The 72,089-nt window shown below is 40.6% G+C and overlaps 1 protein-coding gene and 5 pseudogenes across 1 annotated transcript; 4 read left to right on the top strand and 2 right to left on the bottom strand.

The window, feature by feature from the left end:
- Positions 1–232: 232 nt before the first annotated feature.
- Positions 233–2,648, bottom strand: LOC122896642 (annotated as a pseudogene).
- A 593-nt stretch (positions 2,649–3,241) lies between these two features.
- LOC122896951 lies at positions 3,242–3,660 on the bottom strand (annotated as a pseudogene).
- Positions 3,661–17,511: 13,851 nt separating this feature from the next.
- On the top strand, positions 17,512–19,809 carry GSPT2 (G1 to S phase transition 2). The gene is made up of 2 exons (XM_044234614.1): positions 17,512–17,610; positions 17,718–19,809. Exon 2 carries the CDS (start codon positions 17,729–17,731, stop codon positions 19,610–19,612), a length of 1,884 nt encoding a protein of 627 aa, XP_044090549.1. The 5' UTR covers positions 17,512–17,610; positions 17,718–17,728; the 3' UTR covers positions 19,613–19,809.
- Positions 19,810–43,860: 24,051 nt separating this feature from the next.
- Positions 43,861–44,279, top strand: LOC122896969 (annotated as a pseudogene).
- Positions 44,280–44,872: 593 nt separating this feature from the next.
- LOC122896641 lies at positions 44,873–47,279 on the top strand (annotated as a pseudogene).
- A 23-nt stretch (positions 47,280–47,302) lies between these two features.
- Positions 47,303–56,062, top strand: LOC122896640 (annotated as a pseudogene).
- The last annotated feature ends 16,027 nt before the right edge of the window (positions 56,063–72,089 follow it).

Below are 72,089 nucleotides of genomic sequence, written 5' to 3'. Positions count from 1 at the left end.
TATCACTACCCTTTGAAAATAGGGTACTTGGGAGCAATTTTGAAGTTTTCAAAATCAGTATGAAGCTTATTAAATCTAACATCACGTTCACAGACTGCAAAATGACTTCCTTATAAAAGAGGAGCAGCCAGGCTTCGGGTGGGTCTGTCACTGTACTCAGCTACATTTCTGTTGGGCACAGAGTCCGGGGGCCTTCCCGCTCCTTCCATGGGGGCCTTGGTTCAGTGACACTTTATTTCATGTGTCCCTTGAAAAGCCCTTTCTGATGTTCCCTATCCATGCAGTCCCGTAAGGGTGATACCTTCCTCTCAGCCTGAACGCATTTATTGGAGTGTACGTGAAATAAAGAGCCATCCCCTGCAAGATGAACTTCTGATTCTCTGTGGCAGTTTCCTGGCAGACATGCAGGTTGAGAACACCCGTTCCTGCGTCCACAGCTATGCAGGCTGTGGCTGGTGGGTGCAATAGCGTACTTCATTCTGGGACGTGTACTTGAAAAACTGCTGCTGACGCATTCCATGACAGGTACAAAAGGACCCGGTGTCCCATGATTTGGTTTTCACTGTGAGGGTAAGAGTCAAAGCAGTAACCTTTCAGTCGTTTGTTCCAGAACATCCCAAAGGAGGTAGGCTTGTGGTCAGGCCCGTGCGATTCTGGGTACATGTTCTCCAAGAACACCTGAAACCCTTCCACCGGAGTTTTGCATGGAGCTGCCTCCTCTCTGTTACATCCCCAAAGGGCTCCACAGGGGCAGGGGGCTGTGATGGTCGTAGAGCTCTTTATTTTTTTTTTTTTAATTTTTTTATTTTTTATACACATATATTTTAATCCCCAGGGGTACAGGTCTGTGAATCACCAGGGTTACACACTTCACAGCACTCACCAAAGCACATACCCTCCAATTCGTCCATCCACATGTCAGCTGTTCGGATGCTGCTGGCCCACAGCCTTGTTGCAGGAGTAGGGTTGAATATATTTAAAAAAAAAAAAAAAAAAAAAAAAAACTGACTATCCGGCCAGCCTGGAGATAACTGCAACTCCTGCAACATAGTAGCAATGTGCTTTTTGAAAGTAAAGCTTACATTTTGAAACAGTTTGAGGCTTACAGAATTACCAGGAAGAGAGTAAGACAGTTCTCATATACCCCCACAATCACATCTCCTCTATTATTATCATTTTATGGTAATGTGGCACATTGTAACAAACTGATATTGAGATGTTACCATTAACCGAAGACTATACTTTATTCGGACTCTCTCAGCTTTTCTCCAATGTTGTTTTTGTGTTCCAAGATCCCATGCAGGGTACAACCTCATCTTTAGTACTCTTAGTATCTTCTTAGGCTTCCTGTGGCTGTGACAGTTCTGTCGATTTCTGTGAGTTTTATGCCCCCGACAGTTTAAAATTTTTATCAACACTCCGAAGTTCTTTAGCTTACTGTTAGCATGGTCTGTCTTTCTCCATCCCTTTACTTAAGCCTATCGGAATCACTGTACTGAAAGTAGGGGCTTGCAGACAATACATACTGCTGCAGTTGTAAAATTCACTGCGACTTTTGATTGCTATTTAGAGACCATTCCCATTTAACGTGGATTCTGAAATACTTGCACTGATATCAACCATGCGTGTAGCTATTTTCTATTCATTACAAGAGGCTTACTTTCCTGCTTTCTCTGGTTTTAATTGAGCATTTTACATAAAGGCAGTTTTTTCGTTCACTTCTTAGTGTACCAATTATAGGTGCTTAAAAACATTTTAGATATTTCCTTGGAGGTTGCATTTCACTTCAAACTAATGTAAGGGCACCTTCAAATGACACTCTTGACAAACCGAGCAGGTGACTTACACTGTTTCTGCCCATTTTTCCATGACTGCCATTCTTTTCACTTACTCCTGTGCTATACTCACTGGCTACGTTATGACTCTCATTATTGAAACATTTATTTGGCATTTATCAAGAATAAGATAAATTTTATTATTTAAACAAGTTACTTTTGGGTGCCTGGGTGGCTCACTTGGTTAAGCATCTGCCTTTGGCTCAGGTCGTGATCCCGGAGTCCTGGGGTCCAGTCCCACATTGCATCGCATCTCCTTGCATCTGACTCCCTGCTCAGTGGGGAGTCTGCTTCTCCCTCTCCTCACTGTTCCTGCTCTCTCTCACGAACTCTGTCTCTCCCTCTCTCTCTCTCTCTCGTTTCTCTCTCAAATAAATAAATTTTTAAAAAATAACATAAATTAACAGGTTACTTTTCGACCTATTAAGAAAAATTAACTTTGTTTACCTTCATGTGTTTCTTCCCTGAGGCACTCCCTTTCTTATGTAAATCCAAATTTCTGACCTTCGTCATTTCTCTTCTTCCTGAGTAAAACCTTTCCATTTTTTGCAGGATAGGTCTAATGGTGACAGTTCCCTTCATTTTTCTTTGTCTGAGAGAAGAAGTCTTTATGGACTCTTCTTTACCAAATAGTTTTAACCAGGTATATAAGGATGCTAGGTTGGTGAATTATTTTTTCCTTTGGCACACGAAAAATGTCCCCTAATTCTCTTTTGCTTGCATGGTCACTCACACGACTTCACTGTAATTTTCCTCTTGTTCCTCTATGGGTTTCGTTCTTGGTGTTCTTGGTGTGTGCGTGTGCGTGTGCATGTGCGTGTGCGTGTGTGTTTGTGTGTCTTGGTCTGGCTTTCTTCCAGATTTCTTATTTATCTTTTCTTTTATTCACATTTATAGGCCACGAGGTAGCTTGCTGTCCTGTGAGCTTTCTGGGTATCTGATTCAGTGCCTATCAGTAATTTGGAAATTTCACAGTCATCATTTTTCAAATATCTTTTCTGCTCCTTTCCCCCTTACTTCCGCTTCTGGCATTCCAATTATGTCTACGTCATGTATTTTGAAATTGTTCCACAGTTTTTGGATGTTTACTCTGCATTTTTTCGTGTTTTTTTTGTTTTGTTTTGTTTTTCTTCTATTTGCGGATCACTTTGGGAAGTCCTTGTTGGCCATTCTTCAAGGTCACTGATTCTCTACTTGGGCAGGTCACAACTCCTGAGGACCCCATCAAAGACCCCATTTTTCACAGCTATTGCCATAGCATGAATTCTGGCATTCCCTTTTTATTCTCTTTCACAGTTTCCACCTATCTACCTCCATTACCTATCTATTATTGCATGTTGTCTACTTATCCCATTAGAAATCTGAACATATTTATCATAGTTGTTTATCTTCCCTGTCTTTTTTTAAATAAAATTTTATTTTCCAAAATGTACAGTTGGTGGATCTTGTTCATGCATCTTCACCAGTAGCTGGGGCATCTCTACCCTTGGTGTTTCTGGTGTAAATTACTTGAGCTCTGTGCTTTGAAACCAGTTTAATAAGTCCTTTACTAAGGAGCTCCTGAAGGGCTGCCCTGGCCAGGGAACCTTGAATCTTCAGTCTCAGAGACAACAGCTGGAGTTATAAACTTATAGTTGGGAACTTCTTTACAGAGTTTGTCATATGTCGCTTTGTCAAACAAGACCAAATTATTCAGCTTGTCCCGAACTTTGCCTTTGGACCGCTTCTTCTTTTTGGCCTTGCCCCCAGATTTGTTCACTGGGTCTTTGTCTTTTTTGGCCGATTTTCCAGCATCCTTCTTTTTCTTGTCATCCTTGGGTGGCATAGCAAAGCTGGGAGAGGAGCGTCCACCCCTGCAGCCTCACTAAGATGTCGGACAAAAAGGCTGTCTTCCCTGTCTGATCACTCTAGCTGCTGTGTCATATCTGAATTGGATCTATATTGCTTCGACTGTTCGTTCTTTCTGGAACTCAGATGATTCAAATGTTAGCCCATTGGCTTTCATCCCACAGCTCCCAAACTCGGTCCGTGTTTGTTTGCTTGTTGTACTGTTTTCCTTAAAACCATTTTCATTCCTGAACAACAGCACAGTCTGACCTGTCCTCAAGTTCACTGATTTCATCTTCTGCCATCTACAGTCTACAGTGGATCCCAGCCAGCAGTTTTTTATTTTCTTTATGATATTTTTAAATATTTAATTTCCATTTGGCATGTTTCATATTATTTCTGTAACTTGGCAGAGGTTTGCTATCTTTTTTTGTTAATTTCATAGTAATCCATAATTACTCCTTCAAGAAATTTTATATTGGCTACTTTAAAATCTTCACAAGCGAGTCCTAACATCTGATTCATCTCTGTTGTTGTCGGGGTTTGCTTTTTCTCATTTAAGTTTTGACTTCCCTGGCTCTACGTCTGAAGAACAATTTTTTATCCTGACCTGCACAGTTTGGATAGTCTATGAAAAGACTCCTGATCCTTTCATAGTAAGTTGCCCTGTTTTAAGGTTCGGCCTGCCTGTTCTGGCCTACTTTGGGGGGGATGCAGTTCCATTGTCACTTCATTTCATGAGCTTTTGCAAAGCATTCCTGAGCCACATTGTTCTGAGTCCACCTGATTTTCTGATGGGTGACTGCCAGACATGCCTGTGGTAGCAGAAAATGCTTCCATGGGCCGTGGGATGTCATTAGGTGGGGGTGTGGGATTCAGGGCCTAAAGGATACAGAACATTCTCGCCTGGCCTGTGTTTCAGTCACCCAGTACCACTGGCCTTCCTATTCTATATCTACCAGTACACCCAAGGGAGGGGGTCATCTACCATGACACCTGCTGCTGCTGGTGGAGGGCTAGGAGCTGCAGGCCTGGGTATTTCTCCACCACTGGGTGGAGTGTGGAGGCACCCCAAACCTAGATCGCCTTCTGGTACGAATGCCAGGCCCGGTTGCTTTCTGCCAATGAGTGGAGGGACTGCAAGCGCCTGGCCAGGATGTTTTGCTGGGCAGAATGACGTGAGCCACCATATACAAGTTGGAAACTTTCTGTTGGCTGGAGTAGAGAGAGACACTGGCCTTGGATCCCCTTCTGCCATTGCAGGGACACCTAGGAGACATGAAGCCTACTGGAGTCACCTGAGCAGGTGGTGAGGCAAAACTGTGGTAGTCTTGAGAAGTGCACAGGTGGGTCAGGCCTCTGAGAATCAGCTATAGTTGCTGCTTTGGGAAGGTGGATCCTGCTGTTTCCGTCATTTGGAGGGGCAGAGTGGATGCACCTGCCCTGCAGGCCAGGCCTAGCTCTTGCAAATGCTGCAGGTAGTTCCCTTAGTACTTCTCTTGTGTGTCCATCTCTCCTTTATGTCACAGTTGAGCTTCCATTTTTCCTGATGTTCACCCATTGAAAGCAGACCCTGTTTTTTTTTTTTTTTCTTTGTTGGGTTTGTTTTCTGTTTTTTGTTTTTTGGTTTTTTTTTTTTTTTTTCTGTGTCTGTGTACTTTATTTCTTTCTCCTCTCTTCCTGTGTTTTTCTAGGAGTGTTGGTGTTTCTTTGATGCCCATCGCTGAAACTCGATTTAATTCTAGACAGTGGTAGGGGCACAGGGGTGGCTCACATGGTTAAGCATCTGTTTGGGGCTTGGGTCATGATGAAAGATCCCCCCGGGGCTCCAAGCACCCCGGAATGGACCCCTTCTCAGGAGGAGACCCCCGGACCCAAAAACCAAGCCGAGTCCACTGATCAGATGCAAACAGCACGAGGTTTATTGAGTTGACACAGGTACCTGCGGGCGATCAAGTCTTAGGAAGACTCGCGCGCCAGCCCTTTGTTCAGGGCCTTTTTATGGGGTTTGGGGAAGCGAAAGCATACGTACAGAAGCAGAAACATAGTTACAAGGTTCTTATTGGCTGGTTTGAATGTAAGGCATACTCGGTGTTTGTAGATTGGCTTTGAAGGACCCCGGCGAGCGAAGAGAAAGGTGGGGAGGGGGAGTGAGGAGGGGGAGTTGGACCTTATTACTCAGCAGAGAAACATCCTGCCTACGTGACTAGGCCCACGTACCTAGGCGACCCCCCTTGCCTACATGACTATGCACATAAGGTATCCTGTTTAAACAGGAGACCAGTATCACCCCCTAAAAGCCAAGCGGTTACAGAAGGGCAAGAGAGCGGTTAAACAATTAACTGGGGGAAGGGTCTAACAGGGGAAGGGCGAAGCCAAACGATTACAGAAAAGCCAAGAAGCAGTTAGTTAATCAATGGCTGGGGGGGGGGTGTCTATATGCGGAGTCTTTCAATGATCTCTGGGTCCTGGGATGGAGCCCTGCCTTGGGCTCCCAGATCAGTTGGGTGTCTGCTTCTCCCTCTCCTTCTACCTCTCCCCTTGTGCATGTTCTCTCTCTCTCTCTCTCTCTCTCTCTCTTTCTCTGTCTCTCTGTATCTCTCCGTCTCAAATGAATAAATACGATCTTTTAAAAAAAGAAGACAAAGGTCAGGGAATTCACCATGGCATAGACATTCAAATCCTTAGGTCCTTAGGTAGAACACGTTTTCCTTTCCACCGGTTACACTCTTTTTGTGATAATTTGTTGAAATATTTCCAAGGAATTCATTTGAATTTAGAGGGCAGAAGCAGAAAGAAGCGAGTCTCCGCTATCATCCCCGCAAACCAACATTCTTGTCGGTATTTTTCTAAGTACAGCTCTTTGCAATGTTCCTAATCTGTCCTTTGGACATTCTTTACTAATGTCTAGCTATGATCAAAGATCCGGTTAGAATATCCTTCTCTTCTCTTTCCATGCCTCTATGTTTGCCTTAAAAATGTTAGCTTTATTTACAGCTCTTTCACTTGATTTGTTAGTCTTATGAACATTTGGCTCTCAATAGCGGTCTATTTGCCTCAGGCTTTCTATCGTTATTGACCGAGTTCACACAATACCAAATTCATTAAAGCAGAGTCCTTAGAATAAATGTCCCTGACTTAGCACGTGCTTCCAATTTTTTGCCTATTGCTTTTATACTTGAATGACAGATTTGACTGCAGAAAAAAGTTGTTAGGTCACACATTTTTCCTTGATCATTTTGTAGCTGTTGCTTTGTCAAAATGTGTGTTTCAGACCTCAGCATTCTACTAATACCTGGTAGGACAAGCTCCTGAAATTAATATTCTTTTGGAACATATTTCAGAGCAGGATTTGTGTATTTATTTTAGACAAAAAAAAAATACGTAAAATTCATGGAGGGGTCATTTCCACTCCCACCTATGGTCGTGATGAAAGAGCCCGTTTCAGTCCTATTATCTCACAGAGAAAAACAAAAATCTGGATAAAGGGGGGAAGATAGCCAACATTGCTTGAAGGCATCAGAGAGCTTCTTCTCTGCCAAGCACATCCAGGTAGAGGAAATCTGGAGAACAGAGAATCTCTGCAGGGGAATGCAGCAATCCTGTGCTACTTTTCTCCCCTCAGGGAAGTGCTGAAGACCACAGTGCCCTGAGTGACAGGGCATCATTCTATAGACAAAGCACCCACCAAGTGAGAGAAGACAGCAGCTCCTCAGAAAACTCATGGGGCTAGGGAACAAAACTCAAGAGTCCGACTTACAAAGCAGTCAGTATTTGAGAAATCGAGGCCTTAGGAAGAAGAAAAGCAGACAGACCTGAGACCTGTACTGGGTGATTTTCTCCCTGGAGGCATTCCTCCATACCTAAGCTGCATAGGACCTGAGACTAGGAAGCTGAGCAGACAGCTGTTCAAAGCCTCAACAGATATCTCAGCAGTCCCAGGGTGTAGGGAAGTAAAAAGAGGCGTGCCTGCAGAACTCACCGGAAAGAGGGCCCCCAGAAAACACCCCAGACTGTCAGTGGGGACCCCTGAAGGGCTACCTACCATCCGGGGCGGGGGGAACCTGAGGTGGTGCAAACTTTATAAAGCCCGGAGCACCCTTGGAGCACAGCCCCTGGCTGGATTGATGTCATGGCCCCTACCCTGGGTGCCTGCCAGGGAGAAGGTAAAACTTCTACGGAGGGAGACGCATCCTCCAGGAGCACTCAGCTTTTCCGTAAACAATGCCTGGCACTTAATTAAACCACCAGACTCATCAAAAACCAGATGAAGAGAAAGAGGAAGAGATAAACATCCCCCAGAATACCCCAATTGTATACTTATCGGACACGGACTGTGAAATAGTTATGATTAATATGTTCAAGAATATGGATGACAAACTTGAGGTTTTATCAGGACACTAGAATTTATATTTTTTAAGATTTTATTTATTTACTTGACAGAGATTACAAGTAGGCAGAGAGACGGGCAGAGAGAGAGAGAGGAGGAAGCAGGCTCCCCGCTGAGCAGAGAGCCTGATGCGGGGCTCGATCCCAGGACCCTGAGATCATGACCTGAGCCGAAGGCAGAGGCTTAACCCACTGAGCCACCCAGGCGCCCCAGGACACTAGAATTTCTAAATCAAATGGATACACTGAAAAATGGAAAACTAAAAACTACCATCACTGACATCATGCATTGCACATTTGAGGTAACAGCATACCAGAACCGGCAGAATGGAGGGGGAAGACAGGGGAAACTTCAGGCAAAGGGCAATCAGAAGGCTGACAGGCACACGGGTTTGTCCATGGGATCGCAGAGACACAACTTGTGCATAGAAGGAGCAGGGCAGATGATGATTTCAGCAGCAGCTAATACCTATGCAGCCCTTGCTGGATACCGGACACTACCTGGGCTCTGCCATCATTATCCAGAGACAGACTTAGGTACCCCTTCTGGAAGGCTGCCTCTGGCCCTCGGGAGACACTTCCGCCTCCTGATCAAAAGCCCTAAAATGTTTTTATTGTGGCAAAAACATATTTAGGGTGTGAAACGGTCACTGTAATCGTTTGAAGTATACAATTCAGAGGCACTAATTAGGTTCACAATCTTGTGCAACTATGACCACTCTTGCCAAGCCGTTTACTACCATGAACAGAAACTCTGTGCACATTGAACAATGACTCCCCCTCTACTCTTCCCACCTAGTCCCTGGTATCCTCTACTCTACTTTCAGTCTCTCTGATTTTGCCTCCTTTTTAGACATTGAACCATCCATCAAATCCTAAGGGACGTGTCCTTTTGTGTCTGGGTTGTTTTGCTTAGCATAATGTTTGCAAGCCTAACGGTCTTGTAGCATGTAGCCTAAAGACACTGTTCAAGTTAGAAATACAAGGTTTCCATTTTCTTTTCAGTTGGCAAGAAAAATTTGGAACCAACCTTTGGGATCCCACTGTATTCACTGCATGCCTTGTCGGCCAGACCTCAGATATTTTAGGGGTGAGTTTAGGCAATGATCAAGTAAGGTTTCCCCTTCCCCAACAAGTCTCCCAGTAATAGATGTGTTGTTTCAGTACATGAGTGTGTGGGGTGTTCTCCATTCTGTGAGACAGAAGAGAATTGAAAGGCTTTTTCATCACAGACCCTTTATTTTCTATTCAAGATTAAATTAAGTGAGATAAGAAATTACCTACACCGGATTCTCAGACCCCTGATGGTGAAGTTTCTTTTCTTAGTAGGTGAATTACTTCAAGAGCAGAGCAGAGAAATTATACTCTCTCTTCTAACTCTCATCAGAGAAACCCGACCATCTCCTGTGGAAAGAAAAACAAACAAACAAACAAACAAACAAAAACCATTTTTGCCCCCAGGGTCAGTGTCGGTGGACACAACCTATTCACCGTTTCTCTCACATTAGGGGACTCTTTTCTGATATACCTCCAATATAATCGACAGGGACAGCACTCAGCCGCCACACTACTTCTCCTTTCTCATTTGGGTATCTGAAGGGTCTGCTTCATCTATTGAAGACAGATTTTATAACTAATAGGCAAGCACGGAACTATCAACAGAATAATTAGTAGAATTAATAATGATGGGGCATCCTCCTGTGTCCTTGCTCTTGCTCACCTACAGTATCTACTGTGAGCAGGTATGTTTCTTACCTTCAGTGCCTGGATTTTCTATGAAGAGCTGAGTAAGTCTACAGTAAGTTTTCAGAGGAAAGAGGGAATGTGACATGTCAACAACAGGCGGAACAGGCGAAACAACAACAGGCAGAACAGGCGAGACAACAACAGGCGAGTCTGCAGGATTCATGACATATGAAAACACTGATTGAAATTTAATGGAATATTAAATATTAAATATCTAGTCCAAAGACTAGATCCTGAGTTGTTTTAATAATGGGAATCTCCCTCTTGCCGGTACTCTTCAAAACAGATTCACACACCAAGAACTCATCAGTCTACAAATGGCGTTGAGTCACACGCATCTACCTAACTAGAGAACAGAGCATTCAGTTTGGCAGGATTCTCACGTCAGGAAACACAGTCCTTTAAGGATGGACACTAAGGACGGAGGAGAACCGAGTCAGACCCTTCTGGCTTGGGGTAAAACACGGTAGGGGGGTAAAGTCAACGTAAAGAAGAACAACTCTTTGCCCTTGTGAGTGGCAACCTATTACTGGCATGAAGTGGAGTATGGGGCATCAGAAAGGTCTTCTGGGAACTTCCTCTGATGTTCTGGCAGGACATTGTCAAGCCTCTGATGTCACAACAGAGGCACGTGGGACCAGTTGCACATCAGAGGCATTCTTTGTAACTATGGTCGGACGTACTGGCAACACGACCAGGGTGGCAGCTACCTCCGAGTATGGTAAGATCGCTGAGTCTCTAAGCCACTTTCCGTGGTGGTGTGTTAGGCCTTGAGGTCTTCTTGTGTCAGTGCATGGCTGAGCTCGTGTGATCCCACATGTCACGCTGGATCAGGCTGTGCAACATGGGCAGCAGGGATAGTGTGGGGCAGTGTATTTGTTTACAAGAGCTGCCATAACAAAATGCCCCCCACTGAGTGGCTTAAGAACAAAGGTTTATTTTCTTACAGTTCCAGAGTTAGGAAGGCCAAGATCAAGGTCCCCATATGGTTGGTTTCCCCTGGAGCCTCTCTTCTTGGCTTACACATGGACACCGTCTTGCTGCCTCTTCACATGCCGTCTGTCTGGGTTCACACACCCCTGGTTTCTTTCCGTGTGTCCTAATCTCCTCTTCTCATAAGGACACCAGTCAGATGGGAGTGGGGACCACCCTCACAGCTTCATTCCAACCTGAGTGTCACGTATTCAAAAGTCCAATCTTCAAGTACAGTCATATTCTGAGGTACTGGGGGTTAAAGTTTTAATACAGGAAACTTGCGGGCACACAATTCAGCCCATATCAGGCAGGATCAGGTGTCTACCCTGTCAGCCCCATTTGTGCCACCATCTCCCATCATCAGAGAAGTGGCCAGAATTAAAAGTGTGTCCCCTTCCTGACATGCACTATGTTTTGTACTGTGCTGAGGAAAGAACGGACCCCTTTCCCTTCCCCCGTTTCTGTTTCCCACGGTAAAGGTAGTAAGTCAGAGGTGGGACAATGGACCAGGGTAGAGGGAAAATAATGTGACTTAGAGGCACTAATCAGAACCCTGAACAAGCCACCTCGCCCCTTCTCTAGGAGTCTGTGGTCTCTCATGCATAACAAGGAGATTAATGCCGGCTACCTGTGTTATAGAACGGTTGGAAGCACGGAAGAAGGTGGCAGGTATGAAAGTGCCTGGAAACGGTATGTGGCTCAATCTTTGTGAATTTACCCCCTTCAGTGCATATTCAGTCCTTACCCTTGACCGTGTTTTTGATCCTAGGAGCCCTGCCTCTCTTTCTCACTGGATTTATTGATCTCTGATCCAACAGCCTTTCCTACCAACGCCCAATTGTAAGAAAAACTGATTTTGTTTAAAAAAAAAAAAAAGGTGGGGGGGGATCATGCCCGATCCCAGGGTGGGACTCTGGATTTCTCCAGTGCAGTCATTGATTGCTATCCCATTCTCCTTTGCCAGGTGATGGTGTTTCCAGCCTCCTCTGCTTCCAACGGTGGTGGCCCCGTGACCCAGTTCTGCCCACGGAAGTGGATGGGCCACATGTGGGGGTCTTCTGTGGAAGATTCTGTTTCTTGACAGGAAGGACATGTGAGCAGGGGAATGTTAGTCCAGCCATCAGAAAGAAGGGAATTCTGCCATTTGTGACGGGGAATTAGAGCCGGGGTCCTCTTCTGAGCCAGTCTTCCTATTTTGGCAAGAAAGTCTCAGAGGCAGTGTTGCATTATTCTCTCAGGAGGCACATACTGCAAGGCTGCCCCTCTTTTTATAATGCCAGCATGGGGCGCTAGTGTCCCTTGAGGCTTAAAATGGAGATATTTTAATTCTATCTACCCTTCTTTATGTATGAGATAGACTTCTTTGATGAGCAACTTCCCTCATCCACTCTTTGGGAACCAATGTTACAGTTCATATGCCAAACACGGGACAATTGTTTCATTATTTGCCTCTGCTCACCCAATTTCAAAATAATGAATTTATTTCCTAGCATTTAGTAATGGTGACTGTGAGGTCTGTGTCTCTTTAGAGCCGCTGTGGTCTCGATATTTAATCGCAGTTGGTGTGCTTAGTTAGGTCCATCTTAGTTATGATTCTTACTGACACTCAGTTTGTCCCTGAGTGACGCAGACTCAATGTCAGTCTGCTGGCACAGGAGCGAGCTCTCAGCAGGCGCTTAGTAAATGTGTGCTGAAAGTATGTCAAAGAACTGAGTGAGGTGTATTGATATCATACTTGATTGTTCTGTCACAACAATATATTGCTGTGGCCTCTCCTCCAACAAATGTTTGAAACTGACATTACCCCTTTGCCCTCTTCGGTGTTATTCAAGTAGTACTGCACTGGGATCAGAAAATTTAACACTCACTCCCTCGTTGGATCTTTCTACATTAATGGGGGTGCGGTGGGAGACAAGTGACCTCAACTCATGGGTTTGATTATCTCTTGGCTTCCAAAATTCATTTCCTCAGATGACCATTAAGTCTCACTCACACTGTTTTCTCTGTGCTCATCTGTGCCATCATCTGCTATTGCTCTACTTCCCAGAAACTTGCAGAGCCCAGCTGCCTCTTTCCCTAAGAGAGCCCCTCCTTATCACAGTCCCAGCACTCCTATGGGATTACTTTGTCAGCAAATCAACAAGTGTCTTTATTCTGCTCCTTCATCTCAGTGTTTTTTCCAGTTACGACTGTGCAAGTTGAAGGCCAACTGTTTGACCTGGGTCGCGTCAAAGACCCTTTGGTGACCAGCCTCCGTTTCCTCAAACTTCATTTTTCTGATTTCTAACATGAGGCTAAGAGCTAGCTCTCCTGTGTCGACAGGAAATGGGTTCCGCAAAAGATTGTTAGAACATTGTAAATCATACAATGTCCGGATGTGCAAATTTTTTTGAAGACAAGCTGCTATATGAGAAATGTTGGATCAAATGAGGGAGAATTTGACAACACATTGAACTTACCCCAGTACTCTTAGGGATGGCAGTAATATTTACACACAGGTCACCGGATTATACGCGGGAGTTGGTTGGCTATTGTGTTAACATATGGGGATCCTTTTTTCTCCTTTTAACCCAGACTTGACTACTTTCTGGAAGGACTATTCCAGCAACTGGCTATCAGGGAATTCAATCCTAGTGGAGATTGATTCCCCAAATTTTATTTTAATATTTGTTTCTTTTTAATATTTTCTTATTGATCTGTAAATGATATATTACTTTATGTAAATTTAAGTTGGACATGTTTATTTGGGTATATTTTATTTTGTATATATGTGTATATATATATATATATATAAATACTTGATAACCACCTAGCATTAATATCTCCATGATGACACATAATTATTATTTGTATGCCTCCTGAATATTACTGCATCTTGTTTTGGTTCTGGTTTACAATCATCAATGGTGAAGGTTCAATGTTCTTCATATTCCCCATAATTGTGTGCAAATTTTTCTGAAAATAACGAGATTGCCTCTTTGGCTTTAGTTTTGTAGTTCTGTTCCCACCTAGTATGTGGACCATTGGATGAATAACTTCCCAGAGTGTGTGGTGTAGACAGTGTAGGCCATAGAGACTGCATTAGAATGGAGATACATTTTCCGCAGTTTAAACTCAAATGAGGCTATTTTCTCTATGCATACTCCGAGGCTTGGCTTTCAGGCATTTTAGTCATGACTGATGTTGCTGTCATGTACTTTACTATAGTAGTGGTATTTGAGTAGTAATGAACCTGCTGAATTATCGTGTAATTTCAGCCTCTGTGTTTCTTGTACCTGCCATGTATCCTTGCACCTCCACCCCAGGGTGTATGTTTGAGTATGGATTTATCTTCACTTATCTAGGGAAACTGAGGCACAAAGTGGTTAAAGAAACTTAACAAAGGAAATACTTTGAAATGCTAGACCCTGAATTTGAACCCCAGGTTTTTGGCACTTCTACTAGTCAGTTTTTGGTTGCTGTTAATAGAAAACTCTGTTTTAGCACAGAAATTAATTGGAGAGTCAGAGGCTTTTAAATATTGTCCTTATAGGGCCTGGAGATGTAATTGTATTCATGGCCTCTAAGAATGATTACATATGTTAGAACTGGCCCCTAAGGGGAACTGTCGCTGCTACCACCATTGAGGAGTGGGAAAAATCAGTATATTTTCAGTGCAACTGTTGGCTTAGGCATAGTGTGTATTAGTTGCCTACCTAAAAGCAGGAAAGTCTACCAGAGTTGTTATCTCAGTGAAGATACTTCTTCAACTGGATCCATGGCTCCAAATCAAGCCTGCCTTACTCCACATCTCTCTACATTTAAAGTGGCTTTAAATTAAATCTGATCAGTGTGCATCAGACTGAGAGCAGTAAAAGCATCAGCAACCTTAGGAGTAAAAACTCTAGGAAATGGAGACTTAAGCTTTAAAATAGAGAGACAAGTTTATGAACAGAGTTCAAAGATATAATGAGAGAACTAATATAAGGCATCCAACACAGTCTTCTGAACCCTGTGTTCACTAGTGCCTTGATATTTTCCTGCTCTCATTTTAGCCCATCTAATACTACTATTCCTCAATCCTGGATGAAACTTAGAACTCGGCTTGTGCTCTAGGCTGCTTGATGATGCTAGGTGTATGTTGGAGAAAAAAGGGAATCTCCAAATCCAGAGTACTGTATTATGTTTTTGTTTATGTATTCATGTATTATGGTTTTGTTTAATTGGAATTCTTAAAAAAATAATTTTATAACTCCCAAGTCAGCCACCTGCCTATACCCCAAAAGTTTGTTCTGTATCTTCCCCCATTCCTCATTTTTCTTATTGCAATCTTCCCTCAGAATCTCCACAGAGTTATCTCTTACTTCAGGAAGAAAACATAATTACTCATAAAGGAACTCAACTGAATTATTCTTTCTCCCTTAAATTCATCCATATTTCCATTCTCTAAAGATAATATAAGACTTTGTCCCCTTCCTCCATTTGTGATTTATACTCACCAAATCTCCCAATCCCTTTCTTATTATATAATAGATGCTACAAGCCAGTATGGCCTTAGAATCTTTTTGTCCATGTTTGAACACCAAGTCCACTATTTACTAGCTATGTAACCTTGGATAATTCACTCAGCCTCTCTAAACATCCATTTCTTAACTATAAAAGAGAGTGATTTAAGATTACCTTCTTCACAGAATGGTAGGGAAAATGAAACGAGAGAACCCATAGAAAATAATTGAAATATGACCTGCTACTAAAAAACTCAACAAAATGAGTTATCACCAAATAAATGCAGTTTAATTGTAATGTACCCAATGAGAACGTGGATACCTTTTGAAAAAAGGTGAATACCTTCTCTAATCATATTGGTGTTGACAGTACTGAGACTACTTATATAAAAATGCAGTCAGTCAAATGAGTATTTTATTTTCTAATTTTATTATCCCTGTTATTATTGTAAACATTGTTAATGTTTCTATCTCTTGGGTGGACCTGCCCCTGCCCTGAGCCCCAAGGATGATGGCTTATGAGGACATCCTGTCACTATTTCTCATTTTTTCTTTAAGGTTTTAGAATGAAAAATCCTCTGTTCTCTAACAGAGATATTAATAAATAGTAGTCAGGTTAACTTTCTCATGATCAATTCAATTGACCCAGGTGAATCAAACATCCCAGGTCTGTGCTGCTTCCTTGCTAGTACTAATCTTATGTGAACACAACTGTCTAAACCTTGCTTGATAAGTTCTCCTAGAGACATTTTATTAAGTCTATCCAAGGTCTACAGAATACCCAAGAAAGGCTCCAGCACATGTGTGGAGTATTGTCCAAGGGTCTCTGCACATTCAACCTCTCAGTTCTTCCTATTCATTGTGAATAAACATGCACACTCTCTTTATGTGACAACAAATAATTAAACCATTACCAGAGGGAAAAAGAATAAAGGGGTTTGATATCTAATGGCTTGGGAACAGCACAGAACTAGTAACATAGTGGCAGCCCTAGACCAAAACCATGAAGGGTCCAGGTCTGTTAGACACAGAACATTTTTTCTAATCCTAAACTCTGGAGAACAAAATCACTAAGTTATAAATCAGTCACCAATTTGTGAAGTATTCTGACTCGTTGGATTTATTTAATATCCAACTAATGACCTTATCTTGTACTTTGCAAATTGTATTTTCCCAAGATCTTTTTTTTTTTCTATTTAAGTTTTATCTAAATTAAGATGATTTACAGACCAGCTCTTCCAGGCTTTGGTTCAAATGTTATAAACTCTCACTGAGGGTAAGATTCTATTGATTAGTGTCTATGGACTTTGTTCATCTCAGGGGTCTTAATCAGTTTAATTAGGCTGACATCCACAGCCCCATGTCATTACTACTTACTGAGGAAGGTTCCAACATGACACTTATTTGTTCTTGGACAAATCCAGTACCAGCAATAGCAGCAGTGAGCAGGGTTCCAAGCCTCCAAAATGGGGCAAGAAAGTGTGTGGATCCAGGGTGTACTGCGGGGGGGGGGGTTGTTGGTGAGTGGGGCAGGATACAGTTGGTTAGAATACAAGTGAGCTGAGTCCAGTGCTTGCCTGTGTGATCCAACACAGCATGTTAGGGTAGCCATTGTTTAAGCACCTGCACAAAAGCTGTAAGTTGGGCAGCTTTACTGGGCCTAGGTTTTCCTTTGGCATTCCTTCCACACACACAGCCACAGTGCTTAACATGAAAACGAGTTAAAACCCCATCCTTACACCACAGAAGCCATCAGCAAAAGTTACAGGGTTACGGGTCAGGTGGGGGAGGGCCCCTCTGGAAAAAGAAAAAATCAAAAAGCCTCTGGGATTCAAATTAATGAGTGATCTTATGTCACATTTCCTAGGTTCAGCTACATCTTCATGTATTTCATGAGTGCCTCTCTAGTCATTAATGTCTTCCTTTGGTTGCTGGGTTTCTGGGTAGTTAACCCATCTCCTGCCTCCATTTGTTCAATAGCAATTCCCGTTTTTACTTGGATCTTCGAGTAGAATTGTAAATCAGGTGTGCCAGTCTAGGTTTAATCATTACAGCGTCAAATTGCTCTCCCAGATCGTGTGAACAAAAATGAATGGAAAATTTCGTTTTACAAATCCTACTTTTGGACTTAGCCCATGGCTGAGAACTAAGGAGGCCGAGCGTACGGATGGCAGCGAGGGGTCAATCCACGCCCCGCGTTGGGTCGGCGGTGGAGGAGTCGGAAGTGGTTGGGGTTTGGGGGAGGAGATCCGCTCACACAGAAGAGGAGAGGGTTGATCCGCCATATCTGCTGCTGCTGCCGCAGTTGCGAATGCAGTGTTGGGGGACTTAGCTGCCACTGCGCTGCCGCTAAGGTTCGCGTCGCTTCCCCTTGGCACTTCGCTCTTGCAGCCTTACCCCTTGGCGGCGTAGCCCGCTCTTTCTGGCGTGTTAACCCCGCTCCCTCCCCGCCACCCATCAGGTCCTCAGACCATGGATCCGGGCAGCAGCAGCAGCGACTCGGCACCCGACTGCTGGGACCAGGTGGACATGGAAGCCCCGGGTTCGGCCCCGAGCGGAGACCGAGCCTCCGCGGCGGTTGCCGAGGCCCAGCAGGAGCATCTCAGCTCGGCCTTCAGCCGTCAGCTCAACGTCAATGCCAAACCCTTCGTGCCTAACGTACACGCCGCGGAGTTCGTGCCGTCCTTTCTGCGGGGCCCGGCCCAGCTGCCAACCCCCCCGGCCGACATCACCAGCATCGATGAAACCTGCACCGGCGCGGGCGACCTTCAAGGTAAAAAGCTGGGACGGGGGGCACCTGTGGAACATTCCAAAGAGGAACAGTTAGTGTTGCATGAAGGTTCCAATTCAGCCGTTACCATGGAACTTTCAGAACCTGTTGTAGAAAATGGAGAGGTGGAGATGATCCTAGAAGAGTCATGGGAGCACAATAAAGAAGTAAGTGAAGCTGAGCCAGGGGGTAGTTCCTTGGGAGATTCAGGGCCCCCAGAAGAAAGTGGCCAGGAGGTGATGGATAAAGAGGAAATGAGAAAATCTAAATCCGTGTTCGTGCCCTCAGGTGCTCCTAAAAAAGAACACGTAAATGTGGTGTTCATTGGGCATGTAGATGCTGGCAAGTCAACCATTGGAGGACAAATAATGTTTTTGACAGGAATGGTTGACAAAAGGACACTTGAGAAATATGAGAGAGAAGCTAAAGAAAAAAACAGAGAAACTTGGTATTTGTCCTGGGCCTTAGATACAAATCAGGAAGAAAGAGACAAGGGTAAAACAGTAGAAGTGGGTCGTGCCTATTTCGAAACAGAAAAGAAACATTTCACCATTTTAGATGCTCCTGGCCACAAGAGTTTTGTCCCAAATATGATTGGTGGTGCTTCTCAAGCTGATCTGGCTGTACTAGTAATCTCTGCCAGGAAAGGAGAATTTGAAACTGGATTTGAGAAAGGTGGACAGACAAGAGAACATGCGATGTTGGCAAAAACAGCAGGGGTAAAACATTTAGTAGTGCTTATTAATAAGATGGATGATCCCACAGTTAATTGGAGCAGCGAGAGATATGAAGAATGTAAAGAAAAACTGGTGCCCTTTTTGAAAAAAGTTGGCTTTAGTCCCAAAAAGGACATTCACTTTATGCCCTGCTCTGGGCTGACAGGGGCAAATATTAAAGAGCAATCAGATTTTTGCCCTTGGTACACTGGATTACCATTTATTCCGTATTTGGATAATATGCCAAACTTCAACAGATCAATTGATGGACCAATTAGACTGCCAATTGTGGATAAGTACAAGGATATGGGCACCGTGGTCCTGGGAAAGCTGGAATCAGGATCCATTTTTAAGGGCCAGCAGCTTGTGATGATGCCAAACAAACACAATGTGGAAGTTCTTGGAATTCTTTCTGATGATGCTGAAACTGATTATGTAGCCCCAGGTGAAAACCTTAAAATCAGACTGAAGGGAATTGAAGAAGAAGAGATTCTTCCAGGATTCATACTTTGTGACCCTAATAATCTGTGCCATTCTGGACGTACCTTTGACGTTCAGATAGTGATTATTGAGCACAAGTCCATCATCTGCCCAGGCTATAATGCGGTGCTGCACATTCATACTTGTATTGAGGAAGTTGAGATAACAGCCTTAATCTCCTTGGTAGACAAAAAGTCAGGAGAGAAAAGTAAGACACGGCCCCGCTTCGTGAAACAAGATCAAGTGTGCATTGCCCGTTTAAGGACAGCAGGGACTATCTGCCTTGAAACATTCAAAGATTTTCCTCAGATGGGTCGTTTTACTTTAAGAGATGAGGGTAAGACCATTGCGATTGGAAAAGTTCTGAAACTGGTCCCAGAGAAGGACTAAGCAGTTTTCTTGATGCCCCTGCACAATACTGTGAGAATTGACTACAAAAGTTCACCACTTTCTCTTATTTACTGCCCACTGACAGACTTTTCTTCATCTTTTGCAAAGAGAAAATTCACAGCAAAAATCCGTGTTTTGTCAGCTTTCTCATGTTGAGATCTCAGTTATGTTACTGTTGAATTGACCCACAACTTTCCTCCTTCTATGCCATTTTGCTTCCTTGGACAGAACCCGTGATAGCTTTGTAAGTGATGTGGGTGTAATTGTCTATAACAATGAAAAATTAATATATTTTTTAATTTTTCATTTTCCCTTAGGATATTTAGACAACCCTTGTTCCACGCAGATCAGAGTGTGTCAGTGTGTGTGTACATGTTAAAAAGACAACTAACATGTCAATAAAATATTCCATTTGAAACTCTTCTTGGTATCTGAAATGCTTTTGAATATTTAAAAAAATATGTACATAATAGTTTTCAATTAGCTTTTTTACTTTCTCAGGTCATTGAACACATCTTATTACTTGGGCTTTTAAAAACTGTCCTCCACTCACTGTTTTAAATGCGCCTTTACAAACAATGCACAGGTTTGTATTAAAAGTTTTTCATTTGGAAAACGAATCTATTTGAGGGCTCTTCCCAGTGAACTTTGTTTTCTCTATCCAATTTGAATCAATAAAGGAGCTCTTCTGTTTCCCCACTTGTGATTTGAAGAAGCATTTCCACATTACAAACATACCTGGGGATTCAGACCCTATGTTGACTAAACTATTATCCACACACTTTTGCTTTGTTCACCATGAGACTTGTGATGTGGGATACAACACAGTAAGGGGCATGACGGTTGAGGAAATACATGCTTTCAATAGGGCTGTAAGTCATTTACTGAAAAATAAGTGTTAGTGTGGGCCCCGAGCTGGGAAATGAGCCCATTCCACCCTTGTATTCTTCTGTGCTTGGAGTTGGTAGGAAAGATAAAAGTTCATTTTTACCATCGGATCACAACCCACATTTCAGTCAGAGACACTAGACTTGTCTCTGTACCCTGTATTAAGGAAAACACTCTGCTCTCTGTCTTGAGATGGCTACTTCGATTGCTAGGACAGTGGCTTTATAACCTGCATAATTATCAACAGCTGCAAGAGCTTTCAGTCTTGGTAAGTTGGTAGTGACTCAATGTAAACAAACACCTGCCCAGTGGTGGGCAGGGCCATTTCCTCACACTCATGGGCTGGTTGGATGGGGGTGGAGACTGGCTACCAGAACAACCTGGGCCCATGCTTAGGCAAAGACCATGTCCCCTTATTCATGGTCCCTTGGTCTGTGTGCCCATGGACCTCCAGGATTTCTGACCTGTCAGAGATAGCCACAGGTCTTAACAGCATTAATAGCATGGTTCTGTGAATCATCCATTAGAGATCTTCAGGGGCACCCACATGGAAAATAAGGATTTTTCTTTTGTCCTATGTCAGCTAACCTAATCCACAGGGATACAGCTCATACTGCCTTGGACCCAGAACTTTCATAATAGAATATCAGTGGCAAGAGTTTCATCTTTATTTCAGATTCCTTCTCTTGCCTCTATGCTCTGAATTTTGTACAAAATACAGACCAATTCAGTGTCTGCTAGAAGTGTTACCCTGCAGCCCCTTAAAATTGTTTCTGGTGCTACATCAACTTCATTTTTTTCCCACAATTTTAGTAATTTGCCAATAGGATTATTGTAGATATCTTTCACTAATAAACCAAAGCTACAAGGAAGGACAGAACTTTTTTCCCATCCAGTTTGGATAATTTCCCCTCAAAAACTGGCTCCTTAGTGTCTTTCTCAATAGCCAGTTAAATAGCAAATTCTCCACCAGGAGCTCTGAACTGTGTGTGTGTGTGTGTGTGTGTGTGTGTGTGTACACAACTTCAGAGACCAGGACATAAACTTCTGGAAATAGATGTCAGAAACTAATTCTTTTCATTTCAGTGAGAAACAGATCATCCAGGTGATTGGAGACACCAGCCTGGCTCTTTAGGAAACTGGATTTAGACTCATGGTAACATTTCTTTCTAACGTCCTGAATGCCTTCCTTTCTAGTTCTTAATATCTGATGGTAGTATCCAATACTGCAAACATGGGGCTGTTCACAAACACTAGTTTTCCCTAGTGCGTACAGAGCTGTGTCCTTTCAGAGGTTCCCTATTGCCTCCATTTCAGGCCAGTTTAACTTAACTCTCTTCAGAGCTTCATCTCGCAACCAAGATAATGTAGAATCTCCCCAAGTCAGGCTACATGCTGTGATACATGGTGAACTTCCTGCTTAAGGCTTTCTCAATAAATGTCAACCCATAGGCTCTTGGCAGCTTTTCTCCCAAGCCTCTTCCTTTATTTCTCTGGTCATTATGGGACAAATCTGAAATTCAGGGAAAGGGGCCAACTTATTCTGTATTTCAGCAGAGACCCAAAAAGAAAGAAAAGAGAAGGTTTGGATTGGGTGGAAGTTAGCAGACCTCCCACATTACTCACTTTGAGCATCTTTCTCTGGCACCCAGAACAAACTGCCTGTGCTTTTAATACTTACTACGGTTACTGTTCCTGTCTTCAAAAGACAAATCCTTTCTCAAAACAGACACTCCTTTCACAATGTCTTGATTCTGGTGTACTGCAATGCAAGAGCCTGCTTTTTATAAGGTTTACTTATAAACATTTCACAGTTCAAATATTCAACTCATTTTAGTTAAAATGGGCTGTTTGGTAGCAGGGAGATGATTAGTTACCATTTCATGATCATTAAAAAAGAAACTCTCTAACGACCAAAGAAGTTCTGCCAAAACCTGAGCATTTGAACATGTTCACATTAATCCAGATTTTATGTTTGACAGGGTTCTTTTTATATTTTCTGCTGAGACTATTGGTATATTTCCATTTGTTATAGTTTTTAGTTACAATATCTGCTTAACTTACCCTTAAAAATGTCATATGGTTTCTTTTATAAGTTAGTGGACAAAGGGTTCAGGCTCTAAGAATCAGCCATCAATAAAAAGGAGTTCAGCAAAGCCCCTTATTTTCTACAGACTCATATTAAGCAACCAGAATTTACATACACAGAAAATTTGAAGAAGTTTCTCAGCCATCTAATGAAGGTATTTCTTTGACTGCTGAACTTCGAAAGCATATGCAGAGAATATTGAGACCTGTCCCCCAATTTTAGCATGAGAGGGCAAAAGCAAACAAAAAGACTTGCCCATGGTCAGGCTGCTGTACACAATCGAGTCACTGTATCTCTCACTTGATACAATATGAATCCAATATATATCCACTTAAAGCTCTTTTTTCGCATTTGGAACACTGAGTAAAAAAGTTTCCTAAAGTCTCTAACAGAGACTTAGATGAATTATCTCCTCCAGAGACTGCTTTTGCTAGCTCTACTAGTGACTTTTGCACACCAGTAAATTCACAGAAGACTTCATGGTCACATGGCAAGTGACTAAGACCCCAAATGGCTTCTGACAGTCCCCGGATTAAAGGTTAGTGTTTGATTTCTACCTTTGTATTTCTTTTGGCACCTTGCTTTAACTGGTGTTCATGTAACCTATATTATTTAGCTTTCTAAATTGCTTTAGCTTCTTTTGCCAGTTTGGTAGGGTGTATGTGTAGAGGTGAAATTAAATGTATTAATACAATTTTTGAATATCTAAAGGCTTAGCTCTGAGTGGTGCTAATGACAGAATGCTCTATCCCCATCTGTGTTCCTCAGTGCATGCTAAGCCAAAAAGAACTGTGATCTTAAATGGTAGATGAGCTGCAACCATGCATTTCGCATATTTAAGAAGGGCACACATGGGAAACCTGGGTGGCTCAGTTGGTTAGGCCTCTGCCTTTGGTTCAGATCACGATCCCAGGGATGGAGCCTCGCATTGGGGTCCCTGCTCAGTGGGGAGTTTGCTTCTCCCTCTGCCTCGCCCCTCCCCCCCTCCCACCGCTTATGCTCTCTCTCTGACAAATAAATAAATAAAAATCTCAAAAAAAATTAAAAATGGCACACAGAAGGTTTGAAGGGCAGAAGATAACCTCTAAGGAGGCCCTTAAAGGATGGTGATTCAGGATGGATGAGAGGTGGTTTCATGAGATCCTGGTGGTGAGTAAAACATTGCAGTGTTCAAGAAGAACTGTTTGCCTCTATGGATGGTACAGTATTCAAGGCCTGGAGGGAAGTTGGGCCTGAGAAATCTGAGAAATTTCATAGCAGAATCTGACCTGGGCCTGCAGGTAATTGAGGGGGAGGTGTTGAATGCACATTAGATTCATTCTGTAAGATAAAAAGGTCAAAACTGCTGGAAATACTGGCAGCAAGAAAGCCAGCTCTGAGGATGATGACATTGCCAAGATCCCCAGATATAAGTGTCAGGCTCCACACTATCTACCAATGCCTGACTGAGTTAGTAGAATCCAAGATAACACATGATCTGGATGTGCAGATTGCTAATAGCTGCACTGAAGGGCAAGTTCTGCTCTAGGTCACCCTAATGCCTCCACCTCTGCCAGAAGACTCCATCATTAGAGAAGGAGCCAGCATAAAATTTTGTCTGCTTCTGCCTAGGAGATAGTGGACCTCTTTTTCTTTCCCTGTTCATGTTTCAGAAAGTGATCTTGGTAAGCCAGAGAAAGAACTATGGCCCATGGCAGAGGGGTAAAGTAATGTGCTGTGAAGGCACTAATAGAACCCCCCAAACAAGCCACCTCCCCTTCTCTTCCTATCTCCGGTCCCTCATGCATAACATGGAAATAATGCTGGCTGCCCATGTTACGGGATTGTTGTGAGACCTGAACAAGGCAGAAGTTACCAAAGTCCTGGAAATGGTATGTGGCTCAATGCTTGTGAGTTTATTCCCCTCAGGACATAGTCAATCCTTATCCTTGACTGTGTTTTCAACCTAACCAACTCTGCTTTTTCTCACTGGATTTGTTGATTGCTAACCCAATGGCTTTTCCTAACAATGCCCTGTGGTAAGAAAAACTGATTTTTTTTAAAGAAGCAGTATGTCCAGTCCAGGGGGAAGGCTCAGAATTTCTCCAATCTAGTCATAGCTATCCTATTCCCCTTTGCCAGGTGATGGTTCTTTCCAGCCTCCCTTACAGCTGAGTGTGGCCATGTGGCCCAGGTCTGCCCAATGAAGTATATAGAGAATGTATAGGGGATTTATATAGAAAAGGCTGTTTCTTAATAAAAAAGGGTAGATGTGAGCAAAGATGATGATACTTGGAATGTGATAGAAATACCTGGAGTTGTTACAGCCATGTTGTGACAAGCATGTGGTCATAGAGTCAACCTTCTGAAAATGGTTGAGTAGGAGGTTAGAAGCTTTGGAATCCTGGCATTTTTGAGCAGCTGAACCAATGCAAGTGCATTTCTGTACTTATTCTGAGTGGGGGAGTGGGGATGGTAAGGCCCTGTTTAGTTATACCGTTGTCTCTAAACTTTTGTTGCCTAGTAAATTAATTGAAAATAGCTTTTAGAAATACCAGTGTCCTGGCACCATACCTAGAAATTCTGGTTAATTAGTCTACCTTGTGGCATCTGGGTGGCTCAGTCAGTTAAGTGTCTGCCTTTGGCTCAGGTCATGATCCCAGTGTCCTAGGATAGAGCCCAGCATAAGGCTCCCTGCTTAGTGAGGAGCCTGCTTCTCCCTCTCTCTGAAACTCTCTCTGCTTGTCCTCTCTGTCAAAAAAAAATTTTAAAAATCTTAAAAAACAAAATCTACATTGTGGCCTTGGACATTAAAAAACCTTTCTGTTATCAACAGTGTGAGATACATGACAAGATATAATATAAAGAAACCATGTCAGTCTCACACAGCTTCAACAATTAAGAATTCCTGGATCTATACTCCCACATTCTTGTCTACCCACAGGTTATTTTGAAGCTAATTCTGAACATCATGTCACTTAATAAACTATTATTTCAGTATGTATCTCTAAAAGATATAGACACTTTAAAATTATAGGCACTGTAACACTATTGCATTTTAAAAAGTAGTTATAATTGTGGGGCACCTGGGTGGCTCAGTGGGTTAAACCTCTGCCTTCAGCTCAGGTGATGATCTCAGGGTCCTGGGATCGAGCCCCACATCAGGCACTCTGCTTAGCGGGGAGCTTGCTTCCTCCTCTCTCTCTGCCTGCCTCTCTGCCTACTTGTGATCTCTGTCAAACAAATAAATAAAATCTTTAAAAATTTTTTTTAAAGATTTAAAAAGTAGTTATAATTGCTAAATATCTTCAAATATTCATCCTTAGCTTAACATTTTCCAATTGTTTCACACATAGTTTTTCTCTCTTTCTTAACTTTTTTTTTGTAAGTTGGCATACAGTGTTAAATTAGTTTCAGGTGTACAGTATAGTGATTCAACAATTCTGTACATTACTCAGTGCTTGCCACAATAAGTGTAGCCACCAACTGTCACCATACAATGTTATTACAATATTATTCATTCTATTCCCTATGCTGTACTTTTCATCTCCATGACTTAATTATTTTGTGACTAGAAGCTTTTACTTCTTAGTCCCCTTCACTTATTTCACCTGTCCTTCAAGTCCCTCCTTTCTGGCAACCACCAGTTTGTTCTCTGTACTTATGATTCTGTTTTTGTTTTTTGTTGGTTTGTTCTTTAGATTCCACATAAAAGTTAAGTAATACGGTATTCATCTTTCTCTGTCTAACTTATTTCACTTAGCATTATACTCTCTAGGTCGTCCATATTGTCACGAATGGCAAGATCCCATTTATTTTTTTTTAAATATTTTATTTATTTATTTGACAGACAGAGATCACAAGTAGGCAAAGAGGCAGGCAGAGAGAGAGGAAGGGAAGCAGGCTCCCCGCCGAGCAGAGTGCCCAACGCGGGGCTCGATCCCAGGACCCTGGGACCACGACCCGGGCCGAAGGCAGAGGCCTCAACCCACTGAGCCACCCAGGCGCCCCCCCATTTATTTTTTTATGGCTGAGTGATATCCCCTTGTATATATGTATACCACGTCTTTATCCATTCATCCATCAATGGACATTTATGCATCTCCAGATAGAAGCACACAGCACTACCTATGAGATATTATTGTCAAAAAGAAGAAGGAGAAAAATCTAATTTGAATCTAATAAAGGCTCTGTCTCTGATTTTAAATCAGATTTCATAAGTCAGTCAGAGAGCAACAAATACCATATGATTTCACTCACATGTGAAATTTAAGAAACAAAACAAATGAACAAAGGGGGAAAAAGACACAAACCATTAAACAAATTCTTAACTATAGAGAGAAAACTGTTGGTTATGGGATGGAAGATAAATGAAATGGATGACAGGAATTAAAGAGTACACTTATCTTAGTGAGCTCCAGGTGATGTATAGAATTGTTGAATCACTGTATTGTACACCTGAAACTAATTTAGCACTGTATGTTAACAATTAGTGGAATTAAAATTTAAAAACTTAATAAAAAAAAGAAAATAAGATTTCAAATATTTATTTAAAAATAAGCAAATATTTATTTCAGCTCAGGATCCAGTTTACTTTCATGCATTATAATTTGTTAATATGTCTACTAGGTCACTTTCAATCTCTGGCTGTTCCTTTCTCTCTCTCTCTCTCTCTCTCAAATTATTTGCTGATGAATTTCAGTCCTTTACTCTCTAAAGTTTCATAGATTTTCCTGGCATCCTCCCTTTGTCATTGCTTAACATATATGTGTATGTCTCCTGACTTACCTATAAATTGGTTGTTAGAGACAGAGCCTTTATTAGATCCAAGTTGGGTTTTTTTCTTTTTCTTCCTTTTTTTTTTTTCTTTTAGCAAGAATACCTCACAAGTAGTGCTGTGTATTTCCATCTGGAGACACATAATGTCTGGTTGTCTCTTTTTTTATGATGTTAGCAGACACTGATGATTATCGCCTAGATCTAATATTTCATTACAGATTATAGAATGAAGTTATTTTATTTATCTTTCTCATTTATTAGCCAGAATACTTCTCTAAAGAGAATCTTCTCCACGTTAATTATTTGGTAACACAGTAGATACACAAATGGAAGGATTGTTATTTGCTTTTTTCCTTCTATTTATCAGTTTCAAATTATGAATTTATTCCCTAGTACTTTGAAAGGTTATCACAGGGCATATTTTCATAATCACTATGAATGCAATATTTAAATGCGCTTAATGTATTTGAATCTACCTAATTACTGTTCTTATAGATGCTCAAGCTGATGTATTTTTAGGCATATAGACGTTTCAGATTAACTCTTGAATCCTTTTTACATGATCACTGTAGTCCTTCCTCCATTCTGGTACATCAAGTTTTTCTCAGCTAACCTTATACATTTCCTAAAATTAGCTAATTCATCACATAATCTTGATGTATTTTTGAATGGAAAATGCTTGGTAGAGAGCAAAATTATGGTGCATGGCTGCAAGTTACCAGATTCATCACAGTTTCTAGTGCTTTGTAAGGGACAGAGCTAAGAAATATGTATTTTTGAAGTAAAATAGAACATGAGTTTATACTGACACTTCTCATTTGAATTCATGGCTTCAAGGTATATACTTTATGTCATTGATCTTTCATCCATATATCCTTTCTCTGAAGGCACAGTCCTGACTCCCAGTGACACCAACAAAATTACTCAATACTGTTATCCCACAATTCACAAACAACAATGTAAAAAAAAAAAAAAAAGAACATACCAACAATACCAATAAAAGTCCTGATTCTGAAAACAGCTTAAAAATTTCAACTGACTCTTTTGATTCTCAGGTTGTATCTCACAGGAATTTACAGGACAAATGATTGTATTTTACAATCGTTAAAAATAGTTTCTGTATTGTTGTGCCACCAATTTGGTTCATGATAAAGTCCATTAGATTCATTTTGCTTTTCATTGCTTTTATCTTATTCAATTAGTTGCATGTAATAAGTATGCAAAAAATAAAATCTACTAAAGAACATATTTTTAGCAAAGTCCAGTTTGTCTTCTTGTCCCTTCCAGTCTGTGTCTTCTGTCCCATATGCACATTTTTTTTAGTTTGTTGATTTGAATTCTACATGTACTCATACTCGTTGTGTGTTATACGTGATTATTAGACAGCTTTCCCCATCTTGATTTTTTTCATTCGTCAATATATATATGGAGAGCTTTCCAAATCAATATGTAGAAATAGTCATCATTCCTTTATATAGCTGCATAATATTCAATTATTTTATTTTTCATGTCCTCTATTCATGGATATTTAATTTTTCCAGTTTTTGTTATAACATGTGTTGCTATAATCAATAACAATTTCATATTTTCCCAATGTTTCTTTGATTTCGAGAATTGGGACTTATGGAACAACAGATATATGCTAAATATTGCTAAATTCTCCTCCATAAAAATTTTACCATTATCCAAAGAGTTTGTCTTTCTAGAAAATGTTCCAGGTGATTCTGAAATTCTGGATAGGTTGAGAACCACTAACTTAATTTGTTATTAGTTGTTTATTATTCTTGTTGTGGCTTGATTTTTTGTTGTCATTATTACTAGAGCTAAATGCATAACAATCTAATGCACAACTCATCATTGAGATATTCCTACTATATTTGATACTTAATTCAGGGACAGTGCTGAATATATCTTTATATCCACAGTGGCTAGCACAGGGACAAGAACAAAGCAAGTTCTTATTAAATATGTGTTGGATCAAATGAGGTAGTGATGTATAGTGACATCATATTTTATTGCTTTCAAAAAAACATTATTTTGCCTGCCCCTATATCAGATGTTTCATTTCTGAAGGCATGGAGTGTGTATTATTCATACAGCATGCAACAAATATTTAGAGTGTACCATGTGACTGATACTATTCTAAGTGGTGTAGATAGAATAGAAAACAAAACGGGTAAATGTCTGTGCCCTGTGGAGTTTATATTTTATTGGCATCAGAGATATTAAACAAAATAAGAATTGAATATGAACAAAGGAGTACTAAGCATTAAAAAGAAAATCAAAGCAGTGTAACAAGAAGACTGACAGGGATTTTCACAGTGCTTAGACCTACCTTTGTCTTTTAAGCAGAAACCTGAATCATGTGAAAGATGGCTTGTCTGGGGGTGCCTGGGTGGCTCAGTGGGTTAAAGCCTCTGTCTTTGACTCGGGTCATGATCCCCAGGGTCCTGGGATCGAGCCCCACATCGGGCTTTCTGCTCAGCGGGGAACCTGCTTCCTCCTCTCTCTGGGCCTGCTTCTCTGCCTGCTTGTGATCTCCGTCTGTCAAATGGATAAATAAAATTAAAAAAAAAAAGATGGCTTGTCTGTCATAGAGGGCATTTTTGAATATTTATTGATTAAATGAATGCTTTATGATTGCCAAGAGAATTTTATGTCTCTGACTATGTAGCAGTCCCCAGATCAAAGCAACCTGCCTTATTCCTCTGTGCTAAACTCTTCCCTTTCCATCCGTCTAAGGTGGCCCATAAAGTCAGCCTGAGAGAAACTGAACCTCATTCCCCATAATCAATACAGTAGATCTTCTGGATATATATCAAACTTTACAACTGGACAATAGAAAAATACTGTCTCCAGCACACAGGGAGAGTCACAAAATTTTATTATATGCCAAATCACAAAGAAAGTATCAAATAATATAGAAATAACAAAACCAGCATGCTCTTATCATAATACAATGAAGGTAATGTTTTAAAATGTCTTTACATCAGAAAATTTAAAAACTCTATTAAGGACAGCAGAGTTGTACAACAGAAGCATGCTGGGACCATAAAACTATTAAAAGCCTTGAGTGAGGGTGCTTGGTGACTCAGTGGGTTAAGCCTCTGCCTTTGGCTCAGATGATGGTCTCAGGGTCCTGGGATTGAGCCCCACATCAGGATCTCGGCTCAGCGGGGAGCTGGCTTTCCCCTCTCTCTCTGCCTGCCTCTTTGCCTACTTGTGATCTCTCTCTCACTGTCAAATAAATAAGTAAAGTCTTTAAAAAAAACAAAAGCCTTGAGTGAAAGGGGAAATACAAACTAAAATAGCAGCATTAAAAAAATGGTAATGGAAATCCTACATATTATAATATGTGGGAAATATTTAAACAGTTTTAGAGGAAATTGAATAGATTTAAATTTAATTTGAATTTAATGTTTGTATCAATAAATTTTTAAAATAAAATTAAATAATTCAGTTTTCAACTCCTAAAGTTTGGCAAAAAAACAACAAAGTAAACCAGAAGAAAACACAAGAAAGCAATGATAAAGATTACAAAAAACACAAAGATATAAAAAATAGAAAAATAACAGAACTAAATAAATCAAAATATTAAATAAATAAATTAAATAAACTAAATAAATCAAAATATTAAAAATAAATTAATAATAAGTAATCAACCACTAGTTAATGTAATAAATAAATAGGTAGAAAACACAAATACACAAAATAAGAAATTAATAAAGGAGAATAACCATTAAGACAGAGAAAAAAATTTTAAATAATAACAAAATAATTCTTTGCACAATAAATTGAAAACCTAAATGAAAAGTACGATTTCCTAGGAACAAATAATTTGTCAAAAGTAACTCCAATTGAGGATGAGATCTTAAATAAACCAATTTCCATAGAAGAAATAGGGAGACATATTAAAGAACTCCCTCACAGAAAAGCATCAAGCCTTAAAATTTTCACAGAATTTTACTAAAAACTTAATCACCAACTAATCACAATTCTACATAATTCATTAGTCCTAATGCTACACAATATATTCTAAACATAGGAAAGTAATAGGAATTCAAATTATTTTTATGAAATGAGAATAACATTGGTAACAAAACCTGATATAGTATAGTAAGTTATAGGACAATTCCAATTATGAATATGATGCAAATCTCCTAGGTTTAATATCAATGGACAGAATTTGATACCACATTAAGAAAATAATATACTAAAGGGACGCCTGTGTGGCTCAGTGGTTGGGTGTCTGACTCTTGATAATGGCTCAGGTCATGATCTCAGGGTCGTCTGAACCAGTCCCAGGTGAGCTCTGTGCTCAGTGGGGAATCTGCTTTTCTCCCTCTCCTTCTGTCCTTACCCTGCTTTCATGCTGTCTCTCCCAAATAAATAAATTAATTAATTAAATACTTTAATAAAAGATAATAATATACCATGAACAAGTGGGATTTACTGTTGTCAATCAGGGGTTATTCAATAGTTAGGAAATATGTTAATATACTTAATCTTATGACACGCCTAAGGAGAAAAATCATAAAAATCTCCAGAAATTCTGAAAAAGAATTCAGTGCAACCCAACACTTATTACAAAAAAATCAAAACAAAATAAAATAAACTTGCAAACTCAACAAAATAGGAATTACAGGTACTTCCTATATATGAGTATATATTTGTAAGGAAGTGTCTATTTTATATCAATACTAAGTAAATAATAGAATTCATAATGGGAAACACAAGAGACCTTCCTGCTAAGGTCAAGACCAAAGAAAAGTTGTCTACACTTTTTCAAATATTTCAGCTTTCACTATTCAAATGTGCAGTGGAGCTACTAGCCACAACTAAAAAACAAACACTAAAAAAAAGTTTTTTTAAATTATAGGTATATGAATTACAAAAAGAATCGAAACTCTAGATTATATGACATTGGGACAAGTCAAAAAATGCAGTGATAAAACTACACAAATAATAAAAGATTTGGTAAATTTAGAAGGATATAAACTGATATACTAAAATCAATGACTTTTAATACACATAAACAATAACCAAAAACAAGATATAAACAAAAGCCTCATTTATAATACAACGAATAAGATAACATTCTTAGAAATAAACTTGACAAGAAATGTAGAAAGCTATATGAGGAAAAGTTTAGGCTCCGGAAATCCATAAAAGTAGAAAAATTAGATTTTGTTTTTGAATGGGAAAGTTCAACACACTAAAATATGATCAGTGTCCAAATTTAATTCATTCTCAATATAAATATACCAGCAAGTTGTTGTTTTCTAGAGAAAAGATGAGTTTTTTCTAAAGTTTCTCTGGAGAAAAAATAAACATTCAAAAATAGCTACAATACACAATGAAAAAACAATGAGGAAGACTAATAAAAAGTCAGTCAAAGAGAAATTGAATAATCAGGTGAGAGAAAGTATTTTTCTCCAAATATATTAAGGATAAAGAGCTAATATTCCAAATAAAGGTACTTTTTAAAGTCAAGTAAAAAGACCATAATCCATCACAAAAATGACAAAAAAGCAGAACAAATAGTTTAGAAGAAGAAATACAAAAGGCCCTTAAATATATTTAAAGATGTCAAATCTACTGATAGCAGCAAGAACTTAAATTAACACTACTTTGGAAAACCATTTCTCACCTATTAGGTTGTCTGTTCTCTGTTCCTATCTGTTATGATTCATGTACCACTATCTCATGCATATATTATTTTGGATGTATTATGCATTGAATACTAAGCTGGTACTAATCAAGCTACCTTTATAGGATAAGGAATAGAGCTTGGTAGATAGAAAACGCTCAATAGGCACTAGTTAACTTTATTTCAATTCATTAACATCATGAATAATATATGAGCTAGGTCCTCCTTCAACACTTTGGAAAGCAGTTGGTGCGATTTATCCAATATTTCACATGGTACAAATGATCTATATGCGCCCATACTGTCTTACAATACTAAAAATTACAGAAGCAATCCTGTGCAATTATGGTACCAAATTACTTATACAGTAGTGAATATCATTGGGAAAATAATTCTGTTGACTCTATTTTTCTCAGTCTTAACTAACAAAGGAGATGGTGCTGGCAGCTGAGGAAAATCTGCCTTTGGTGTGTCAGGTCTGGAACAAGTCTGGGTCAAGTGCATGGTTACCATGGCAACAGCACAATCAGGATGCATCATCTCCCATAGCAACAGCATCATAGAAGGGGCCTAATGTCTGAGTAAAAGCTTTCTCTCCATGTCAGGCCCTATTTGAATCCACATCTATAGTTACACCCTGGGGTGCGAGTTGCAAGGATACAGAGAGACCACAAGGAAACACAAAAGCAAGAATTATAAGTCATTTCAACAGCTTTTTTTTTCAGACACCACTGCCCAACACTATTACATTAAGGTATGGGAGAGCACTTTCAGTCAGATCTGAAATGTCTGAAACCCAATTATGGAAGTAGAAAAAGGCAAAATCTTAGCTTAAACAGAAAATAAAATGTATCTCCAACCTAAGACAGTCCCCATTACCTACAACTTCCACAACACACTCTCAGAAGTTACTCATCCAATTGTTCCATTGTTAATTAAGGATAGAGCTACAAAACCAAAGCTGACACTATAATACTCTTGCTGACAAATTTGCATACATTTACGAAAAGGAATATGAAAGACTCCAAAAACTGGAATCACTTAACACAGCCTTGTTCATTTACTATCAGCACCCTCAACTATTACCAAAAAAATAGGTGAAGCATCCTCAGGCAGAAATGAAACACCAAATAACCAATTGCTGGAGTAGTCCTTCCAGAAAGTAGTCAAGTCTGGGTTAAAAGGAGAAAAAAGGATCCCCATATGTTAACACAATAGCCAACCAACTCCCGTGTATAATCCGGTGACCTGTGTGTAAATATTACTGCCATCCCTAAGAGTACTGGGGTAAGTTCAATGTGTTGTCAAATTCTCCCTCATTTGATCCAACATTTCTCATATAGCAGCTTGTCTTCAAAAAAATTTGCACACCCGGACATTGTATGATTTACAATGTTCTAACAATCTTTTGCGGAACCCATTTCCTGTCGACACAGGAGAGCTAGCTCTTAGCCTCATGTTAGAAATCAGAAAAATGAAGTTTGAGGAAACGGAGGCTGGTCACCAAAGGGTCTTTGACGCGACCCAGGTCAAACAGTTGGCCTTCAACTTGCACAGTCGTAACTGGAAAAAACACTGAGATGAAGGAGCAGAATAAAGATACTTGTTGATTTGCTGACAAAGTAATCCCATAGGAGTGCTGGGACTGTGATAAGGAGGGGCTCTCTTAGGGAAAGAGGCAGCTGGGCTCTGCAAGTTTCTGGGAAGTAGAGCAATAGCAGATGATGGCACAGATGAGCACAGAGAAAACAGTGTGAGTGAGACTTAATGGTCATCTGAGGAAATGAATTTTGGAAGCCAAGAGATAATCAAACCCATGAGTTGAGGTCACTTGTCTCCCACCGCACCCCCATTAATGTAGAAAGATCCAACGAGGGAGTGAGTGTTAAATTTTCTGATCCCAGTGCAGTACTACTTGAATAACACCGAAGAGGGCAAAGGGGTAATGTCAGTTTCAAACATTTGTTGGAGGAGAGGCCACAGCAATATATTGTTGTGACAGAACAATCAAGTATGATATCAATACACCTCACTCAGTTCTTTGACATACTTTCAGCACACATTTACTAAGCGCCTGCTGAGAGCTCGCTCCTGTGCCAGCAGACTGACATTGAGTCTGCGTCACTCAGGGACAAACTGAGTGTCAGTAAGAATCATAACTAAGATGGACCTAACTAAGCACACCAACTGCGATTAAATATCGAGACCACAGCGGCTCTAAAGAGACACAGACCTCACAGTCACCATTACTAAATGCTAGGAAATAAATTCATTGTTTTGAAATTGGGTGAGCAGAGGCAAATAATGAAACAATTGTCCCGTGTTTGGCATATGAACTGTAACATTGGTTCCCAAAGAGTGGATGAGGGAAGTTGCTCATCAAAGAAGTCTATCTCATACATAAAGAAGGGTAGATAGAATTAAAATATCTCCATTTTAAGCCTCAAGGGACACTAGCGCCCCATGCTGGCATTATAAAAAGAGGGGCAGCCTTGCAGTATGTGCCTCCTGAGAGAATAATGCAACACTGCCTCTGAGACTTTCTTGCCAAAATAGGAAGACTGGCTCAGAAGAGGACCCCGGCTCTAATTCCCCGTCACAAATGGCAGAATTCCCTTCTTTCTGATGGCTGGACTAACATTCCCCTGCTCACATGTCCTTCCTGTCAAGAAACAGAATCTTCCACAGAAGACCCCCACATGTGGCCCATCCACTTCCGTGGGCAGAACTGGGTCACGGGGCCACCACCGTTGGAAGCAGAGGAGGCTGGAAATACCATCACCTGGCAAAGGAGAATGGGATAGCAATCAATGACTGCACTGGAGAAATCCAGAGTCCCACCCTGGGATCGGGCATGATCCCCCCCCACCTTTTTTTTTTTTTTAAACAAAATCAGTTTTTCTTACAATTGGGCGTTGGTAGGAAAGGCTGTTGGATCAGAGATCAATAAATCCAGTGAGAAAGAGAGGCAGGGCTCCTAGGATCAAAAACACGGTCAAGGGTAAGGACTGAATATGCACTGAAGGGGGTAAATTCACAAAGATTGAGCCACATACCGTTTCCAGGCACTTTCATACCTGCCACCTTCTTCCGTGCTTCCAACCGTTCTATAACACAGGTAGCCGGCATTAATCTCCTTGTTATGCATGAGAGACCACAGACTCCTAGAGAAGGGGCGAGGTGGCTTGTTCAGGGTTCTGATTAGTGCCTCTAAGTCACATTATTTTCCCTCTACCCTGGTCCATTGTCCCACCTCTGACTTACTACCTTTACCGTGGGAAACAGAAACGGGGGAAGGGAAAGGGGTCCGTTCTTTCCTCAGCACAGTACAAAACATAGTGCATGTCAGGAAGGGGACACACTTTTAATTCTGGCCACTTCTCTGATGATGGGAGATGGTGGCACAAATGGGGCTGACAGGGTAGACACCTGATCCTGCCTGATATGGGCTGAATTGTGTGCCCGCAAGTTTCCTGTATTAAAACTTTAACCCCCAGTACCTCAGAATATGACTGTACTTGAAGATTGGACTTTTGAATACGTGACACTCAGGTTGGAATGAAGCTGTGAGGGTGGTCCCCACTCCCATCTGACTGGTGTCCTTATGAGAAGAGGAGATTAGGACACACGGAAAGAAACCAGGGGTGTGTGAACCCAGACAGACGGCATGTGAAGAGGCAGCAAGACGGTGTCCATGTGTAAGCCAAGAAGAGAGGCTCCAGGGGAAACCAACCATATGGGGACCTTGATCTTGGCCTTCCTAACTCTGGAACTGTAAGAAAATAAACCTTTGTTCTTAAGCCACTCAGTGGGGGGCATTTTGTTATGGCAGCTCTTGTAAACAAATACACTGCCCCACACTATCCCTGCTGCCCATGTTGCACAGCCTGATCCAGCGTGACATGTGGGATCACACGAGCTCAGCCATGCACTGACACAAGAAGACCTCAAGGCCTAACACACCACCACGGAAAGTGGCTTAGAGACTCAGCGATCTTACCATACTCGGAGGTAGCTGCCACCCTGGTCGTGTTGCCAGTACGTCCGACCATAGTTACAAAGAATGCCTCTGATGTGCAACTGGTCCCACGTGCCTCTGTTGTGACATCAGAGGCTTGACAATGTCCTGCCAGAACATCAGAGGAAGTTCCCAGAAGACCTTTCTGATGCCCCATACTCCACTTCATGCCAGTAATAGGTTGCCACTCACAAGGGCAAAGAGTTGTTCTTCTTTACGTTGACTTTACCCCCCTACCGTGTTTTACCCCAAGCCAGAAGGGTCTGACTCGGTTCTCCTCCGTCCTTAGTGTCCATCCTTAAAGGACTGTGTTTCCTGACGTGAGAATCCTGCCAAACTGAATGCTCTGTTCTCTAGTTAGGTAGATGCGTGTGACTCAACGCCATTTGTAGACTGATGAGTTCTTGGTGTGTGAATCTGTTTTGAAGAGTACCGGCAAGAGGGAGATTCCCATTATTAAAACAACTCAGGATCTAGTCTTTGGACTAGATATTTAATATTTAATATTCCATTAAATTTCAATCAGTGTTTTCATATGTCATGAATCCTGCAGACTCGCCTGTTGTTGTCTCGCCTGTTCTGCCTGTTGTTGTTTCGCCTGTTCCGCCTGTTGTTGACATGTCACATTCCCTCTTTCCTCTGAAAACTTACTGTAGACTTACTCAGCTCTTCATAGAAAATCCAGGCACTGAAGGTAAGAAACATACCTGCTCACAGTAGATACTGTAGGTGAGCAAGAGCAAGGACACAGGAGGATGCCCCATCATTATTAATTCTACTAATTATTCTGTTGATAGTTCCGTGCTTGCCTATTAGTTATAAAATCTGTCTTCAATAGATGAAGCAGACCCTTCAGATACCCAAATGAGAAAGGAGAAGTAGTGTGGCGGCTGAGTGCTGTCCCTGTCGATTATATTGGAGGTATATCAGAAAAGAGTCCCCTAATGTGAGAGAAACGGTGAATAGGTTGTGTCCACCGACACTGACCCTGGGGGCAAAAATGGTTTTTGTTTGTTTGTTTGTTTGTTTGTTTTTCTTTCCACAGGAGATGGTCGGGTTTCTCTGATGAGAGTTAGAAGAGAGAGTATAATTTCTCTGCTCTGCTCTTGAAGTAATTCACCTACTAAGAAAAGAAACTTCACCATCAGGGGTCTGAGAATCCGGTGTAGGTAATTTCTTATCTCACTTAATTTAATCTTGAATAGAAAATAAAGGGTCTGTGATGAAAAAGCCTTTCAATTCTCTTCTGTCTCACAGAATGGAGAACACCCCACACACTCATGTACTGAAACAACACATCTATTACTGGGAGACTTGTTGGGGAGGGGAAACCTTACTTGATCATTGCCTAAACTCACCCCTAAAATATCTGAGGTCTGGCCGACAAGGCATGCAGTGAATACAGTGGGATCCCAAAGGTTGGTTCCAAATTTTTCTTGCCAACTGAAAAGAAAATGGAAACCTTGTATTTCTAACTTGAACAGTGTCTTTAGGCTACATGCTACAAGACCGTTAGGCTTGCAAACATTATGCTAAGCAAAACAACCCAGACACAAAAGGACACGTCCCTTAGGATTTGATGGATGGTTCAATGTCTAAAAAGGAGGCAAAATCAGAGAGACTGAAAGTAGAGTAGAGGATACCAGGGACTAGGTGGGAAGAGTAGAGGGGGAGTCATTGTTCAATGTGCACAGAGTTTCTGTTCATGGTAGTAAACGGCTTGGCAAGAGTGGTCATAGTTGCACAAGATTGTGAACCTAATTAGTGCCTCTGAATTGTATACTTCAAACGATTACAGTGACCGTTTCACACCCTAAATATGTTTTTGCCACAATAAAAACATTTTAGGGCTTTTGATCAGGAGGCGGAAGTGTCTCCCGAGGGCCAGAGGCAGCCTTCCAGAAGGGGTACCTAAGTCTGTCTCTGGATAATGATGGCAGAGCCCAGGTAGTGTCCGGTATCCAGCAAGGGCTGCATAGGTATTAGCTGCTGCTGAAATCATCATCTGCCCTGCTCCTTCTATGCACAAGTTGTGTCTCTGCGATCCCATGGACAAACCCGTGTGCCTGTCAGCCTTCTGATTGCCCTTTGCCTGAAGTTTCCCCTGTCTTCCCCCTCCATTCTGCCGGTTCTGGTATGCTGTTACCTCAAATGTGCAATGCATGATGTCAGTGATGGTAGTTTTTAGTTTTCCATTTTTCAGTGTATCCATTTGATTTAGAAATTCTAGTGTCCTGGGGCGCCTGGGTGGCTCAGTGGGTTAAGCCTCTGCCTTCGGCTCAGGTCATGATCTCAGGGTCCTGGGATCGAGCCCCGCATCAGGCTCTCTGCTCAGCGGGGAGCCTGCTTCCTCCTCTCTCTCTCTCTGCCCGTCTCTCTGCCTACTTGTAATCTCTGTCAAGTAAATAAATAAAATCTTAAAAAATATAAATTCTAGTGTCCTGATAAAACCTCAAGTTTGTCATCCATATTCTTGAACATATTAATCATAACTATTTCACAGTCCGTGTCCGATAAGTATACAATTGGGGTATTCTGGGGGATGTTTATCTCTTCCTCTTTCTCTTCATCTGGTTTTTGATGAGTCTGGTGGTTTAATTAAGTGCCAGGCATTGTTTACGGAAAAGCTGAGTGCTCCTGGAGGATGCGTCTCCCTCCGTAGAAGTTTTACCTTCTCCCTGGCAGGCACCCAGGGTAGGGGCCATGACATCAATCCAGCCAGGGGCTGTGCTCCAAGGGTGCTCCGGGCTTTATAAAGTTTGCACCACCTCAGGTTCCCCCCGCCCCGGATGGTAGGTAGCCCTTCAGGGGTCCCCACTGACAGTCTGGGGTGTTTTCTGGGGGCCCTCTTTCCGGTGAGTTCTGCAGGCACGCCTCTTTTTACTTCCCTACACCCTGGGACTGCTGAGATATCTGTTGAGGCTTTGAACAGCTGTCTGCTCAGCTTCCTAGTCTCAGGTCCTATGCAGCTTAGGTATGGAGGAATGCCTCCAGGGAGAAAATCACCCAGTACAGGTCTCAGGTCTGTCTGCTTTTCTTCTTCCTAAGGCCTCGATTTCTCAAATACTGACTGCTTTGTAAGTCGGACTCTTGAGTTTTGTTCCCTAGCCCCATGAGTTTTCTGAGGAGCTGCTGTCTTCTCTCACTTGGTGGGTGCTTTGTCTATAGAATGATGCCCTGTCACTCAGGGCACTGTGGTCTTCAGCACTTCCCTGAGGGGAGAAAAGTAGCACAGGATTGCTGCATTCCCCTGCAGAGATTCTCTGTTCTCCAGATTTCCTCTACCTGGATGTGCTTGGCAGAGAAGAAGCTCTCTGATGCCTTCAAGCAATGTTGGCTATCTTCCCCCCTTTATCCAGATTTTTGTTTTTCTCTGTGAGATAATAGGACTGAAACGGGCTCTTTCATCACGACCATAGGTGGGAGTGGAAATGACCCCTCCATGAATTTTACGTATTTTTTTTTTTGTCTAAAATAAATACACAAATCCTGCTCTGAAATATGTTCCAAAAGAATATTAATTTCAGGAGCTTGTCCTACCAGGTATTAGTAGAATGCTGAGGTCTGAAACACACATTTTGACAAAGCAACAGCTACAAAATGATCAAGGAAAAATGTGTGACCTAACAACTTTTTTCTGCAGTCAAATCTGTCATTCAAGTATAAAAGCAATAGGCAAAAAATTGGAAGCACGTGCTAAGTCAGGGACATTTATTCTAAGGACTCTGCTTTAATGAATTTGGTATTGTGTGAACTCGGTCAATAACGATAGAAAGCCTGAGGCAAATAGACCGCTATTGAGAGCCAAATGTTCATAAGACTAACAAATCAAGTGAAAGAGCTGTAAATAAAGCTAACATTTTTAAGGCAAACATAGAGGCATGGAAAGAGAAGAGAAGGATATTCTAACCGGATCTTTGATCATAGCTAGACATTAGTAAAGAATGTCCAAAGGACAGATTAGGAACATTGCAAAGAGCTGTACTTAGAAAAATACCGACAAGAATGTTGGTTTGCGGGGATGATAGCGGAGACTCACTTCTTTCTGCTTCTGCCCTCTAAATTCAAATGAATTCCTTGGAAATATTTCAACAAATTATCACAAAAAGAGTGTAACCGGTGGAAAGGAAAACGTGTTCTACCTAAGGACCTAAGGATTTGAATGTCTATGCCATGGTGAATTCCCTGACCTTTGTCTTCTTTTTTTAAAAGATCGTATTTATTCATTTGAGACGGAGAGATACAGAGAGACAGAGAAAGAGAGAGAGAGAGAGAGAGAGAGAGAGAGAGAACATGCACAAGGGGAGAGGTAGAAGGAGAGGGAGAAGCAGACACCCAACTGATCTGGGAGCCCAAGGCAGGGCTCCATCCCAGGACCCAGAGATCATTGAAAGACTCCGCATATAGACACCCCCCCCCCCAGCCATTGATTAACTAACTGCTTCTTGGCTTTTCTGTAATCGTTTGGCTTCGCCCTTCCCCTGTTAGACCCTTCCCCCAGTTAATTGTTTAACCGCTCTCTTGCCCTTCTGTAACCGCTTGGCTTTTAGGGGGTGATACTGGTCTCCTGTTTAAACAGGATACCTTATGTGCATAGTCATGTAGGCAAGGGGGGTCGCCTAGGTACGTGGGCCTAGTCACGTAGGCAGGATGTTTCTCTGCTGAGTAATAAGGTCCAACTCCCCCTCCTCACTCCCCCTCCCCACCTTTCTCTTCGCTCGCCGGGGTCCTTCAAAGCCAATCTACAAACACCGAGTATGCCTTACATTCAAACCAGCCAATAAGAACCTTGTAACTATGTTTCTGCTTCTGTACGTATGCTTTCGCTTCCCCAAACCCCATAAAAAGGCCCTGAACAAAGGGCTGGCGCGCGAGTCTTCCTAAGACTTGATCGCCCGCAGGTACCTGTGTCAACTCAATAAACCTCGTGCTGTTTGCATCTGATCAGTGGACTCGGCTTGGTTTTTGGGTCCGGGGGTCTCCTCCTGAGAAGGGGTCCATTCCGGGGTGCTTGGAGCCCCGGGGGGATCTTTCATCATGACCCAAGCCCCAAACAGATGCTTAACCATGTGAGCCACCCCTGTGCCCCTACCACTGTCTAGAATTAAATCGAGTTTCAGCGATGGGCATCAAAGAAACACCAACACTCCTAGAAAAACACAGGAAGAGAGGAGAAAGAAATAAAGTACACAGACACAGAAAAAAAAAAAAAAAACCAAAAAACAAAAAACAGAAAACAAACCCAACAAAGAAAAAAAAAAAAAAAACAGGGTCTGCTTTCAATGGGTGAACATCAGGAAAAATGGAAGCTCAACTGTGACATAAAGGAGAGATGGACACACAAGAGAAGTACTAAGGGAACTACCTGCAGCATTTGCAAGAGCTAGGCCTGGCCTGCAGGGCAGGTGCATCCACTCTGCCCCTCCAAATGACGGAAACAGCAGGATCCACCTTCCCAAAGCAGCAACTATAGCTGATTCTCAGAGGCCTGACCCACCTGTGCACTTCTCAAGACTACCACAGTTTTGCCTCACCACCTGCTCAGGTGACTCCAGTAGGCTTCATGTCTCCTAGGTGTCCCTGCAATGGCAGAAGGGGATCCAAGGCCAGTGTCTCTCTCTACTCCAGCCAACAGAAAGTTTCCAACTTGTATATGGTGGCTCACGTCATTCTGCCCAGCAAAACATCCTGGCCAGGCGCTTGCAGTCCCTCCACTCATTGGCAGAAAGCAACCGGGCCTGGCATTCGTACCAGAAGGCGATCTAGGTTTGGGGTGCCTCCACACTCCACCCAGTGGTGGAGAAATACCCAGGCCTGCAGCTCCTAGCCCTCCACCAGCAGCAGCAGGTGTCATGGTAGATGACCCCCTCCCTTGGGTGTACTGGTAGATATAGAATAGGAAGGCCAGTGGTACTGGGTGACTGAAACACAGGCCAGGCGAGAATGTTCTGTATCCTTTAGGCCCTGAATCCCACACCCCCACCTAATGACATCCCACGGCCCATGGAAGCATTTTCTGCTACCACAGGCATGTCTGGCAGTCACCCATCAGAAAATCAGGTGGACTCAGAACAATGTGGCTCAGGAATGCTTTGCAAAAGCTCATGAAATGAAGTGACAATGGAACTGCATCCCCCCCAAAGTAGGCCAGAACAGGCAGGCCGAACCTTAAAACAGGGCAACTTACTATGAAAGGATCAGGAGTCTTTTCATAGACTATCCAAACTGTGCAGGTCAGGATAAAAAATTGTTCTTCAGACGTAGAGCCAGGGAAGTCAAAACTTAAATGAGAAAAGGCAAACCCCGACAACAACAGAGATGAATCAGATGTTAGGACTCGCTTGTGAAGATTTTAAAGTAGCCAATATAAAATTTCTTGAAGGAGTAATTATGGATTACTATGAAATTAACAAAAAAAGATAGCAAACCTCTGCCAAGTTACAGAAATAATATGAAACATGCCAAATGGAAATTAAATATTTAAAAATATCATAAAGAAAATAAAAAACTGCTGGCTGGGATCCACTGTAGACTGTAGATGGCAGAAGATGAAATCAGTGAACTTGAGGACAGGTCAGACTGTGCTGTTGTTCAGGAATGAAAATGGTTTTAAGGAAAACAGTACAACAAGCAAACAAACACGGACCGAGTTTGGGAGCTGTGGGATGAAAGCCAATGGGCTAACATTTGAATCATCTGAGTTCCAGAAAGAACGAACAGTCGAAGCAATATAGATCCAATTCAGATATGACACAGCAGCTAGAGTGATCAGACAGGGAAGACAGCCTTTTTGTCCGACATCTTAGTGAGGCTGCAGGGGTGGACGCTCCTCTCCCAGCTTTGCTATGCCACCCAAGGATGACAAGAAAAAGAAGGATGCTGGAAAATCGGCCAAAAAAGACAAAGACCCAGTGAACAAATCTGGGGGCAAGGCCAAAAAGAAGAAGCGGTCCAAAGGCAAAGTTCGGGACAAGCTGAATAATTTGGTCTTGTTTGACAAAGCGACATATGACAAACTCTGTAAAGAAGTTCCCAACTATAAGTTTATAACTCCAGCTGTTGTCTCTGAGACTGAAGATTCAAGGTTCCCTGGCCAGGGCAGCCCTTCAGGAGCTCCTTAGTAAAGGACTTATTAAACTGGTTTCAAAGCACAGAGCTCAAGTAATTTACACCAGAAACACCAAGGGTAGAGATGCCCCAGCTACTGGTGAAGATGCATGAACAAGATCCACCAACTGTACATTTTGGAAAATAAAATTTTATTTAAAAAAAGACAGGGAAGATAAACAACTATGATAAATATGTTCAGATTTCTAATGGGATAAGTAGACAACATGCAATAATAGATAGGTAATGGAGGTAGATAGGTGGAAACTGTGAAAGAGAATAAAAAGGGAATGCCAGAATTCATGCTATGGCAATAGCTGTGAAAAATGGGGTCTTTGATGGGGTCCTCAGGAGTTGTGACCTGCCCAAGTAGAGAATCAGTGACCTTGAAGAATGGCCAACAAGGACTTCCCAAAGTGATCCGCAAATAGAAGAAAAACAAAACAAAACAAAAAAAACACGAAAAAATGCAGAGTAAACATCCAAAAACTGTGGAACAATTTCAAAATACATGACGTAGACATAATTGGAATGCCAGAAGCGGAAGTAAGGGGGAAAGGAGCAGAAAAGATATTTGAAAAATGATGACTGTGAAATTTCCAAATTACTGATAGGCACTGAATCAGATACCCAGAAAGCTCACAGGACAGCAAGCTACCTCGTGGCCTATAAATGTGAATAAAAGAAAAGATAAATAAGAAATCTGGAAGAAAGCCAGACCAAGACACACAAACACACACGCACACGCACATGCACACGCACACGCACACACCAAGAACACCAAGAACGAAACCCATAGAGGAACAAGAGGAAAATTACAGTGAAGTCGTGTGAGTGACCATGCAAGCAAAAGAGAATTAGGGGACATTTTTCGTGTGCCAAAGGAAAAAATAATTCACCAACCTAGCATCCTTATATACCTGGTTAAAACTATTTGGTAAAGAAGAGTCCATAAAGACTTCTTCTCTCAGACAAAGAAAAATGAAGGGAACTGTCACCATTAGACCTATCCTGCAAAAAATGGAAAGGTTTTACTCAGGAAGAAGAGAAATGACGAAGGTCAGAAATTTGGATTTACATAAGAAAGGGAGTGCCTCAGGGAAGAAACACATGAAGGTAAACAAAGTTAATTTTTCTTAATAGGTCGAAAAGTAACCTGTTAATTTATGTTATTTTTTAAAAATTTATTTATTTGAGAGAGAAACGAGAGAGAGAGAGAGAGGGAGAGACAGAGTTCGTGAGAGAGAGCAGGAACAGTGAGGAGAGGGAGAAGCAGACTCCCCACTGAGCAGGGAGTCAGATGCAAGGAGATGCGATGCAATGTGGGACTGGACCCCAGGACTCCGGGATCACGACCTGAGCCAAAGGCAGATGCTTAACCAAGTGAGCCACCCAGGCACCCAAAAGTAACTTGTTTAAATAATAAAATTTATCTTATTCTTGATAAATGCCAAATAAATGTTTCAATAATGAGAGTCATAACGTAGCCAGTGAGTATAGCACAGGAGTAAGTGAAAAGAATGGCAGTCATGGAAAAATGGGCAGAAACAGTGTAAGTCACCTGCTCGGTTTGTCAAGAGTGTCATTTGAAGGTGCCCTTACATTAGTTTGAAGTGAAATGCAACCTCCAAGGAAATATCTAAAATGTTTTTAAGCACCTATAATTGGTACACTAAGAAGTGAACGAAAAAACTGCCTTTATGTAAAATGCTCAATTAAAACCAGAGAAAGCAGGAAAGTAAGCCTCTTGTAATGAATAGAAAATAGCTACACGCATGGTTGATATCAGTGCAAGTATTTCAGAATCCACGTTAAATGGGAATGGTCTCTAAATAGCAATCAAAAGTCGCAGTGAATTTTACAACTGCAGCAGTATGTATTGTCTGCAAGCCCCTACTTTCAGTACAGTGATTCCGATAGGCTTAAGTAAAGGGATGGAGAAAGACAGACCATGCTAACAGTAAGCTAAAGAACTTCGGAGTGTTGATAAAAATTTTAAACTGTCGGGGGCATAAAACTCACAGAAATCGACAGAACTGTCACAGCCACAGGAAGCCTAAGAAGATACTAAGAGTACTAAAGATGAGGTTGTACCCTGCATGGGATCTTGGAACACAAAAACAACATTGGAGAAAAGCTGAGAGAGTCCGAATAAAGTATAGTCTTCGGTTAATGGTAACATCTCAATATCAGTTTGTTACAATGTGCCACATTACCATAAAATGATAATAATAGAGGAGATGTGATTGTGGGGGTATATGAGAACTGTCTTACTCTCTTCCTGGTAATTCTGTAAGCCTCAAACTGTTTCAAAATGTAAGCTTTACTTTCAAAAAGCACATTGCTACTATGTTGCAGGAGTTGCAGTTATCTCCAGGCTGGCCGGATAGTCAGTTTTTTTTTTTTTTTTTTAAATATATTCAACCCTACTCCTGCAACAAGGCTGTGGGCCAGCAGCATCCGAACAGCTGACATGTGGATGGACGAATTGGAGGGTATGTGCTTTGGTGAGTGCTGTGAAGTGTGTAACCCTGGTGATTCACAGACCTGTACCCCTGGGGATTAAAATATATGTGTATAAAAAATAAAAAAATTAAAAAAAAAAAATAAAGAGCTCTACGACCATCACAGCCCCCTGCCCCTGTGGAGCCCTTTGGGGATGTAACAGAGAGGAGGCAGCTCCATGCAAAACTCCGGTGGAAGGGTTTCAGGTGTTCTTGGAGAACATGTACCCAGAATCGCACGGGCCTGACCACAAGCCTACCTCCTTTGGGATGTTCTGGAACAAACGACTGAAAGGTTACTGCTTTGACTCTTACCCTCACAGTGAAAACCAAATCATGGGACACCGGGTCCTTTTGTACCTGTCATGGAATGCGTCAGCAGCAGTTTTTCAAGTACACGTCCCAGAATGAAGTACGCTATTGCACCCACCAGCCACAGCCTGCATAGCTGTGGACGCAGGAACGGGTGTTCTCAACCTGCATGTCTGCCAGGAAACTGCCACAGAGAATCAGAAGTTCATCTTGCAGGGGATGGCTCTTTATTTCACGTACACTCCAATAAATGCGTTCAGGCTGAGAGGAAGGTATCACCCTTACGGGACTGCATGGATAGGGAACATCAGAAAGGGCTTTTCAAGGGACACATGAAATAAAGTGTCACTGAACCAAGGCCCCCATGGAAGGAGCGGGAAGGCCCCCGGACTCTGTGCCCAACAGAAATGTAGCTGAGTACAGTGACAGACCCACCCGAAGCCTGGCTGCTCCTCTTTTATAAGGAAGTCATTTTGCAGTCTGTGAACGTGATGTTAGATTTAATAAGCTTCATACTGATTTTGAAAACTTCAAAATTGCTCCCAAGTACCCTATTTTCAAAGGGTAGTGATAAAGTATTAACTCTTGGTATTCAGAGAATTAAAACCTTTCAGTATTTTTCTTTTTCTATTTTTTTTAAAGATTTCATTCATGTACTTAAGAGAGAGAGAGAGATCAAGGCATAAAAGAGCAGGAACAGAGGGCAGAGGGGAAGAGAGAGAGAGAAGCAGACTCCCCACTGAGCAGGGAGCCTGACGCAGGACTCAACCCCAGGATCCCGATATCATGACCTTAACCAAAGGCAGACACTTAACTGACTGAACCACCCAGGTGCTCCAGTACTTTTCTATCAAGACAAAAAAAAAAAGTCAGTCTGGTCCAGTGTCATCCAAAGCCATTGTTTTCTTGTTGATGCTGTGTTTCAATGCTGCCTACGTGGTGTTTTAAAGTCCTCTACTGTTATTGTTAACTTATCAATTATTTCTTTTGTGTTTGTCATTAATCGTTTTACGTATTTGGGTGCTCCCCTGTTGGGTGCATGAATATTTACAGTTGTTAGGTCTCCTTGTTGTTTTGTCTCCTTTATTTTGATAAGGTAACCTTCTTTATCTCTTGTTAGCATCTTTGGTTTAAAATCTAGTTTGTCTGATGTAAGTATGGCTACTCCAGCTTTCTTTTGTTGTCCGTTAATGTAATAGATGGTTCTCTATGCCCCCACTTTCTTTTTTGTGGGGGGACTTGTAATGTACACTGATGAATTAATATTCATATAAATAGTGATAAGATTACCATTATTAAATTAGTTAACACATCCTAACCAATTTCAAGTGTACAATATACTGTTATTAAGTATAGATTCCCAAAACTTATTCATCTTATAACTGAACATTTGTGACCTTGAGCAATATTTTTTAGTTAAGAAAAAAGAACTGACGATTCTAGATTTTATATCTCAAATACTGGCCTTCATGTATCAAGGGGAATAAGGGCATACTCAAAAGAAGGACATGGACAATAATTTTTCATTTGCAGATATACCCTCATACAATGTCTTGATGTTCTCTTACCTACACTCATCCCCTACGAAAAGAGCTAAAGAATAATTGCAGAATGCTTGGTGCTTCAGAAAATAAAAAGCAAATGTGTTGGATAAAAAGAGGGGTAAATAAAAACTTTCCTTTTTTTTAGGAGCTTGTTAAATCATGTGTGATGGATGAAGCAAAAATTAGAACATCTGTTTTGATGCTCAGAGCATGTAAGGGAAATATTTGAGACCAATATTTAGAATATTTAGAATTTCCAAGTTAGAAGGGTGAGTGGACCTAAATGGAAGTGTAACTTTATGCAATGTTATAAAACATCAGTGCCTATAGACAGTGGTCACACATGTACAATACTTAGAGCAACCACTAAAAAAAGATACAAACTGATATACTCAAAAACATTCTGAAGGAATCAAAATGGATCTCTCAAACATTCTGGTAGCCCAAGGAGAGCAGAAAAAGAACAACAAAATTCAAATATTGGAATGTTAGAATGAAGCCATTATGTATGGATATTTACTTTAACTATCAACTGTCTAGTACACCAGTGAAAGAGATGGGCAGCACTGATGTAAGAAAAGTACCCCCGGATGCCTGTGTGGCTCAGTTGGTTAAGCGTCTGCCTTCAGCTCAGGTCACAATCCCAGGGTCCTGGTATCAAGTCCAGCGTTGGGCTCCTTGCTCAGGGGGGAGCCTGCTTCTTGTGCACGTGCTCTCTCTCTGACAAATAAATAAAAAAAATCTTAGAAAAAAAGAAAGAAAAGTGAACCAAACATATTCAGTCTACAGGAAATGCATTTCAAACACAACTACACAGGTAGGTTAAAGGTAAGTTGATGGACAAATATGTCATGCTAATGCTAATTATTTAACAGCAGCAGCTGTATCAGTATTAGAGAATGTATTCTTCAAAGCCATAATTACTACACACAGGACTGTATATATATATATATATTTATACAGTCTAAACATGCCTAAACATGCACGTAGTCAGATGCAAACCACTAAATACATGAAACAAAAACCTGATAGGGCTGAAGGGAGTGATAGACAAATCCACAGTTATAGTTGGGAACTTCAACACTCTACTGTCAGGAATCGATAACACTTTTTTTCTCATTGGATTACAAAGCAAACTCAACTGCATGCTGTATTCCCAAAACAGATCTATATCAAATGATTTGTAAATGTTGAAGGGTCAACATGTAAAAGGACAAACTGTACCAAGCACTGTCATTTATATTACTGTACAAGATATTCACTGCCACACTCTGAAGTGACTTTCCTTAGTGAAAGTGTTCTACATCCCTGATGAACTCATGCATGTCCACATGATTTAGCCTGGTCTATGGCACATCTAATCCACAGAGAATGTCTTTTTGTTTGCATATGGGATAATATATTTATTGTTTTTTTAACATACAGTGTTTTATTATTTTCAGGGGTACAGTACAGTGATTGAAGAATTCCATACATCACCTGATGCTCATCAGGACAAGTGCACTCCTTAATCACCATCACGTATTTAACCCATCCCCCCACCCCCCTCCTCTCTGGTAATGATTGGTTTGTTCTCTATAATTAAGAGATTGGGGCACCTGTGTGGCTCAGTCAGTTAAGTGTCTGCCTCTTGATTTTGGCTCAGGTCATGATCTCAGGGTCGTGAGATCCAGCCCTGTGTCAGGCTCCACTCTGAGTATGGAGCCTGCTTAAGATTCTTTCCAAAATTTGGATGGAACCAGAAAAGACCCCAACTTGCCAAGGAAATGTTGAAAAAGAAAAACAAAGCTGGAGGCATCACATTACCTGATTTCAAGCTGTGATCAAAGCTGTGATCACCAAGACAGCATGGTGCTGGCACAAAAACAAACACATGGACCAATGGAACAGAACAGAGAGCCCAGATATGGACCCTCAATTCTATGGTCAACTAATCTTTGACAAAGCAGGAAGAAATATCCAGTGGAAAAACAGTTTCTTCAATAAATGGTGTTGGGAAAATTGGACAGATATATACAGAAGAATGAAACTCAACCATTCTCTTACACCATACACAAAGATAAACTCGAAATGGATGAAAGACCTCAATGTGAGAGAGGATTTCATCAAAATCCTAGAGGAGAACATAGGCAGTAACCTCTTCCACATCAGCCACAGCAATTTCTTTCAAGACACTTCTCCAAAGGCAAGCAAAACAAAAGCAGAAATGAATTTTTGGGACTTCATCAAGACCAAAAGCTTCTGCACAGTCAAAGGGAACAGTCAACAAAACAAAGAGACAACCCATGGAATGGAAGAAGATATTTGCAAATGCCACTACAAACAAAAGGCTGATACCCAAGATCTCTGAAGAACTCCTCAAACTCAACACCCAAAAAACAGATAATCAATCACAAAATGGACAGAAGACATGAACAGATACTTCCCCAAAGAAGACATACAAATGGCTAACGGAAACATGAAAAAATGTTCATCATCTTTAGCCATCAGGGAAATTCAAATCAAAACCACATTGAGATACCACCTTACACCAGTTAGAATGGCAAAGATTGACAAGGGAAGAAACAAGAAATGTTGGAGAAGACATGGAGAAAGGGGAACCTCTATGCATTTTCAAAATGCCCGGATCACACATAATAAGAGAAATGTGTATTTTAATTACAGTATGATGCCATCTATTTTCTACCATATTGTCAAATATACAATCATTCGAAACACACCTTTTCGTGAGGCTGTCGGAAAAGGGAAATGTGACTGGGTTGTTAGTATCCATCTAAATTGATATAGCTTGTAGAGAAGGCAATTAAGTAATATCTGTCAAAATTATGTGTTCATTTACCCTTTGATCCAGAAGTCTTACTTCAATGAATTTATGTATTGGATTCATTTGGGTGTGCATGGAAAGAAGTTATATATAAGCTTATTCAATGCAGCATTGTCTGTAATAACATTAGAATGATTGGTAAATCAGTGCCAATCAGTAGCAGACTTGCTAAAAAAAAAAAAAAAAAGAATACATCCATGTATAAGGACACCATGCAGCTATTTTTTTTTTTAAGTAGAATGTTATTTAGCTGAATAGCTAAGTGTACATTCTGAAACTGTATTGCATGAGTCCAGTCCTGGTTCTTCCTACTTTCAGTCATCTTAACACTGGGCAAATTACTTAAATTCTATGTGCTTTAGTTTCCTCAACAAGAAATGAGGACATGTACTTCACTTGGTAAAATGACGGTTAAATTAATAAAGCACTCTCTAATTTTTGTCTTTATTAGGATCACACAGAAATATCTCCAAGATACAATAAAAATGAAAAAAATTGCAGGTCCCAAAAGCTGTTTGGTATTGAACCATTTGTATAAAAAGGGGACTGGTTAAAATCCATGTAAATGTTTATATATACACATATACACACACATGTAACTCTGCAAGGAAGGATATATAAGAATCTGGTGGAAAAAACTGTTTGTCTTTGGGGAAGGGAAGTGGATGTTTCCACAGTTGAGGTGAGAGGCATACTGTTAACTGACTGTTTTTGAAACTTTTGAATTTTATACTATGAAAGTATGTATCACATAGTCAATTATTTCTTTTTGTTAAAGGCAAGAACAGAAAACAAAAAGCAATAACACACACTTAGCGACTATGCAATCTGAAACTGTGAACTTCTCTACCACAGAGGTACAGCTGTATAATGTGTCAACTGAAAACGTAGAGTTTCTCATTAAAAACTCAGGGAAAAGTTTTTCTCCCCTGTTATTCTTAACTTATCAATTATTTATTTGTGTTTGTCATTAATTGTTTTACATATTTGGGTGCTCCCATGTTGGGTGCATGAATATTTACAATTGTTAGGTCTCCTTGTTGTTTTGTCTCCTTTATTTTGATAAGGTAACCTCCTTCATCTCTTGTTAGCATGTTTGGTTTAAAATCTAGTTTGTGTGATGTAAGTATGGCTACTCCAGCTTTCTTTTGTTGTCCGTTAATGTGATAGATGGTTCTCTATGCCCCCACTTTTAAAAAAATGATTTTATTTATTTATTTGAAACAGAGAGAACGAGGGAGATGAGGCCGGAGGAGCATACTTCACACCAAACAAAGGCCAGGATGTGAGGTCATGACCTGAGCCAAAGGTAGACATATACCTAACTGAGCCACCCATGTGCCTTGGCCATCCCCTCACTTTCAATCTGCATTCGTCTAAAGACAAACCTGAAATTTGCCTAAAGGTCTGAAAGGAGTCTCTCATAGGGAGCATACAAGTGGGTCTTTTTTTTTTTTTTTTTAAAGTAGTATGATACCCTATATCTTTTGATTGGAGCGTCTCGTCCATTTGCTTTCAAAGTTATTTTGATAGATATGTATTTAGTGCCATTTTATTATTGTTTTGTCATTGTTTCCCAAGATTTCTCTGATCCTTTCTTGTCTTTGTCACTTCTGGTCTGTCTTTCCCACTCAAAGAGCCCCCTTTAATATTTCTTGCAGGGCTGGCTTGGTGGTCATGAACTCTCTTTGTTTTTGTTTGTCTAGGAAACTCTATTTCTTCTTCTATTCTGAATGATAGCCCTGCTGGATAGAGTGTTCTTGCATGCAGACTTTTCCCATTCGGCACTTTGAATATATCGTGCCAGTGTCTTCTGGCTTGCCAAGTTTCTGTGGAGATATCTGAAGCTAACTTTATGGGTCTTCCCTTGTAAGTTAAGGACTACTTCTGTCCTGCTACATTTAAGATTTTTTTTTTCTTTATCACTATATTTTGCAAATTTAATTACAATATGTGTTGGTGTTGGCCTGCTTTTGTTGATTCTGATGGGGGTTCTCTATGCATGCTGTACCTGGATGTCTATTTCCTTCCCCAGATTAGGGAAGTTTTCAGCTATTATTTCCTTAAATATGTTTTCCGCCCCCCCTTTCTCTCTTCTTCTTCTGGGACTTCTATAATACAAATGTTATTAACTTTGATGGAGTCACTGAATTCCTTATGTCTATTCTCACATTGCATAATTCCTCTTTCTCTCTTTTGTTTAGCTTCATTATTTTGTCTTCTATGTCACTTGTTTGTTCCTCTGCTTCTTCCAGCCTGCTGTTCTTGCATCAAGCCTGTTTCCAATCTCATTTACTGCACTCTTCATCTCTGATTAATTCTTTTTTAACATTTTATCTCTGTAGTAAGGGTCTGCCTCATGTCTTCTATTGTTTTCTCAAGCCCAGTGAGTATCCTTATGATTGTTGCTTTAAACTCTCTATCAGACATGTTGTTTGTATGTGTTTCACTTAGGTCTCTTAACATGGCCTTATCTTGTTCTTTCATATGGGATAAATTCCTCCATCTTCTCATTTTGTCTAGGTCTCTGTCATCTTCTCTGTGTTAGGAAAGGCAATCATGTTTCTAGTTCCTGAAATTAATGGCCTTTAAGGAAGTCTTATGTCTTTCCCAGGGCTTGCCACTTCAGGGAATGTCTTTGGCTTGTGCTATGTGCACTCTGCTCTGTCTCTCCTTCAGGCCAGTCATCTGCAGAGGTTCTCTTCTCCTGCCGCAGGCAGTGTAAGGTCCTTGGCCAGTTGTGATTTTTTAATTATGTGTGCTCTGCACTGTTTTTGAAATGAGACCTGACACTATCTCCATCAGAACTGAGGCCCTGTAGAACTCTCTGTTTGAAGATGTGGTGTGGGCAGTGGTTTGTGCTGGTCTTCTGGAGGAGGAACTGAGGCATGTGTGACTAAGAAGGGTAGTACTGCCAGAGTGTAGGGTGGTGGGGCTTAGTGTAAGTAAGTTGGGCATCCAATGTTGGTGCTGCACTGTTTCCCACAGGTGACTCTGTGTTTATGCTGAGGGACAGGGTAGGAAAATGGTGCCAGAAAGCTCCTTTCTTCCTGGAGCCTTGCCTCCATAAACTCTACCTCTCAGGGACACACAATGAGATAAGTAAATAATCTCCCCATGTGTGCCCCAGGCATTCTTTGATTACTGTTTCCATGATGTCTAGCCCTGTGTTGTTTGCCTCCCTTCTCTCCAGGAGCAGCACCGTGCCCTCAGGTTCTATCCCAATCAAGCTTTCTGACCTCTAGGCTTTAGGGGCACCTGAGTATCTCAGTCAGTTAAGCAGCTGCCTTTGGCTCAGGTCTTGATCCTGGGGTCCTGGGATCAAGCTCTGCATCAGTCTCACTGCTCTGCAGGGAGTCTGCTTCTCCCCCCTGCTTATGTTCTCTCTCTCTGGCAAATTAATAAATAAAATCTTTTAAGAAAGATGAAACTCCGGACTTTAAGTTCTGCCTGTTGTAAGAACTCAAATTTCAGCCCTTCTTATTTTCCAAGACAATGACTTTAGGGAAATATTCTTTTTGTGTGAACACTCTATTTCTCTTGCCCACTCCACAACTAGGGCTTCCTCCCCTCTGCTGCACCCACAATACATTTCTCCCCTAAAATGGGTCTCCACACTTTCTACCTTCTTTAATGTAGACTCTTCTCTATCTGCAGGTGTGGAATTTTTTCTGTCAGTTTTCAGGTTTATTTCTGGGGTATTTAGGATGATTTGATAGTTATCTAGCTGTGTTCATGGGATGACGTGACCTCCTACTCCACCACCATCTTCCTCTGTTCAGAGAAGATTGTTTTGTATGGTACATGGGTAATCCACAGAACCTACCTTCTGGATCATGATACATTGGAGCCACTAATCTTTTTTTTTTAGATTTTTTTTTTATTTGACAGAGATAGATCACAAGTAGGCAGAGAGGCAGGCGGAGAGAGAGAGGAGGAAGCGGGCTCCCTGCTGAGCAGAGAGCCCAATGTGGGGCTCAATCCCAGGACCCTGGGATCATGACCTGAGCTGAAGGCAGAGACTTAACCCACTGAGCCACACAGGTGCCCCTGAGTCATTAATCTTATCCACATTTCAAAGGTAGTGATGCAAGTAATATAAGACCAAAGGCTGAATTTTTTTCTTGTCATGAATACAGGGATGAGGAAGTATTTCCTTACAAGCAGAATCTAGTGGAATGAGTAAATCTGTTGAACTAAGCTATAAAAATTACAGTAACAAAGCAGTCAGATTCACAGAATCATTCTGATAAACTAAGTCAACAAGGTGAATGTAGGAAGAAGCAAGCGTCTTGGAAAACTGGCATTGGTGGTATACCCATCATTACTCTAACTCTGTAAGAACTAAATAAATATGGTCAAAGTATTAACAAATAATTTGATGTGGTCATGAAGCCGTCTTCTTTACTCCTAAACCTCCTTCAGATAGTGCAATTATCAATGCTGGATATTGTGTTAAGCAAGGAATGGTGATGAAGAAACTGGAAGAGAAGATATTTATTTTTCAATTGGATGAAAACACAATAGGCCACTTCAAAGCTAAACTGGAAAAGGAAACTCTTTGATAATACCACTTAAAGAAAATCATGAAGTACAGGAATGTAGACAGAGCAATGTAATGATGAGGGACAAACTCTTCAAAAGTGTAACATTGTTTTGAACTTTCTGTGTGCAAGCTGATAGCCCTGAAGAGATGCATACTTGGATTAAAGCAATCTCTGGGATTTATTCAAAAAAAGCAAGTCCCAGGACTTAGTACTTACAACTGGTCATAGAATGTTGAGTTAACCAAACTGCTTTTTACAGTTATGGTAATTGACTTTGTCAAAAGTAATGCAAATTTTCTCTACAATCATCAGGTTGTAAATTTGTATTTTTTAAATGATAAATTTTGATAAAAAAGAACTTCACTAGTTGAAAAAATCACAGTAAGCTGTCTTCTAAAGATTAATTTACTGAATTGGCTCTAGAGTTTCAATATCTATGTTTTAGGTATTTTGAAATTTTTTATACCTCACCACTTGAAATCGCCATTGTTCTAAGAGTACATACAAACTCATACATGCATATGCATTGGATAAACTCTACATTACTATAGTTTGCATGGAATTTTAAATATCAGGTGAAATTTACCCCCCTCATAGAAATCTATAGTGTTTTGTTAATTTGTATCACTTTGTTTTCAAAGTTACTTGTGTCATAAATAAACACAATATACTAGGGACTGTATGGCAGTGCATTTGGAATGGCCATATTTTAAGGACATACTTAGATTTGATTTAGGTGGAAACAAAATGAAATTAATATTTACAACTGGTAATTATTTCACTGCAGTTTTATTTCACTGCACTTTTATTTATTTATTTATTATTTTTTATTTCTTTTCAGCGTAACAGTATTCATTGTTTTTGCACCACACCCAGTGCTCCATGCAATACGTGCCCTCCCCAATACCCTCCACCTGGTTCCCCCAACCCCCACCCCCCGTCCCTTCAAAACTCTCAGGTTGTTTTTCAGAGTCCATAGTCTCTCATGGTTCACCTCCCCTTCCAATTTCCCTCAACTCCCTTCTCCTCTCCATCTCCCCTTGTCCTCCATGTTATTTGTTATGCTCCACAAATAAGTGAAACCATATGATAATTGACTCTCTCTGCTTGACTTATTTCACTCAGCATAATCTCTTCCAGTCCCATCCATGTTGCTTCAAGTTTTTTTTTTTGTTTTTTTTTGTTTTTTTTAGTTTATTTCACAGACAGTGATCACAAGTAGGCAGAGAGGCAGGCAGAGAGAGAGAGAGGAGGAAGCAGGCTCCCCGCTGAGCAGAGAGGCAGATGTGGGACTCGATCCCAGGACCCTGAGATCATGACCCGAGCTGAAGGCAGCGGCTTAACCCACTGAGCCACCCAGGCGCCCGCGTCCATGTTGCTTCAAAAGTTGGGTATTCATCCTTTCTGATGGAGGCATAATACTCCATAGTGTATATGTACCACATCTTCCTTATCCATTCGTCCGTTGAAGGGCATCTTGGTTCTTTCCACAGTTTGGCGACCATGGCCATTGCTGCTTTTCACTGCACTTTTAATAAAGTATTAAATATGTACCCTTTGTTACATTTAAAATCTTAAGTTTTATGAATGTGTGATATATTCAACACTAAATAAATACAGTTAAATGAAAGGTGAGAAGACTATGCTGTTATTGGTTACAGTGAAATTCAGTGAAGAAAACTAAACTTGTCAGACTCCCAGACAAAATAATAGGTGTGAAAAATGTTGCATTCTGCTAATTAAATAAATATAAAGAAACATGACTTTCTATTTTTATTTTCTACATTTTCATTTTTTGTCCTAAGATATGTAGGATAATTCCTAGTGTTGATTGAGAATATATACTGAAATAAAAGGAAAAAACTGGTAGGTTTGCTTTTAAACACAGTTTAGTTGCAACTGGACCACTGTATTCTAGTTTAGGCTGACTGAATCTTCAGGTGGCAAAGCTGCCAAATTCAGCTTTGGTGACCGAACTGGTTTCTTAGTGGAAATGATTGTTAAATGTCATTGCTTTGAATTCACTCCTAAAAATGCATTGTCTTGGATTAGGAAAGACAAATTCCATATGATTTCACTCATATGAGTAATCTAAAAAGAATGAATGAGTAAAGAAACAAAAAGCAGAATCAGAGCTATAAATTCAGAGAACAAAGTAATTGTTGCCAGTGCAGAAAGGGATGAGGGGAAAGGGCAAAATGGGTGAAGGATAGTGGGAGATGAGTATTTCCAGTTATGGAATGAATAATTCATGGATATAAGAGGCCTAGCCTAAAGAATACAGTCAATGATATTGTAATAGCATTGTCGTGAGCATAACATCATGCGTAAACTTTAGAATCACTATGTTGTACACTTGAAACTAATGTAATGTTGTGTGTCATCTATACTCAAAAAATTTAAAAAGCAATTAAATTAAGATGCATTGTTTTAGGAAGGAACTTGAACATGTATACTGCATGGTTCATGCTTCTGCTCTGGGTGTGTGTTTTGTTTGCTTTTCCACAAATAAAGTCTCACACTGAGTTACTAAAAAAAGTTTGCAGAACCATAATAATGATTCAAAGACCACAAAACTTTAGCATAAGCATAGTTTAATTTATTAGGCTGGATGGTGGGTGCATGGGCTACATTGTAAAATTCCCATATACATTTTTTAAAAATTAAATTTATTTTAATGAATTTGAGTGAAAACTTTCTTTTCTGTTGGTTTAAATATTCAAGCATCAGCATCTTTATTTCTGTTGCATAGTTCAGGTAACAAATAAATTATTATGAGCAATGGGCTAGACATTGTGCTAGATTCTTGGGGTACAAAACTGAAAACACACACAGTCCCAACCTTTTCTAACAGTCTAGTGAAACAATAGTAATAGTTCAAATTGACTGCATGCTTATGTAGTATTTATGAGTGATGGAATTATTTTAAATGGGTCTTATTTAATTTTCACAATAATGTTATGAGGTAGGTATTAATTTTACCCTATTTCTGGGACGCCTGGGTGGCTCAGTTGGTTAAGCAGCTGCCTTCAGCTCAGGTCATGATCCCAAGGTCCTGGGATCAAGTCCCACATTGGGCTCCTTGCTCGGCAGGGAGCCTGCTTCTCCCTCTGCCTCTGCCTGCCATTCTGTCTGCCTGTGCTCCCTCTCTCCCTCTCTCTCTCTCTGATAAATAAATAAAATCTTTAAAAAAAAAGGCTGATAGCTGCCATTTAATTTTACCCTGTTTCTGAGACAGACAAGTTAAAAAGCTTTTCTAAGCCCAAGTTCACCCAGCTATTAAATAGCTGAGCTGGAATTTAAAAGGATGTCAACCTAGTTCACCATGACACTAGTTAGACAGCCTCCCAAAACACCTCATTTCCATTTAAGCAGGGAACTCCCACATAACCTAGAAGGTGATACTACCTAGCAAGCGGTATAGATGCTGTGGCACCAGAGGACAGGCACTGTGACCAGCCATCCAGGTATGACATCAAGAGACACGTGATAAACTAAATATCCCTATGCTTTATTTAAAAGATCAAAACCGGTGAGGTAGTTCTGACTTACAGATTTACAACAGTAATTTCAAGAAGTACCAAGAATTCCCTCAGAGAAGATTCTAGAGAAGGAGGCTTCATACTGTTTGTCCAAAAACAGACTCAAATTACAACAGTGTATGTTCCAGTGCCATGGCAGCAGTGTGGAAAGCACGATGTCTTCATTCTGCATTTCATCTTGAACTGTTGCCTAGCTGGACTTGCACTGATTTTTTTTCTCCCTCCCCAAAACTGAAGAACTTCATTGAAAACAATGACCGGGGCGCCTGGGTGGCTCAGTGGGTTAAGCCGCTGCCTTCGGCTCAGGTCATGATCTCAGGGTCCTGGGATCGAGTCCCGCATCGGGCTCTCTGCTCAGCAGGAAGCCTGCTTCCCTCTCTCTCTCTGCCTGCCTCTCCATCTACTTGTGATTTCTCTCTGTCAAATAAATAAATAAAATCTTTAAAAAAAAAAGAAAGAAAGAAAACAATGACCGATAGAAACTCCAGATTTTTGTTTAAAGTCAACTGACAACATCTTCCAGATTTTCCTAGTACTGCACATTCTTTTCACTATTTTAAAAACTCTGAGTTCCAAAACCAAATTAACAAAAACTTTGCTGACAAAGATTCTGCTCAAAGATCTAGCCATCATACTACTTATTTTTCTAAATTTCACATCTGTAACTTATTTTTTGTTACTATATCCCCTATGCTGTACATTACATCACCGTGTGTTATTTATTTTATAACTGGAAAACTGGGGGTACCTGGGTGGCTCAGTTGGTTAAGCATCTGTCTTTGGCTGAGGTAATGATCCCAGCGTCCTGGGATTGAGCCCTGCATCAGGCTCCCTGCTCAAGCAGGAAGCCTGCTTCTCTCTCTCCCTCTGCCTGCTGCTCCCCCCGCTTGTGTACTCTCTCTCTCTTCCTCTCTATCAAATAAATAAGTAAAACCTTTAAGAAAATTAACTGGAAAACCATACCCTTTGATCCTCTTCACCTATTTTATCTATGCCTCCACCTCCTCCACTCTGGTATCCATTAGTTTGTTGTCTGTAACTATCTATGTTCTCTGTATCTATGAACAAAAATCATAGATAGTTGATAAATTTGTTAGATTGTTAGATTGTATTTTAGATTATTCATGTAAGTTAAGCCATACAATATTTGTCTTAGTCTGTCTGATTTATTTCACTTAGGACAATACTCTTTAAGTCTATCCATGTTGTCAAAAATAGGAAGATCTGGGGGCACCTGGGTGGCTCAGTGTGTTAAAGCCTCTGCCTTCAGCTCAGGTCATGATCCCAGGGTCCTGGGATGGAGCCCCGCATCAGGCTCTCTGCTCAGCAGGGAGCTTGCTTCCTCCTCTCTCTCTGCCTGCCTCTCTGCCTACTTGTGATCTCTGTCTGTCAAATAAAAAAAAAAAACAAGTGACATAGAAGACAAAATAATGAAGCTAAACAAAAGAGAGAAAGAGGAATTATGCAACGTGAGAATAGACATAAGGAATTCAGTGACTCCATCAAAGTTAATAACATTTGTATTATAGAAGTCCCAGAAGAAGAAGAGAGAAAGGGGGGGCGGAAAACATATTTAAGGAAATAATAGCTGAAAACTTCCCTAATCTGGGGAAGGAAATAGACATCCAGGTACAGCATGCATAGAGAACCCCCATCAGAATCAACAAAAGCAGGCCAACACCAACACATATTGTAATTAAATTTGCAAAATATAGTGATAAAGAAAAAAAAATCTTAAATGTAGCAGGACAGAAGTAGTCCTTAACTTACAAGGGAAGACCCATAAAGTTAGCTTCAGATATCTCCACAGAAACTTGGCAAGCCAGAAGACACTGGCACGATATATTCAAAGTGCCGAATGGGAAAAATCTGCATGCAAGAACACTCTATCCAGCAGGGCTATCATTCAGAATAGAAGAAGAAATAGAGTTTCCCAGACAAACAAAAACAAAGAGAGTTCATGACCACCAAGCCAGCCCTGCAAGAAATATTAAAGGGGGCTCTTTGAGTGGGAAAGACAGACCAGAAGTGACAAAGACAAGAAAGGATCAGAGAAATCTTGGGAAACAATGACAAAACAATAATAAAATGGCACTAAATACATATCTATCAAAAATAACTTTGAAAGCAAATGGACGAGATGCTCCAATCAAAAGATATAGGGTATCATACTACTTTAAAAAAAAAAAAAAAAGACCCACTTGTATGCTCCCTATGAGAGACTCCTTTCAGACCTAAAGACAAATGCAGATTGAAAGTGTGGAGATGAAGAAACACTCATCAAACAAATGGATGTCAAAAGAAAACCAAAAGAGCAAAACATGTTTTAGAAAAAGTAAACTGTAAAACAAATCTTTTTTTAAAAGATTTTATTTATTTATTTGACAGACAGAGATCAGAAGCAGACAGAGAGGCAGGCAGAGAGATAGAGATGGAATCAGGCTCCCTGCTGAGCAGAAAGCCTGTGTGGCTGGATCCCAGGACCCTGAGATCATGACCTGAGATGAAGGCAGAAGCTTAACCCATTGAGCTCCAAAACAAATCCTAACAGAAAACAAAGAAGAAAATATGTAATTATAAAGGGGACAATGAAACAAGAAGATATAATTATTGTAAATATTTATGCACCTAACATGTGAGCACCCAAATATATAAAACAATTAGAGACAAACATAAAGGAACTAATTGATAATAATACAATAATAGTAGAGAACTTTAACACCCCACTTACATCAATAGACAGATTATTGTAACACAACATCAACAAGAAAACAATGCCACACTGGACAAGATTGGCATAGATATATTCAGAACATTCCATCCTAAATTAGCAAAACACATATTCTTTTTGAGTGCACATGGTATACTCTCAAGAACAGATCACCTACTAGGTCATAAAACAGGTCTCAACAAATACAAAGAGATTGATATCATACCATTTCCCTTTTCTAACCACAACATTATGAAACTAGAAGTTAACCTAAAGAAAAAATTTATAAAGACCACAAATACGTGGAGGTTAAACAGCATGCTACCAAACAATGAATGGACCACCCAGGAAATCAAAGAAGAAATTTAAAAAAACATGAAAACAAATGAAAATTAAAAAACGAAGGTACAAAACTGTTTGGATGCAGTAAAAGTGGTCCTAAGAGGGAAGCATATAGAAATAGAGGCCTACGTGAAGAAGCAAGTAAAATTTCAAATAAACAGCTTATACCTACAGAAGCTAGAAGATGAAAGCCAGCTGAAAGCCAGCAGAAGGAAAGAAGTATTAAAGAACAGAGCACAAAAAATGATAGAGAAACTAAAAAAAAAAAAAAAAATAGAACGGATCAATGAAACTAGAAGCTAGTTCTTTGAAAAAACTTAAGAACATTGATAAACCTCTAGCCAGATTTATGAAAAAGAAAGGAAAGGACCCCAAAAAAGAAAGGACCCAAATAAGAAAGGATAAATAACAAGCACCACCTCAGAAATTCAATTATAAGAGAATATTATGAGAAACTATATGCCAACAAACTAGAGAACTTGGAAGAAGTGGACAAATTCCTAGACACATGTGAACTACCAAAACTGAAGCAGAAAGAAATAGAAAACTTGAACAGCAAAGAAATTTAATCAGTTATGAAAATCTCCCAACAAACAACAATCCAGGGCCAGATGGTTTCACAGACAAATTCTACCAAACATTTAAGGAAGTGTTAATACCTTTTCTTATGTAATGATTTCAAAAAATAGAAGAGGAAGGAAAACTTCTAAATACATTCTATGAGGCCAACATTACCCTGATACCAAAACCAGATAAATGCTCCATTAAAAAGAGAACTGCAGGCCAACATCCTTGATAAATATGAATGCAAAAATTCTCAATAAAATACAAGCAAACTGGCGAGGTTGAAGATGGCGAGGAAGTAGGAGGAGGCCCCTTTTCAACCTTTACCCTAAGGTGAGCTGATTACCTACCAAAGAACTCTGATCACCCATGAAATCAACCTGAGATCACAATTATAGACATCTGGATCTCTACAGGGGCAGAAGATGCCAGTGGGCAGGTAAAGCAGAGTGGGAAAGGCGGACTGATATCGGAAGATAAACAAATGGGGAAGGGAGCCACCAGAGGTGACCGGTTGGAAAGTAATACCCCTAATACTAGCAAGAGTGCCCTGTGTCTGGGGACCAGCATTAACTTGGAGACTGGTTGAAAGCACTTCAAAGGAGCAAAGGATCATGGGGGGGGGCGGGAATTGTGGGAATCAGGACGGCTAGGGACAGGGGCTTAAGTCCCCAGTCCCAGGACAGCCTCCCCTGGTGTTGAGCTAGAGACAGTGCGGTGGCGAAACCAGGTCTTGGTCCCTGAACCACCAGCGCACCCAAGATTGCATGGGTTCTGACTCCTTTGAGGGGTTGGGAGCCACGCCAGACGCAGAAGGTGAGAGCCCTGCTACAGAGCCTGAAATACATGCTCCCCTCATCCTCCCCTGAGAGAGGTACAAAGGCCCAGCAGGGGCTCTTTGATACACACCATTGTTTCAGAGCTTAAGACCCACACCACAAACTCGCGCCCGAGAGAGGTGCGCGAAGGCCCAGCCTGGTGATTTCGGACCTGCGCCCCGTTCTCAGAGCCTGAGAGGCGCGTGCGACCCGCAGCCTCCCATGAGAGAGGTGCGCGCAAGCCGGACACTCTTAGACCCAGAAAGACCAGGCACTCCCAGCCCGGGCCAGTGGGAAAATCTCAGAGTGCGATCACTGCTTGGAACCTCTCTGGTGGTCTGGAGCTCCCAGACAGCCGCTGCTGCCGTGGTTTTGGGGATAAGCAGAAGATCCTGTGTCCCAAAGGACCGCAACTTGGAACCTGCTCTGCCAGTGGCCAAGGTGAAATTTATATGTGCTCTGCAACACCCACAGAAGAACAGACTGAGACTTCTCTCTGAGAAGGAGGCCAAGGTGCAGTTTGCTTTCCTCTAAACCTACAAAAACCAACAAAAGCGGTCAAGGTGAGAGGGAAAAAAAAAAGTGAACAATCATAAAAACCTCCAGAGAACAAACGCCTGAAAAAAACGGTTTCCTCAGAGCCCACCCCTTTGAGGGGGACTGAAGGACTTAACTCAGGGAACATCACTGACTGAAAACCCACGTGGCAGGCCCCTCCCCAAGAAAACCAACCAGGAAGAAAAAGAAAAAAAAAAAGACTACAAGAGAACCACCACCACTACTTCATAGGACAACCTTTTTTTTTTTTTTTAAAGATTTTTTATTTATTTGTCAGAGAGAGAGAGGGAGAGAGAGCGAGCACAGGCAGACAGAATGGCAGGCAGAGACAGAGGGAGAAGCAGGCTCCCTACGGAGCAAGGAGCCCGATGTGTGACTTGATCCCAGGATGCCAGGATCATGACCGGAGCCAAAGGCAGCTGCCCAACCAACTGAGCCACCCAGGCATCCCTATTTTTAATTTGTTCCCACTATTCTGGTTCATTTTTTATATAGATAATTTTTAACCTATTTACCATCACAGCGAGCTGTCCAGTACATCAAATTCCATAATAACCTTCTAACCTGAACTTATTGATACATACACCTATGTTTTTCTTTTGCATTTCTATTTTTTGAATTTTTTAAAAATTTTAGTTTAGTTTAGTCTAGTTTACTCCTTTATTTTTATTTTCTAATATTCATGTAGAGTTAAACTTCAAGGTAATCCCCTTTCCCCAATCAATGCTACCCCTATAGGTAAACCAATTTTTAATCCCCCTTTATCTTAGGAAAGTTGAGTCTTTTAACAAAGATATCGAGATACATCCAGGAAGAATCAAAACAAAATTCCTCACCCACACTGAGAATTTATAACCACTCTCCCATCTTTTTCTTCCACCAGTGATTCTGTGTTTTTGTGTTTGTCCTGACAGTATATAAATCTTACACTTGGGGTTCTTTTCGACAAGGTTCTTCCTTTATTTGCATATTTATTTTTTTTTAATCTCTTGCTATATACTTTTATCAGTCTTTTTGTTTGTCTGTTTTTGTTTGTATACCTCATAAATCTTACCTTGGGACCCATTTGGGCAGAACCTTCTCTTTCATCTTCCCTTTCTTTCCTGTCTCTCTCTCCATCTCTATTTTTTTTCTTTTTCTTTTCTTTTTTCTCACATTTGGGTGGGGAATCCTGATTGCTCAGAGTGTTCCAGGGTGCACCCTGACTGCACCATGGTCGATACAACCAGCTACATCTGTTCAGTCATCTTTCACGTTGATAGCTAACAGCTATCAAAATAGACAATATGTAAGAAAGAGAATTCAGGCTAACAATTATCCAGGCAATAGCTAGGTTGGAGAAAGCCATGGATGACCAAACAGAATTGATTAGGGCCGAACTGAAAGCGACCAGACAGGATGTTCACAATGTTAGGGCAGAGCTTAAAGCTACCAGGGAGGAGGTTCACAATGTTCTCAATGAGTTCCAATCTAATCTAAACTCTCTCAAAGTTAGGGTAACTGAAACAGAAGATAGAATTAGTGATCTGGAAGACAAACAGATAGAGAGAAAGGATCAGGAGGAAGCCTGGAACAAACAGCTGAGAAACCACGAAAACAGAATCAGGGAAATAAATGATGCCATGAAACATTCCAACCTCAGAAGTATTGGAATCCCTGAAGGGGAGGAGGAAGAACGACGTCTAGAAGATATAGTGGAACAAGTTCTTCATGAAAATTTTCCCAATCTCACGAATGGAACCAGCGTTCATGTAATAGAAGCTGAACGGTCTCCACCCAAGATTATAGATTCCAGTAAAACATCAAGACACCTGATAGTCAAATTGAGGAATCATATTTGTAGGTATAATCTCTTGAAAGCCGATAGGACAAAGAGGCTCCTTACTTAGAGAGGAAAGCCCATCGGAATAACGTCAGACCTGTCCATAGAGACCTGGCAAGACAGAAAGGGCTGGCAAGATATATTTAGGGCACTAAATGAGAAGAACATGCAGCCAAGAATACTTTATCCAGCAACACTGATATTCAAAATGGATGGAGAGATAAAGAGTTTCCAAGACCGGAAAGGCTTAAAAGACTATGCAACCACCAAGCCGACACTGCAGGAAATATTAAGGGGGGTTCTATAAAAGAGGAAAAATCCTAAGAATAGCATTGGACAGAAATATAGAGACAATCTACAGAAAGAAAGACTTCAAAGGTAACTCGATATCAATAAAAACGTATCTATCAATAATCACTCTCAATGTGAATGGCTTAAATGCGCCCATAAAACGACACAGGGTTGCAGATTGGATAAAACGACAGGACCCGTCCATATGCTGTCTGCAAGAGACCCATTTTGAACCTAAAGATACACGCAGACTGAAAGTGAAGGGATGGAGAAGCATCTTTCATGCCAATGGGCCTCAAAAGAAGGCCGGGGTAGCGATTCTCATATCAGATAAATTAGATTTTAAGCTAAAGAACTGTAGTCAGAGATACAGAAGGACACTACATAATTCTTAAAGGGACTATCCACCAATATGATCTAACAATTGTTAATATCTATGGCCCAATAGGGGAGCAGCCAATTACATAAGAAAACTGTTAATCAAGATAAAGAGTCATTTTGATATGAATACACTAATCGTAGGAGATCTGAACACGCCTCTTTCAGAATTAGACAGATCATCGAAGCAGAAAATAAAGAAACAAGAGCATTGAATGACACATTGGACCAGATGGACCTCATAGATATATACAGAACATTCCACCCTAAAACAACAGAATACTCATTCTTCTCAAGTGCACATGGAACCTTCTCCAGAATAAACCACATACTGGGTCACAAATCAGGACTCAACCGATACCAAAAGACTGAGATTATTCCCTGCATATTCTCAGATCACAATACTTTGAAACTGGAGCTCAATCACATGGAAAAGTTCCAAAGGTACTCAAACACCTGGAAGAAAAAGACCACCTTGCTTAAGAATGCTTGGATCAACCAGGAGATCAAAGAAGAACTGAAACAATTCATGGAAACCAATGAGAATGAAGAAAGTTCGGTCCAAAACATATGGGATACAGCAAAGGCAGTCCTAAGGGGGAAATACATAGCCATCTAAGCCTTCTTCAAAAAAATTGAAAAATCCAGAATACACCAGTTGTCTCTACACCTTAAAGAACTGGAGAATCAATAACAAATCAAACCAACTCAACACATAAGAAGGGAAATTATCAAGATTAGAGCTGAGATCAATGAGGTAGAAACCAGAGATACAGTACAACGTATCAATGGAACTAGAAGCTGGTTTTTGGAAAGAATCAATAAGATCGATAAGCCATTGGCCACACTAATCCAAAAGAAAAGAGAGAAAGCCCAAATACATAAAATTATGAATGAAAATGGAGAGAATCACAACTAACACCAAGGAAGTAGAAACAATCATCAGAAGTTATTATCAACAGTTATATACCAATAAGCTTAGCAACCTAGATGAAAGGGATGCATTCCTGGAAAACTATAAACTCCCAAAATTGAACCAGGAAGAAATTGACAACCAGAATAGACCGATATCTAGTAATGAGATTGAAGCAGTGATTAAAAACCTCCCAAAAAACAAGAGCCCAGGACCTGATGGATTCCCTGGGGAATTCTACCAAACTTTCAAAGAAGAAAGAACACCTATTCTCCTGAAGCTGTTTCAAAAAATTGAAGCAGAAGGAAAACTTCCTGACTCTTTCTATGAAGCTAGCATTACCCTGATCTCCAACCAGGTAAAGACCCTACCAAAAAGGAAAATTTCAGTCCAATATCACTGATGAATATGGATGCTAATATTCTCAACAGGATCCTAGCAAACAGGATCCAACAGCACATTAAAAAGATTACCCACCATGACCAGGTGGGATTCATCCCTGGTCTACAAGGATCGTTCAACATTTGCAAATCAATCAATATGATAGAACAAATTAATAAGAAAAGAGAGAAGAACCACATGGTCCTCTCAATTGATGCAGAAAAAGCATTTGACAAAATCCAGCATCCGTTCTGATTAAAACGCTTCAGAGTATAGGGATAGAGGGAACATTCTTGAACTTCATCAAATCTATCTATGAAATACCCACAGCAAATATCATCCTCAATGGGAAAAAGCTTGCAGCCTTCCCTTTGAGATCAGGAACATGACAAGGACACCCACTCTCACCACTCTTGTTCAACATAGTATTAGAGGTCCTAGCAACAGCAATCAGACAACAAAGGGAAATAAAAGGTAACCAAATTGGCAATGAAAAAGTAAAACTCTCTCTCTTCACAGTGGACAGGATTCTTTACATGGAAAACCCAAAAGACTCCACCCCCAAACTACTAGAACTCATAGAGCAATTCAGCAACGTGGCAGGATACAAAGTCAATGTAGAGAAGTCAGTGGCTTTCTTATACACTAACAATGAAAATACAGAAAGGGAAATTAGAGAATCGATTCCATTTACTATAGCACCAAGAACCATAAGATACCTGGGAATAAACCTAACCAAAGAGGTAAAGGATCTGTATTCGAGGAACTACAGAACACTCATGAAAGATATTGAAGAAGACACAAAAAGATGGAAGACCATTCCATGCTCTTGGATTGGAAGAATAAACATTGTTAAATTGTCTATACTGCCTAGTGCAATCTATACTTTTTTAAAATTTATTTTTTAATTATTTTTTATAAACATGTAATATATTTTAATGCCATTCTGATCAAAATTCCACCGGTATTCTTCAAAGAGCTGGAGCAAATAATCCAAAAATTTGTATGGAATCAAAAGAGACCCCGAATCGCTAAAGAAATGTTGAAAAACGAAAATAAAACTGGGGGCATCACGTTACCTGATTTTAAGCTTTACTACAAAGTTGTGATAACTAAGAAAGCATGGTACTGGCATAAAAACAGACACATAGACACATAGACCAGTGGAACAGAGTATAGAGCCCAGATATAGACCCTCAACTCTATGGTTAAATAATCTTCGACAAAACAGGAAAAAATATACAGTGGAAATAAGACAGTCTCTTCAATAAATGGTACTGGAAAAACTGGGCAGGTATATGTAGAAAAATGAAACTTGACCATTCTCTTACACCGTACACAAAGATCAACTCGAAATGGATAAAAGACCTCAATGTGAGACAGGAATTCATCAGAATCCTAGAGGAGAACATAGGCAGTAATGTCTTCGATATAAGCCACTGCAACTTCTTTCAAGATATGTCTCCAAAGGCAAAGGAAACAAAAGCAAAATAAACTTTTGGGACTTCATCAAAATCAAAAGCTTCTGCACAGCAAAGGAAACAGTCAAGAAAACAAAGGCAACCCACGGAATGGGAGAAGATATTTGCAAATGAAAGTAGAGACAAAAGGTTGATATCCAAGATCTATAAAGAACTCCTCAAACTAAACAGACACAAAATGATAATCATATAAAAAAATGGGCAGAAGATATGAACAGACACTTCTTCAATGAAGACATACAAATGGCTATCAGACACATGAAAAAATGTTCATCATCACTAGCCATCAGGAGTTTCAAATTAAAACCACATTGCGATACCACCTTACACCAGTTAGAATGGCCAAAATTAGCAAGACAGGAAAAAACATGTGTTGGATGGGATGTGAAGAAGGGGAACCCTCTTACACTGTTGGTAGGAATGCAAGTTGGTGCAGCCTCTTTGGAGAACAGTGTGGAGATTCCTCAAGAAATTAAAAATAGAACTTCCCTATGACCCTGCAATTGCACTCTTGGATATTTACCCAAAAGATACAGTTGTAGTGAAAAGAAGGGCCATCTGTACCCCAATGTTTATAGCAGCAATGGCCATGGTCGCCAAACTTGGAAAGAACCAAGATGCCCTTCAACGGATGAATGGATAAGGAAGATGTGGTCCATATACACTATGGAGTATTATGCCTCCATCAGAAAGGATGAATACCCAACTCATGTAGCAACATGGACGGGACTGTAGGAGATTATGCTGAGTGAAATAAGTCAAGCAGAGAGAGTCAATTATCATATGGTTTCACTTATTTGTGGAGCATAACAAATAGCATGGTGGACATGGGGAGTTAGGAGAAGGGAGTTGGGGGAAATTGGAGGGGGAGTTGAACTATGAGAGACTATGGACTCTGAAAAACAATCTGAGGGGTTTGAAGTGGTGGGAGGTGGGAGGTTGGGGGAACCAGGTGTTGGGTATTAGAGAGGGTACGGATTGCATGGAGCACTGGGTGTGGCACAAAAAACAATGAATACTGTTATGCTGAAAATAAATAAAAAATAAATTGCACTGGGTGTGGTGCAAAAAAATACTAGAGAACTGAATGCAACAGTACATTGAAAGAATCATTCACTGGGATCAAGGGCATTTATTCCTGGGTTACAGGGGTGTTTCAATATTCACAAATCAATCAATATATGATATACAACATTAATAAAATAAATGATAAGAACTACACAATCCTTTCAATAGATGCAGAAATATTATTTCACAAAGTGCAATATCCATTTGTGATTAAAAAAAAAAAACTCAACAAAGTGTCGTTAGAGGAAACATACCTCAACATACTAAAGGACATATATGAAAAGCCCACAGTGAATACCATAAATGGGGAAAAACTGAGAGTTCTCCCTCTAAGGTCAGGAACATGATGGGAAGGTCCACTCTCACCAATATTATTTAGCACAGTACTGGAAGCCCTAGCCAGAAGAAACAGACAAGAAAAAAATAAAGGACATCCAAATTGGCAAGAGAGAAGTAAAATTGTCATGATTTGCAGATAGCATGGTACTCTGCATAGAAAACCCTAAAGAGCCCACCAAAACCTGCTAGAACTGATACACAAATTCAGTAAAGTTGCAGGATACAAGATCATTGTACAAAAATCTGTTGCATTTCTATACACAAATAATGAAGCAGCAGAAGGAGAAATCAAGGAATCAACCCCATTTACAATTGTAATCTACAACCCCATTTACAATTTACAAAACCATAAAATACCTAGGAATAAACCTAACTGAAAAGGTGAAAGACTTATATTCTAAAAACTATAAAACACTGATGAAAGAAATTGAAGATGACACAAAGAATGGAAAGACATTCCATGCTCATGGGTTGGTAGAACAAATATTTTTTAAATGTCTGTACTGTTGGGGCACCTAGGTATCTTAGTCATTAGGTATCTGCCTTCAGCTCAGGTCATGATCTGAGGGTCCTGGGATCGAGCCCTGCCTTGGGATCCCTGCTCAGTGGGAAGCCTGATTCTCCCTCTCTCATTCTCCCTGTTTGTGTTCCCTCTTTCACTGTCTTTCTTTCTGTCAGACAAATAAAAATATCTTTTAAAAAATCTGTACTGGCCAAAGACATCTACACATTCAAAGCACTCCCTATCAAAATACCACCAGCCTTTTTCACAGAGCTAGAACAAAAAATCCTAAAATTTGTATAGAACAACAAAAGACCCCAAAGAGCCAAAGCAACCTTGAAAAAGAAAAACAATGCTGGAGTCATCACAATTCTGGATTTCAACATGTATTACAAAGCTGCTGTCATCAAAATAGTATGTACTGGCACAAAAATAAACAAATTGATCAATAGAATAGAATAGAAAACTCAGAAATAAACCCACAACTATATTGTCAATTAATCTTCAACAAAGAAGGAAAGACTATC

Source organism: Neovison vison, chromosome X (genome assembly GCF_020171115.1).
Source record: "Neovison vison isolate M4711 chromosome X, ASM_NN_V1, whole genome shotgun sequence".
NCBI classification, from domain to species: domain Eukaryota; kingdom Metazoa; phylum Chordata; class Mammalia; order Carnivora; family Mustelidae; genus Neogale; species Neogale vison.
Note: the sequence above shows the minus strand (reverse complement) of the source record. Positions and strands in the feature narration are given on the sequence as shown.

What these genes read in the sequence shown, in the direction of transcription:
- GSPT2 (XM_044234614.1), top strand. Translation starts at nt 17,729, where the DNA reads ATGGATCCGGGCAGCAGCAGCAGCGACTCGGCACCCGACTGCTGGGAC.